Source organism: Papaver somniferum, chromosome 5 (genome assembly GCF_003573695.1).
Source record: "Papaver somniferum cultivar HN1 chromosome 5, ASM357369v1, whole genome shotgun sequence".
NCBI classification, from domain to species: Eukaryota; Viridiplantae; Streptophyta; class Magnoliopsida; order Ranunculales; family Papaveraceae; genus Papaver; species Papaver somniferum.
In genome coordinates this window covers 49032788-49104876 of record NC_039362.1, presented here as the reverse complement: position 1 = coordinate 49104876, position 72089 = coordinate 49032788, and the positions used below count along the sequence as shown (strand labels likewise).

General features: G+C 39.3%; 3 protein-coding genes and 1 pseudogene across 4 annotated transcripts; 3 read left to right on the top strand and 1 right to left on the bottom strand.

Annotated features, from left to right (window-relative positions):
• Window positions 1-19664: 19664 nt before the first annotated feature.
• Window positions 19665-20168, top strand: LOC113279030 (clumping factor B-like). The gene has a single exon (XM_026527748.1). It carries the CDS (start codon window positions 19665-19667, stop codon window positions 20166-20168), a length of 504 nt encoding a protein of 167 aa, XP_026383533.1.
• Window positions 20169-23352: 3184 nt separating this feature from the next.
• LOC113279029 lies at window positions 23353-24402 on the bottom strand. The gene has a single exon (XM_026527747.1). The coding sequence runs from the start codon at window positions 24400-24402 to the stop codon at window positions 23353-23355; it is 1050 nt and encodes a 349-aa protein (XP_026383532.1).
• Window positions 24403-48848: 24446 nt separating this feature from the next.
• Window positions 48849-53083, top strand: LOC113281545 (trihelix transcription factor GT-1-like). Of its 2 annotated transcripts, none has more exons than XM_026530325.1 (5): window positions 48849-49536; window positions 51295-51333; window positions 51544-51675; window positions 52196-52420; window positions 52499-52599. In XM_026530325.1, the coding sequence occupies exons 1-5, from the start codon at window positions 48999-49001 to the stop codon at window positions 52537-52539; spliced, it is 975 nt and encodes a 324-aa protein (XP_026386110.1). In that variant the 5' UTR covers window positions 48849-48998; the 3' UTR covers window positions 52540-52599. The 2 variants fall into 2 exon arrangements, with proteins under 2 accessions (XP_026386110.1, XP_026386109.1); XM_026530324.1 differs by having other exon boundaries at window positions 48851-49536; window positions 52581-53083.
• Window positions 53084-55745: 2662 nt separating this feature from the next.
• LOC113279028 lies at window positions 55746-65508 on the top strand (annotated as a pseudogene).
• The last annotated feature ends 6581 nt before the right edge of the window (window positions 65509-72089 follow it).

Sequence of the window (72089 nt, the reverse complement as noted above, 5' to 3'; positions counted from 1 at the left end):
AGCCAAAGATAACCTTCATATTTTCCCTTGGATTCGCGTACTTAGATACGTACGAGCCAAGGTAATTGTCTTTGGTTGTTGAGAATGTGTATAAATACATTCGAGCCAAAGATAAGCTCCATCTTTGCCCCTGGATGCTCGTACTTAGGTACGTATGATCCAAGGACAGCCTTCGCAATTGTCTTTGGCTGTTGAGAATGTATATGAATACATTCGAGCCAAAGATAAGCTCCATATTTTCCCTTGGTTGCTCGTACTTAGATATGTAAGAGCCAAAGGTAGCCTTCGTAATTGTCTGTGGATGTTGAGAATGTGTACAAAATACATTCGAGCCAAAGATAAGTTTTGTATTTGCCCTTGGGTGCTCGTACTTAGATATGTACGAGCCAAAGTCAGTCTTCGTAATTTTCTTTGGATGTTGAGAATGTGTATAAATACATTCGAGCCAAAGGTAAGCTCCATCTTTTCCCATGTATACTCGTACTTATATATGTACGAGCCAAGGGAAGCCTTCGTTATTTTCTTTAGCTGTTGAGAATGTATATAAATATAGTCTATCCAGAGATAAGCTTCGTATTTTCCCTTGGTTGCTCGTACTTAGATATGTACGATCCAAAGGCAGTCTTCGTAAGAGCCAAAGATAAGCTCCATCTTTCCCCCTGGATGCACGTACTTAGGTACGTATGATCCAAGGACAGCCTTCGTAATAGTATTTGACTGCTAAGAATGTGTATACATACATTCGAGCCGAAGATAATCTCTATCTTTGCCCCTGTATACTCGTACTTAGATACGTACGAGCCAAGGGAAGCCTTCGTAATAGTCTTTGGCTGTTGAGAATGTGTATAAATACATTCGAGCCAAAGATAAGCTCCATATTTGCCATTAGCTTCTCGTACTTAGGTATGTACGAGCCAAAGATAGTCTTCGTAATTTTCATTTGTTGTTGAGAATGTGTATAAATACATTCGAGCCAAGATAAGCTCCATTTTTCCCCCTGGCTTTGTTTACTTAGATAAGTACGAGCCACGGAGCAGTCTTCGTTTTTGTCTTTGGTTGTTGAGAATGTATATGAATACACTCGATCCAAATATAAGCTTCGTTTTTTTCCCTGGTTTCGTTTACTTAGATACGTACAAGCCAAGGACAACCTTCGTTTCTGTCTTTAGCTGTTGAGAATGTAGATGAATACATTCGAGCCAAAGATAAGATTTATTTTCGCTCCAAGGCTTCGTAATTTTGACCTTTGTATTTCCGTTTCATGAGAGTAAAATATAAAAGGGGTAGGCTACGTTCCTAGTAGCCCCATTACGGAAATGAAAAAATAAAAAATAAAAAATCTAGTATAGAGATTAACAGAGATATGTTTGCTGAGTTCGTATTTAATAGAGTTGTCCAATGTTTGGGACTTAGTTCCTAAATGAACCTCAGATTCAAAAACGGCAGAGAGTACTGCAAGCTGTGTAAAAGAAGGCATATGCAAAAGAAACGACCCTCAGCTCATAAATAACCTTAGGGATTTTACTCCAAAACTTTTACTGAGGTTCCGTCGAAGACAAAGGTATTCAGATCCATAAAAGGTTTTCTCGTGAGCAAGCAAATAATAATAAAATAATAGTTTTTAAAGCTTTGAGAAGTGTTTTTATTGGTGTTTCATAACCACTTTTTGTATATCCGTAAGATTTCAAGCTTTTTTCAAGGTTTAATACTCGAAAACTTGTCAAAGAATGATAAATCTTTACTAGAAAGTAAGATCCAACTCTCTTATTCTTAGATCCGATCTTGTAACGAAGATCTAAGGAAAAAAGATGATGAAATAGCAAAAATAACGAATATCGAGAGCTTTTCAGTCTAGCTCGCTTCTAGCGCCAAACTGTAACTAATAATTTTCCCATAGTCTACGTAATATGAGCAGCTCAGAGGATCATATACTAAGTAGTATGGATACCTCAGTTGAACTGATATTGTTGAGTAAGTAAAAGGTATGTTCGAAATAAGATCTACTCATAGGATCATATACTAAGTAAGTAAAGATACTTCGCAAGAGCAGATGCTAAGAAATCAAAGGTATCTCTGTAATACAGAGACGAGTAAGCAAATAAGCTAAATAAAGAGATATCTCGGATGAGCTGGTAACTCAGAAAACAGAGATAGCTCAGAATACAGAGATAACTCAGAAAACAGAGATAACTCGGTAAGTAAATCTCTAAGAGAAAAGATAATGTAAGTGCAACTAAGTTGATAAATCACACAAGAGATTACGTGGTTCGGTTAATCTTAACCTACGTCCACGGGTAAAGATGATAAGTTTATCATTGATCTTGTTACATTTTGGTGGAAGAACTCCATTAAAGAAAGTATGAAGCTCTAGTAAATGAGAGAGAAAGTAGAGAGATGAGTCTTTTCTCTAATCCTAGCTCACCCAAAAGTCCCATTTCTTTGTTGGTGAAGCTTGGTATTTATAGCCTCTCCTGCTCCAGATATGTCTTTGCTGTCTTTGGGTCCATCATATCCTGATATATGTTCCGTACCAATGGTACCTTCGTTCACCGCAATCCTTATCCAACCAGACTCTGCCACCTCAGCTGACCCACGTTCCTTTGGGAACTACCCATCCTTAGTACAGATTGTACCTTCGTTGGCCGCCCACCATCTCCAATCAGACGATGCCACCTTAGCTTCCCCCACGTGTCATCGTGAAATGTGAAACCTCCGTACAAGTTGTACCTTCGTTGGTCGCGTACCTTCGCCAGTCAGAGGATGCCACGTACTCTGAGCCCACTGGTTGACGACTGCACCTTTGTACTAAAAGTTGTGCAGACTGCTCAGATACCTCGGACAGACAGACACACACATGTGCCTATACTACAACCTATTGATTAATAATTAAGCAATCTTGGTAGTGATTTGGTGTACTCCGTTGTAGCGTACTTTGATACTCTAACCTTTAACATTGCGTCACACGTTGATAGAGATAAATTCATAACTTAGCATCCTAAGTAGAGATGTAGTGTGCGTTGTTGTAACATAATAAGTTGCTCCACCTTTAATATTGTGCCACGTGGCATGGTAGATTTTTGGTATCTACCGTTTGCCCCTTTTCTTGAGGGTTGTTCGAAGAACGATCCTTAAGAAAAAATCTTGATCCTCCTTCGTTTATTTCGCTGAAGTATCATCGAAGTATCGAATAGGTTTGCTGAGACACCTTCAAAGTATTGTGCTGAGGTACCTTTGAAGAATTGAAGTAGTTTGTCGATGTAGAGAAGTATCGAAGTAATTTACTGAGGTACCTTCGAAGTATTGAAGTATCGAAGTAATTTACTTAGGTACCCTCGAAGTATAGAAGTATCGAAGTAATTTGTTGAGGTATCCTCGAAGTATAGAAGTGTCGAAGTAATTTACTGAGGTATCCTCAAAGTATAGAAGTATTGAAGTAATTTACTAAGGTATCCTCGAAGTATAGAAGTATCGAAGCAATTTGCTGAGGTATCCTCGAAGTATAGAAGTATCAAAGTAATTTTCTGCGGCACCATTGAAGTATAAGATTCTGATGCTAATATTATCACACAAATATGCCTATGTTTGTATATATGTATGTATAAATGCATGTGTGTATGCATATGTGTATGTATGTATGTATGTATGCATGCATGTACCTACTTCTGTGTGTATGTACGTACGTATGCATGTATGTATGAAGTCCACGCCTTCTTTAATGACAGCTGAGACCGGGATAATGGTTTTCACCCTTTTAAAAGCGGAGCCTTCGCTCGCTGCTTAGGTATTTTTGCTAACATTTTGAACCAGTCGACACCCGAGCAAGATATAACGTGGCCAGAAGGTATCCCCTCATATCATGCAGTTAAGTTTTAGCTGAGTTTTTGAGATTATTGATTAGGCGTATATTATTTACCTTTTAGTTTTTATTTCGGCTAAGGTGACTCTAAGATGTCTTTTTACTTGCCTGGTATGGAGTTGTCTCCTAGTGTAGCTTCGTTGTTGTAACTTCACTCCTTTGCAATGGAAGTATACCTTTTGGAACCTTTATCGTTGGTTAAGCTTTTCGCCGTATTGTTGTACCTGCGTAAATAAAATACGTACATACACCATTTGGTATTTTTCACCTTTTGGTAATGTGTGTTATAACATTTTGCTTGCTTTTTTGCACAATATTTATGTGCGTGACATAGTATGTCAAGTTTGTTGCACAATCAAGCCATCGCTTGGTGCTAAGGTATGATTAACCTTTGGTGAAACATTCATCATCCTACCTAAGTATCCTTTGGCCAAAAGGTACCGTGGTGGCGAAGGTTCCTACGTGGGAAATAGTTTTCTTATAACCATACGCGATCAACGCGAAGACTTATTTACTTCGACAAGGTATCTCTATAGGGGATATCATACTTTTTCTTACTGCCTCATGAAGGGAGTTGTTTCCACGAGGATCCGAGTATTGACATATGCGCAGTTATGTATTGCCTCCTCATCGTCAATTCTGACAATGGGTGTCATTTCTAACCTTTCGTTTTTGTCGTCAATTCTGACGGTGGGTGTCAGTTCTAACCCTTTGTTTTTGCATGTTTGTTTTATTTCACACGCATTAAAAGCTATATTCCAAATCCAAGCTTTATATTGATTGCTACGTATATAAGCATACCTTATAATTTTATTACTCACCATGTATTTGTTGTTTTTAGTTGATGTTGTAGAGGCGCCATGATTGATATATGTTTGCACCCTTTTGCTTTTGAAAGCCGGTTCTTGCATCTTTAGAAAGGAAAAGTATTTGCATTTATGGAGCCTTCGTCCGTGTAATTTGAGGTTTCCTCCTCGTCTTTGTCAGCTACATGTTCGCCTTGGGTGCCACAGGGTACTTTGCTTGTAATGAGATGCCCCTTGTAGGATTCGTTATGGTTACGGTGAGTTGCTCTTGTAGGCTTCGTTCCTGTGTAGAAATACAAATTCCTTTGGCACCATGTGTATTCGAAGGGTACCCTATAGAATTGAATTGTTGCTTCTTCTTAGTATTGAATAATTTCTTCTTTCAACAAACCGCCCCTTGTACTAGTCTTTGGCACTTCGTATGTTCCTCAGGTTGGAGAGTTGGGGTATACATATGTATACATACTTCGTTCTTCGCTGCATTTGAGTTGTGCACTTGTGGGTATACAAATGTATACAGGCTTCGTGCATTTCTAGACTAAAAGCTTCGCAGTAGTGGTGGCCGACAGGTTGCGTCTGCTTATGCGTCGTCGTGTGACTCCTCAAGCTGAGTATGGTTTCTAGCCTCTTTGCATGTGCGTACGCCTATGCACACGGGCTTTGTTGACTTGTACATTTAATTCGTAGCTTCGGATTGAAAACCCATTCTTTGCAATGGTGAGCCTGCCTTTAACAGGCTTCGCTCACATGCATGCCTGACGGTGGTGAGTCTGCCATTAAGGGGATTCGCTCTCATGTATGCCTGATGCTGGGGAGTCTTCCTTTAAGGGGCTTCGCTCCCATGCATACATTCGGATTCAGAATTAAGTTGTAAAATACAACCATTGTTGATGTCTCTGGCTCCAATTATTATGACCTCCACCTTCGTTTGCAGGTCCGGTTTTGGGGATTTACCTTCGTTGATGATGTTAATGCTCCATACCTTCCTTTTCCCCCAGAAATTCGCAAAGCGATAAGCTTAAGAATTTTAGACACACGAAGCTTTGTCCTTCCATGCGATTTGTATTTTGAACCTTCGTCCTTATGCTTCATCTTCGTCCTTAATTGCTTACACTTAGATAGTATGATTCAAGGACAGTCTTTGGAGCTATCACCCTCCGGAGCGTTGTTAGTGCTTGTATCCTTAGGTGAGGGGGTTCCGGGAACCTTGAAGTCTTCGTTCTTGACTTCGTCGGTGTTCTCCCTTCTTCTTTTCCTTTTAAGTTGTTGTTCGACGACTCTTTCTTCATTCAACCTTACCTCCGCTTGGTTGCATAGCCTTGCATCCTGTTGATCTCCCTTGATTTCCATATGAAAATACTCGATCCAAAGATAAGCTCCGCATTAGCCCATGGATGCTCTTACTTAGATATGTACGAGCTAAGGGAAACCTTCGTAATAGTCTTTGACTGTTGAGAACGTGTATGGACACGTTCGAGCCAAAGATAACCTTCATATTTTCCCTTGGATTCGCGTACTCAGATACGTACGAGCCAAGGACACTCTTCGTAATTGTCTTTGGCTGTTGAGAATGTGTATAAAACATTCGAGCCAAAGATAAGCTCCATCTTTGCCCCTGGATGCTCGTACTTAGGTACGTATGATCCAAGGAGAGCCTTCGCAATTGTCTTTGGCTGTTGAGAATGTATATGAATACATTCGAGCCAAAGATAAGCTCCATATTTTCCCTTGGTTGCTCGTACTTAGATATGTAAGAGCCAAAGGTAGCTATCGTAATTGTCTTTGGCTGTTGAGAATGTGTATAAATACATTCGAGCCAAAGATAAGAGTTGTATTTTCCCTTGGCTGCTCGTACTTAGATATATACGAGCCAAAGGAAGTCTTCGTAATTTTCTTTGGCGTTGAGAATGTGTATAAATACATTCGAGCCAAAGATAAGCTCCATCTTTGCCCCTGTATACTCGTACTTAGATATGTACGAGCCAAGGGAAGCCTTCGTTATTGTATTTAGCTGTTGAGAATGTATATAAATACATTCGATCCAAAGATAAGCTTCAAATTTTCCCTTGGGTGCTCGTACTTAGATATGTACGATCCAAAGGAAGTCTTCATAAAAGCCAAAGATAAGCTCCATCTTTGCCCCTGGATGCACGTACTTAGGTACGTATGATCCAAGGACAGCCTTCGTAATAGTCTTTGACTGCTAAGAATGTGTATACGTACATTCGATCCAAAGATAAGCTCCATCTTTGCCCCTGTATACTCGTACTTAGATATGTACGAGCCAAGGGCAGCCTTCGTAATAGTCTTTGGCTGTTGAGAATGTGTATAAATACATTCGAGCCTAAGATAAGCTCCATATTTTCCCTTAGCTTCTCGTACTTAGGTACGTACGAGCCAAAGGTAGTCTTCGTAATTTTCTTTGGCTGTTGAGAATGTGTATAAATACATTCGAGCCAAGATAAGCTCCATTTTTTTCCCCTGGCTTTGTTTACTTAGATAAGTACGAGCCACAGAGCATTCTTCGTTTTTGTCTTTGGTTGTTGAGAATGTATATGAATACACTCGATCCAAAGATATGCTTCGTTTTTGCCCCTGGTTTCGTTTACTTAGATAAGTACGAGCCAAGGACAACCTTCGTTTCTGTCTTTAGTTGTTGAGAATGTAGATGAATACATTCGAGCCAAAGATAATCTTTATTTTCGCTCCAAGGCTTCGTAATTTTGACCATTGTATTTCCGTTTCCTGAGAGTAAAAGAGAAAATGGGTAGGCTACGTTCCTATTAGCCCCATTACGGAAATTTAATAAATTAAAACTCTAGTATAGAGCTTAACAGAGATATGTTTGTTGAGTTCGTATTTAATAGAACTGACCAATGTTTGGGACTTAGTTCCTAAATGAACCTCAGATTCAAAAACGGTAGAGAGTACTGCAAGCTGAGTAAAAGAAGGCGTATGCGAAAGAAACGACCCTCAGCTCATAAATAACCTTAGGGATTTTACTCCAAAACTTTTACTAAGGTTCCCTCGAAGATAAAGGTATTCAGATCCATAAAAGGTTTGCTCGTGAGAAGGCAAATAATAATAAAATAATAACTTTTAAAGCTTTGAAAAGTGTTTTTAATGGTGTTTCATAACCACTTTTTGTAGATCCGTAAGATTTCAAGCTATTTTCAAGGTTTAATACTTGAAAACTTGTCAAAGAATGATAAATCTTTACTAGAAAGTAAGATCCAACTCTCTTATTCTTAGATCCGATCTTCTAACGAAGATCTAAGGAAAAAAAGACGATTAAATAGCAAAAATAACGAATATCGAGAGCTTTTCGGTCCAGCTCGTTTCTAGCGCCAAACTGTAACTACTAATTTTCCCGTAGTCTACGTAATATGAGCAGCTCAGAGGATCATATACTAAGTAGTATGGATACCTCAGTTGAACTGATATTGTTGAGTAAGTAAAAGGTATGTTCGAAAGAAGATCTACTCAGAGGATCATATACTAAGTAAGTAAAGATACTTCGCAAGAGCAGATGCTAAGAAATCAAAGGTATCTATGTAATACAGAGACGAGTAAGCAAATAAGCTAAATAAAGAGATATCTCGGATGAACAGGTAACTCAGAAAACAAAGATAGCTCAGAATACAGAGATAACTCAGAAAACAGAGATAACTCGGTAAGTAAATCTCTAAGAGAGAAGATAATGTAAGTGCAACTAAGTTAATAAATCACACAAGAGATTACATGGTTCGGTTAATCTTAACCTACGTCAACGGGTAAAGATGATAAGTTTATTATTGATCATGTTCCATTTGGGTGGAAGAACTCCATTAAAGAAAGTATGAAGCTCTAGTAAATAAGAGAGAAAGTAGAGAGATGAGTCTTTTATCTAATCCTAGCTCATCCAAAAGTCCCCTTTCTTTGTTGGTGAAGCTTGGTATTTATAGCCACTTCTGCTCCAGATATATCTTTGTTGTCTTTGGGTCCATCATATCCTGATATATCTTTCGTACCAATGGTACCTTCGTTCACCGCAAGCCTTATCCAGTCAGACACTTCCAACTCAGCTGACCCACATTCCTTTGGGAACTACCCAGCCTTAGTACAGATTGTACCTTCGTTGGCCGCTCACCATCTCCAATCAGACGATGCCACCTTAGCTTCCCCCACGTTCCATCGTTAACTGTGAAACCTCCGTACAAATTGTACCTTCGTTGTCCGCGTACCTTCGCCAGTCAGAGGATGCCACGTACTCTGAGCCCACGTAGTTGACGACCGCGCATTTGTACTAAAAGTTGTGCAGACAGACACACCCAAGTGCCTATACTACAACCTATTGCTTAATAATTAAGCAATCTTGGTAGTGATTTGGTGTACTTCGTTGTAGCGTACTTTGATACTCCAACCTTTAACATTGCGCCACACGTTGATAGAGATAAATTCATAACTTAGCATCCTAAAGAGAGATGTAGTGTGCGTTGTTGTAACTTAATAAGTTGCTCCACCTTTAATATTGTGCCACGTGGCACGGTAGATTTTTGGTATTTACAGTTTTCCCCTTTTCTTGAGGGTTGTTCGAAGAACGATCCTTAAGAAAAAATCCTGATCCTCCTTCGTTTATTTCGCTGAAGTATCATCGAAGTATCGAATAGGTTTGCTGAGACACCTTCGAATTATTTTGCTGAGGTACCTTTGAAGTATTGAAGTAGTTTGTCGATGTAGAGAAGTATCAAAGTAATTTATTGAGGTACCCTCGAAGTATTGAAGTATCGAAGTAATTTTCCGAGGTATCCTCGAAGTATAGAAGTATCGAAGTAATTTACTGAGGTATCCTCGAAGTATAGAAGTATCAAAGTAATTTACTGAGGTATCCTCGAAGTATAGAAGTAATGAAGTAATTTGCTGAGGTATCCTCGAAGTATAGAAGTATTGAAGTAATTTACTGAGGTATCCTCGAAGTATAGAAGTAATGAAGTAATTTTCTGAGGTATCCTCGAAATATAGAAGTATCGAAGTAATTTACTGAGGTATCCTCGAAGTATAGAAGTATCAAAGTAATTTTCTGCGGCACCCTCGAAGTATGAGATTCTGATGCTAATATTATCACACAAGTATGCCTATGTTTGTATATATGTATGCATGTATATATGTATGTATGCATGCATGCATGTGTGTATGCATATGAATATGTATGTGTGTATGCATATGTATATGTATGTATACATGTACGTACTTATGTGTGTATGTACGTACGTATGCATGTATGTATGTATGAAGTCCACGCCTTCGTTAATGACAGCTGAGACCGGGATAATGGTTTTCACCCTTTTAAAAGCGAAGACTTCGCTCGCTGCTTAGGTGTTTTTGCTAACATTTTGAACCAGTCGGCACCCGAGCAAGATATAACGTGGCCAGAAGGTATCCCCTCATAGCATGCAGCTAAGTTTTAGCTGAGTTTGAGCTTATTGATTAGGCGTATATTATTTACCTTTTAGTTTTTCTTTCGGCTAAGGTGACTCTAAGATGTCTTTTTACTTGCCTGGTATGGAGTTGTCTCCTGGTGTACCTTCGTTGTTGTAACTTCACTCCTTTGCAATGGAAGTATACCTTTTGGAACCTTTATCGTTGGTTAAGCTTTTCGCCGTATTATTGTACCTGCGTAAATAAAATACGTACATACACCATTTGGTATTTTTCACCTTTTGGTAATGTGTGTTACATCATTTTGCTTGCTTTGTTGCACAATATTTACGTGCGTGACATAGTACGTCAAATTTGTTGCACAATCAAGCCATCGCTTGGTGCTAAGGTATGATTAACCTTTGGTGGAACATTCATCGTCCTACCTAAGTATCCTTTGGACAGAAGGTACCGTGGTGGCGAAGGTTCCTACGTGGGAAATAGTTTTCCTATAACCCTACGCATTCTGCGCGAAGACTGCTTTACTTCGACAAAGTATCTATATAGGGTATATCTTAATTTTTCTTACTGCCTCATGAAGGGAGTTGTTGCCCCGAGGATCCGAGTATTGATATATGCTCAGTTATGTCTTGCCTTGCCTCATCGTCAATTCTGACGGTGGGTGTCATTTTTAACCCTTCGTTTTTGTCGTTAATTCTGACGGTGGGTGTCAGTTCTAACCCTTTGTTTTTGCATGTTTGTTTTATTTCACACGCATTAAAAGCTATATTCCAAATCCAAGCTTTATATTGATTGCTACGTATATAAGCATACCTTACAATTGTATTACCTTCACCATCTATTTGTTGTTTTTAGTTGATGTTGTAGAGGCGCCATGATTGATGTATGTTTGACCCCTTTTGATTTTGAAAGCTGGTTCTTGCAGCTTTTGAAAGGAAAAGTATTTGCATTTATGGAGCCTTCGTCCGTGTAATTTGCGGTTTCCTTCTTGTCTTTGTCAGCTACATGTTCGCGTTGGGTGCCACATGGTATTTTGCTTGTAGTGAGATGCCCCTTGTAGACTTCGTTATTGTTGCAGTGAGTTGCTCTTGTAGGCTTCGTTCCTGTATAAAAATACAATTCCTTTGGCACCCTGTGTATTCGAAGGGTACCCAATAGAGTTGAATTGTTGCTTCTTCTTAGTATTGAAGAATTTCTTCGTGCAACGAACTGCCCCTTGTATTAGTCTTTGGAATTTCGTATGTTCCTCAGGTTGGAGAGTTGGGGTATACATATGTATACATACTTCGTTCTTCGCTGCATTTGAGTTGTGCACTTGTGGGTATAAAAATGTATACAGGCTTCGTGCATTTCTAGACTAAAAGCATCGCAATAGTGGTGGCCGACAGGTTGCGTCTGCTTATGCGTCGTCGTGTGACTCCTCGTATCTGAGTATGGTTTGTAGCCTCTTTGCGTATGCGTACGCCTATGCACACGGTCTTTGTTGACTTGTACATTTAATTCGTAGCTTTGGATTGAAAAACTCATTATTTGCAATGGTGAGTCTGCCTTTAACAGGCTTTGCTCACATGCATGCTTGACGGTGGTGAGTCTTCCTTTAAGGGGCTTCGCTCTCATGTATGCCTGATGATGGGGAGTCTGCCATTAAGGGGCTTCGCTCCCATGCATACCTTCGGATTCAGACTTAAGTTGTAAAATACAACCATTGTTGATGTCTTTGGCTCCAATTATTATGACCTCCACCTTTGTTTGTAGGTCCGTTTGAGGGATTGACCTTCGTTGATGATGTTGATGCTCCATACCTTCCTTTGCCCCCAGAAATTCGCAAAGGGATAAACTTAATAATTTTAGACAAATGAAGCTTTGTCCTTCCATGCGGAGGATGAAGCCTATGGATCAATGCTGATGGTGGTAGTCTTTTTTCCAAGATTCCTACTCCTAGTGAGGAGGATGAAGCCTATGGTCACGCTGAATGGAAAGGTATCCACCAAGCTAACTTGTCTGCTCATGAAGATCAAAAGATGTTTCCTCAAGATCAGAAATAAGACTCGTGGGATTTATCACGTTCTCATCAGAATCCTTGCAACGAAAAGGTGATTTCATTATGTGCTTCCTTCTTGGAAAATATCAATTCCCAAATTGCATCAGAAGCTGCTAAGAGATCCGTTGCTGCTTTACTCAGTCGATCCGAACCGTTCCAGAATGAAGAAGCTCGTCAAGACGTTCGGGAAAGCAGGCATCTTTCTCATAAAATATCCAACCTCCAGTGAATCGCTAATGAGGGAGGAAAGATAAAAACTCCATCAGCGGAACAACAACCCAAACGTGTGGCACCAGCGCATCATACGGCTTCACCCCGGAAGGTCGCAGCTAAGATTCCTGTACAACAACAAGAAACTGGAGATGCTGCTCCAAACTTCCCGTTCCCGATCGAGAAAGTAATTAAACTCCTGGAAGTATGGATTCAAGACGATGCCATCAAACTACCTCATGTTAGGCGCCTACCAACTGAAGAACAAATGAAAAATCCCAAGTATTGTCGTTACCACAGGTTCGTCAATCATCCTACCAGTGAATGCAATGCTCTGAAGCGCATCGTCCAAGAAAAGGTAGATTCAGGGGAATTGCTCCTGGGGACTGGAGATCCTATGTCTCTTCGCGGATCGACATAAAGATGTTACACAGACAATAAAGGACGAATGGGGACTTCTCGCGTCCAGGATTGCGTCATATAATAAACTTGGATTTGCAACCTGAAAATTCAGTTTTGTGGAGAGACCCCTAAGAGAATAGAGTATGTGGCCGTATCGGACAAGAGCAAAAAGGGAATGACCAACACCATGGCGTTACATTCTCTACCACCGACACCAGCAATACCAAAAGCATCCCCTCTGACGTGATGCCACTTATTACCAGAGCCAGAAGCCGCTCCGCTTCAATGTTCGCCCCAGAAGCCGCTTCAAGGTTCGCTCCAGAAGCCGCTTCAAAGTTCGCTTCAGAAGCCGTTTTAACGTTCGCTCCAGCAGCCGCTTCAACGTTCGCTTCAGGAGCCGTTTCAGTGTCCTCTCCAGGAGCCGAAGCCACTTCAACCACACTCCTTTCTTCCAAGGTTCATGTCGTAGCCACTCCTTCATTCCAAGGTTCGTACCGGTATCCACCACACTCCTCCCTGTCAAGGGTCGTAATCGCAGCCAACCAAGGTTCATAGTTTTGGCCACCTTTTGTCTCATCCCGCCAAAGCTCGTGGTCGTGGGCAGTTTTGCTCGCTTACACATCCATCCAATTCCTTTGCTTCCATGGACGCCCATGCAATTCAATCCGACCTATTTTGTTCCCACGACAACGTAGTCTCTTCTGATCACAACTGCTGCCAAGAACCGTTGCTGCTCGTTTGTTGATACCAGCCAGAGCTTCACCATAGCAACAACCTCTACAAAGAAACATGTAAACCACACTTGGGGAATGAGGCTTTACACGGATTCCCTTCACTGTCAAAGCTCAGAAGACACGGTCAACCAAAAGTCACAGCCACGACAAGGTCATCTACTCTTCGAAGGTGTAACATAAGGATATCATCACCTCTATTTCTGGAAGGCGCCTGCAACCGCGATGGATCCCAAGCCTACTCAGAGAAAACAACTTCAGTAACTAAAGAAAAGTACGACTGGGGACTGCTCATCGCAGTACATCCATGACAACAACCAAAGATTCATGAGATAACTCCAGAGACGCGGCTGAAACATTTTCTTGAAGAAACAGGGGGAGCCACGTTCAACAACTGGCGTGGATTCAAGGTGATACAAACAAAGTAGGCTACACTTGGGGACTGAAGCCTCCTTCGGGTTTATAAGTTTAAACACAGTCACCACCTTACCAGAGAATACAGTAAAAGCACATCTTCCACGAGAAAGTAGGCTCAGGATAACTACACATGGGAACTACCAGCATGGGATGCCTTCACTTCCCTCAACCAGGTTATTTCTGATGAGAACATCGTCATTGTCGAAGCTTTACGAGCCGCAGAAATTTCTCAACATGAAGCCATACACGTGCATCAAAGACTTCAAAAGCACGCCGCAGAGATATTCACATATTCGGCCACGTCATCGGATCTATGACCAGACAGAAGTGTAACTGGGGACTCAAAGGATGTCGCTTGGAATGAAGTTCTCGAAGACTTGATAGCAGCACGTCGGCAACGGAACGCCTCTCAGCTCGTATACTTCACCCAACGGCTCCGGAAGGTTTCGACCATACAAGCTACCATAGCATATCATCACCGCAATCAGAAAAGCAAAGAATAAGCCTTCCAGACACCGGCTCAGCAGTCCAAACACCAAATAAATTAAATTCAATGAAGGATCAACAACGCATCTACACTCTCCAAGATCATCCCTGACATGATCATTGCCAAGCATATATTACATCCATCCATCGCAGGAGTGCAACGGAGTTTGGTAAATTTTGAAATCTACTGGAGAGGTCAGATACTCATTCTTCTGGAGTCAGAACCTTATTACACATTCTGAAGAAGATCGATTGTACTGTTGAGTGGCTACATGCGCAACATGGAAAAGAGGACTTCCTTGAGTTCTCCTGGCTCGCCTTGCTGCTGATTACAACTACCGGAGATTTCTTTGTTGTTGTTAATGCTCGCTCTACCACCGCTAAAAAATGACTAAGGGGAGCCGGACGCTACAGACAAAAGCACGGAGCCGGATGAGCAACAAAAAACAGAAGAGGGTCGATACCCCTTTTCATAGGAACGGAGTTTCTAGAGTTTGAACAGAAGAAATATTCCTCCATGCTCCATGAACCGGAATAGATGACTGGGCGTATCACACTCATGATCCATAGCCGAACAAGCTGTGTGCAAATATCTCCGCTCCATGGCCAAACCAGCAACGCGCCATCACGAGGAACATCAGCCTCTCAACCTGCAACGCTCCGTGGTCAGGACAGCGCCAACGCTCCATGCCACCAGCACTCCGTGGTCAATCCAGCACCAATGCTCTGAGCGCCAACATCAACAGTTCGTGTTCGAAGTTGCAACATCATCGGCGCTCCGTGGTTGAAGTTGCAGCGCCATCATCACCACTCCGTGGCCGAAGTAGCAGCGCCATCCACCGTTCCACGGACTGAAGCCAAGTGCCATTTGTATATGGGAAAAACGATTTGCTGGTTTTAACGGAATTGAGGAGACGTCCGTGTGGAGACTCCTTGAACCGAGCGAAATGTTGAACCTCACACAGATGCACTGCAAGAAGGGAGTGCTTTAGGTTCGAGAGATCAATCTGTAGGACTCTGGCCTAAACCAAGAACAATGGTCGTTCCAGAGTCAATTCGGTCACAAGAGAGGATGGGTTGATCTGTAGGAGGGAAGCTGAGAAATGTGTGGGATCAATGGTGATCTGAGATTGTAGGTGTGCTGTGAATTCAGCGTAAGAACGCTCTGAATGATTGAGTTTTACTCAATTGAGAGTGATTGCTCAGACGATGAGTTCGTGTAGACGAAAGATTGTCCGTATGAACTTGCCGAGAAATTGCTTGTTTAGACGAATGTTCGAGTATTCGAATATTGTCTTTTCAATCATGATTCAGAGGTCTTTTTATATTACTAAATTAAAAACACCATGATCCCATGAAGTGTGATAGTTTCTGGAATCAGAGAGTGGGGAAGTGGGAAATCGTGTTAAAACCAGTTGCTCATCGTGCCGAGACTTGGTTAATTTTCCACCCACTACTTTGCTGACTCTTCCAACTGATTGCACGACTTGCTAACATTCTCGTCGTGGGTGAACACACGTGACGTAGACCGTCAGACCAAAACCCTAGTTAATATCCCCCCATGTGACACGATTGATATCTCGTGATTGTGGAGTCAGTTGCTAACTTTATGGAACGATGAGTCCATGTATTGCTGAGTTGAACATGATTTGCAAATATTCTGAAACTCATGAATTAAATATGTCTGCTGAGACGAGGTATTATTATGTTGATTACCAAAGATGAACAAAATGTGTTGCTGAATTGTTGAATATTGATAGTTGAACCAATATTCTTGAATCTGAGCAAATATTGCTGGTTCGAGCAAATATTGCCGGTTTGAGCGAATATTGCTCTTTGATGAATTGTTGGTAGAATCACCAAATAAAATATTAATTTAAGATACTGGCTGTTGGGTCGAGCATAATAAATAAAAATGTTGATAATGGAATCAACATAAAATTATCAGTTTTTTAATCTGCTCAGAATCATGTTTTTGCAGAGCCCTAGATTCAAAAACCCTAATTTTAATGAAATGATGATTTATTCAAAATCAACCGCAGAGTGAAGCAGGGACAGGCCACATGGGATGATGAGTCCACCATGTAACACCCAGATGCTCGAACGAGCAAAATACCAAAGTCTCTTGAGGACCAGTTGGTGAAAGAATGATTAAATGCTGGTTTAATCATTTATTAAAATAATGCTCGTGTGAGTGACAGATAACAAAACCTAGCCATGAAAAGATGATGGACCGACCAAGAGGTCATGGGGCCGGCTCTTGGTGACCGTGGGACCAATTGATGGTCGTTTGAGCAAACCCCAATTGTTTGGAAAGAGTTTGAACCTAATATGAGCAATTGAGCAAATTAGGTTAAAACCATTAAAACGTGTGGGACCGGCTGTTTGGAAGCCTTAGAATTACCCTTGGTCGGTCAAGGGGATGTGCCCGTGTCACCATAGTATCCGTGTCTCAGTCCTGAGAGTTTCAATATTTTCCGATGTGCGTTTGAGCAACATTTTGAGAAAATATGCAGAATCCAGGGTTTTGCTGAAACTAGGAAAAATACATAAGATGATGAAAAATAATAAATAAAACAGGGAATTGCAAGGTGCTGGACCGTCCACGGATAGGGCATGGCCGGCCGGCTGACAAGCACGGTCCCACACTTTTCCCAACTTTATGTAATTTTGCGTATTTTCTCTGAATTGAGGGAAAACCCATGAAACCAGAGAGTTTTATGAAATTAGGGAACTTCCATGAGATGAGGGAAATAAAATAATAATAAATAGGGAGTGATGGAGTGTGGGACCGACAATGGCCAAGGCATGGCCGGCCGGCCAACAGGCACGGTCCCAGGGCACTCTTCCCAATTTTAAGTAATTTTCATGATTTTAGAGAATTTTCATAAAATCAGAGAGATTTGTTGAAACCAAAGTATTTTGTTGAAATCAGGAAGTTTTCATGGAATGAGGAAAACAAAACAAATAACAATAACAGAATAAGAGGCGTGTGGGACCGGCCGGCTAGGGCCCCGTCCCACGAGTTTTCTAAATTTTATAATATTTTTCATGGATTTAGGGAAAATTCATGAAATCAGGGAATTTTCATGGTTTTAGGGAAAATTCATGAAATCAGGGAATTTTCATGGATTAAGAGAAATAATAAAATAATGGGGACGTGAGGTGTGGGACCGGCCACGGCTAGGGAATGGAAGGCCTGCTGGTGCTCGGTCCCGTGACACCTTTCCCTAATTTTATTATTTTCTTGACATAAAGAAATATCATGAGATTAAATAATTTCCTTGAATCGAAGGAGATTTGCTCGAAAGAGAGAATTTGCATGAGATCAGCGAAAAATAATAAAATATAAAATTGGGAGAGGGACTGGTCACGGCATGACTGGCCGACTGGTGAGCCCAGTCGCTGGCCCCTTTGCTAATATTTTATTATTATTATTTTTCCTTCCTATTTTGCATAGGTTCATCGTTCATTCGTATTTTTGAAATGCTCGTTTGCGCATTCAAATGTTGGTCTGTGCATTATTGCTAAGTACACTTGCACCATTTTAGTCAGGGCTTATTCGATGCTCAGATGCCTGTTTCATTGAATATTTATCACTAACCCGTGGAATTCTGCTGGGAAGAACCACGAATTGAAATGACGAAATATAACGAAGAATCGTAGAATATTCCTGGATATTCAGGAGATTAGAGATAATTAACTGATGGCTCTATACTAGCAGGGCTTCCTATCTAGGAGCATTAATTATCTGAGAGTTGAGCAATATGAACTTGCTGGAGTATCATATTTCTCCTATATAGTCAGGGAAAACCTGGTTGCATCCTGAAGACGTTTTCGCTCTATACTAGCAGGCATGCTGTCTAGGATCCGTCCAATCTTTCGATTATATATAGAAATAATTACTGAAATTGCTCAGTATTCATGAGATGTGTCGTGGCCTCAGCTGGGAGACTAGACATCTACAGATACTCCGAGAGACAGCCTTCTCAGTCAGAGATTTTATGGCATGAGCTTTCACGCTTTGTTGAGAGACATGAGTCTCAATAATCATCCGATTGCCGGATCCGGAGTATGCATAATTATGGTTTTACAATTTTTCATTTGTCGAAAGTCCACCATCTATATTAAGTCCCCTGCTTAGTGAGGAACAATCATGTTCCTCAGTCAGCATTGAATGGTGATTTTCCAGGTACAGACAAAAATAAGTAATTGAACTTAGTCATAAGATAAGACGTTACCGGATTTCGACCGAATGAGCAAACCATGGTTTGAGCGAAAACCCCAGTGGCATAATAGAGCGTCATCCGGTGAGCACAAATTTGTGTAGAACCGCTGATTTGATGACGGGTCTTTGGTCGTTTTAGGATTCACGGGTCGGGCCCGACAAGCAAATCCTTATGAAATTAGGTTTTGGAAATAAAATTTGATATAAAAGGGAATTAATCCTTTTTTTTTTAATTTCCTCTCACCTTGGCCGACCACCATCTTCATCAATTCACCATCTCCCTCACGTCTCAGCAGGAGAAGAAATTTTTTTTCGCCGGAGTCGACCGTCATCGCCCATCGCCGGCCGAATTCCGGCCAACTCCGGGGCCGACCAGGTACGTCATTTTTTTTTATTTTGTTGTTTGTTCATGAGTTTTTCATCAAAAAATTTTATACATGTGTATATATGAGTGTGAGTTTTGTTGAAGAACCCTGATTTTATTTAAACGTATGTTCGTTCGATCATTAGTTCAAGAAACTAGCAATACTCCCTAACTTGAGAGAGATTTTTCTTTTGAAATAGACCTTATCCAGTGATAAAATTTTGTTTACGATATTTCATGGAAACCAAAACTTTATCCTAAAAGATGTGAGCTTTCACAAAACCAAAATAAACCTTCGTTTTAAAGAAAAACGCTCGTACGAAGGAAAATAGATTTTTTTTTCTTTTCATATGTAGTCGTGACATATTATGCAAAATATGATGACATATTTTATTCACATGAGTTTGTTCTCATTAAAAAAAATGAAAATTTACGTGAGTAATTCTCATTAATTATTGCTTTGCAAAATCAAAACGTCGGTTTTGAGTAACCCTCGAAATTAGACAACTTATTTATGATGAAATATTGTCTTGGTGTAAATTTCATAGTTCAGTTGTGGATGTTTATACTATGAAAATTGTGTCTATGATTTTATGAAAAATCGGTTTCGAAAATTAATAAAGCTCCGTTCGTTATTGTAGATTTCAAGGAACGAAGTAATTTTGGAGCGTTAACTCTTGCTCCTTATGTTCCTGGTTCCAGAAAATGGCAGTTTCCAATAGCAGCAATTCTTCCAGTTCTTCTGACGAGGATTCCAAAGCTTCTGTAGCTAATTCGAAAGTTAAGACAACTCATGATGAAGGGACAAAGTCCAGCATACCCCTGAACAACCGGAGAGTCACTTATGCCAAGCTTATGAAACGAAAAGCCGAGACTAATGAAGCAGGGGATCGTAAGCGTAGGAAGGATCAGATCCGGCACAAAATACTGGCGGTAGAGGAGAGGCGCCGATTTGTCGATGGGGTACCTTCTGACTCTGATGCTGACGCTTCCGAAGAGGAAACCACGTGGGTGTTACCAGAATACAAGATCAAGCCTGACCGGCGTACCAGGGAGCTTGAAGCTGAAGCAGAAGAAGACTCGGATTCAGACGATCCTTATACCCATCCAGACTTCATCAATGGTCCTGATAGCGATTCTGACGAAGAGGAGGATTCCGAGAAGGACAGTGATGATGAATCTGACAGCGCGGATGAATCTGACGAATAACTTTACTTTTGATTTTTCTTTTAAACATTTGAATGTTTTCTTAGCCTTCGTAGTAGACATCTTATTTGAACAAATTCTCTTAAGTATTAAGATTTTCCTTTTGTGAGAAATTCTTTTATCAAGGTTATTTCCTCTTGATTGAATCAGATAAAATGGGTCAATCCTCATACGATGAATCCATTGTGATCTTCCTTTACTTGCTTTATGGTTTTCATCTGTGAAAACATCCAAACATGTCGCAGAAGACATGTAACACACAAGGCCGTGTAACTTCTCTGACCATACCTAACTTTGGTCAGTCCCTAGTGTATTATTTTACTCCGAATCTCCAGTATTGACCTTGCTCGAGACTTAGGGTTTCAGTAAAACTCGCAACTGAATTGACTATTTGCAGAAGATAAGCGCCTGCCGTGTCTTGTATATAACTCCAAGATTTAGGGTTTAACACTTGCGCAAATATTTCTTCCATTCCTGAGCTAGTTTTATCGCAGAAGAAACTTCGATTGCCATACTTTTCATCATTATGTCTAGCGATAGTACTTCTTCTCGAAACGGATTTCAGCTGAAGCATGAAATAGAAGCGTCCATCTCGGTAAGTTGTATATCTTCTTGGTCTCTGTTTGATCAAGGTTATTCATCATAGGAAAATGATTTGTTGCAGGATAATCAGAAGAATTCTTCTTCTCATAATTCGAGGGCCAGGCGGACTGTTAGGGCTCCTGCCCGGTATAGATCGTCTCATGTTGAGGCTGGATCATCCATAAGTAATCTTATAATTCTCGAAGTTTTACCGTGCTCCATTCTAATAAAACTAAACACTTCCTCATTTCGTCGCAGGCGGATGTTCGTGTCGTTGTTGATGCTAGAAGGAGAAGGAATGGAAAGTACGTGACTGTGGTTGAGGTTGAAGATAGCAGCAACCGGGTCTGCGAAGACTCTGCAGAATCCGTGGAAGGAGACAGGGTGTATGCTCGTGAATATCCAACAACTGGACTCTTGTTTGAAGCTCATTTGATCAATACTTTCCCGGACAATGAAGTGGTCGGTGGATTCGTCATTCCCAAGTGTCACACGCCGCTTTACACCAAAATCTGGAAAAGATATGGGCATATTGCTACGATCGAAGTGTGGAAAGGTTTTCTACCAACCCTCCTGACTACAGTTGCAGGGTTGTTGCCGATCATTGAGGAGATGGAACAGAGGTATCTGCGAGATGTCAAGAATCAGGAACTGCACAGGTGGGATGAGATGATTTCGAACTGTGATACATTGCGGTTCAATGTAGGCTGGCTTCGTCGTCGGCTCGAGATAATCAAGATTCATAAGGCGGCGGAGGCTGCTGATGCGATTTATGTGACCACTACTTTATTAGAGGAGGAAAAGATGCTGGCTTTGGAGTCGGCGAGGGTCGAGAAGGCAGTCGAGGATTTGAAGACAAAAACCAAAATTTTCCATAAGAAACTTGACAGGGTTTCTTATAGAGATTATCCATTGTTGGACGGTTTGCTCTGAGTGATCATTCGAGAGAGTCTAAGTGTAGGTTTTTGATAAGGTAGGATAATATGAGAGGAATTTTGTTTAATTGATGGATGTTTAATGAACAAATGAGCATCTTTCATGCTTTTTTGAAGGAAATAAATTACATTTGAGATGTATTTGAATAATGGTAAAATATTAATTATTTGTTGTTGATCAAGCATAATAGGCCTTTAGCCATTTGCCGTTGATAATATTTCCTTCCTTTCCTCCGCTGACTGCTAAGATTTTGTAGTAACCACTAGACACTGCTTTGGTGATAACATACGTCCCTTCCCATTTCGGAGAGAACTTAGGAGCAGACATGTCTTGTTGAATATATTTTGCCGTCTTAAATACCAAATCTCCTACTTGGAAAGTTCGAGGCCTTACCATTTTGTTATAAGCTCTAGATATCCTCTGTTTGTAAGCCTCCACATACTTTTCCACTTTATCCCTCCTTGATTCAAGCATGTCCAGTTCAGCAACTCTTGACTTAGACACTTCAGCTTCATCTCATCGTATTCCACTGGCCGCTGCAATCCTTGGTGAAGGAATTTTTATCTCAGCTGGGAGTATAGAATCAGCCCCATAGACGAGCGAATACGGTGATGTTCCAAAATCGAGCTCCTTGGTGCAGTTTTTTAAGCCCACAAAGCCATGGGTAATTGCTCATGCCACGATCGTGGATTATCATGAATTTTTCAACTGATAATCCGGATCAAGGTTTTGTTGGTACTTTCTGCTTGACCATTTCCTTGGGGATAGTATGGTGTGGAGAAAATCTGTTTGATCCCATACTCCTTGAGCAATTTTTCGACATCCTTGTTGGAGAAAGGCGTCCCATTATCTGTGATGATATGTTTGGGGACGCCAAATCTACATATAATGTGTTCCTTGATAAAGGCTGCAATAGTTACCCTTGTAGTACCTCTGAGTGGGATTGCTTCGACCCACTTAGTGAAATACTCAGTAGCTGTGATGATGTATTCATGCTGCTTTGAGGATGCTGGATTGATATTTCCGATGATATCAAGTCCCCAGCTATAGAAAGGCCATAGACTATTCACAGAATGTAATGGGAGATAAGGAGTATGAATAAGGTTACCGTGGACCTGGCATTGATGACATTTCTGGACGTACGCAGCTGCATCATCTTCCATAGTCGGCCAGTAATACTTCTCGTGAATTTGAAGAAACAATTTCTTTTTTCCATGATGTTCTCCTTCATGAGATTCTTTTAGGACTGTCAGAATTTCATTTCCGTCCAGGCATCTCAACAAGTCTCCTCCAAAGCTTTTGCGATACAGGATCCCGTCAAGGAAGACGAATCTTTTAGCTTTCTGAGTGAGTTTGATTGCATCTTTCTTTGCTGGTGGTGATTTATTGTCTCGAAGGTATTCAATGTAAGGATGCCTCCAGTCCCCGATGTGATGAAGTTTCAGGTTCTATAAATGATGAGGAGGCTTCTGACAATTAGGACAAGATCCTTGCAAATTTCTTGATTGCGCTTCCATGGAGGGCCAGTAATACCCGAGTCTTTGAAGTCTTCTATAAAGTGTTATCACCAGCGTCTGTCCACATACTTATTGATGCACACTTTCGAGCCTTTCCTTTGCTTCTTCATCGCCAAGGCATCGTGATGGAGAGGCATCAGGGTTGCGAATTACTAGGCCCCGTGGAGCAGGAAGAAGTTTTTTAGCTCTTTAAGGCTGATTGTTCCTTCTGCTACGGAACTGCTCAGTTCATGAATAATAGGTGCTCTCCAGTCGTTTGCTTGAGCATCTTCAGTTTGACTAAGCCACGTAGATGATACAGCTCGTCTCTGCACTATGATAGCTTTCTCTAACCCTTCGAATTGCAACTTGGAGGCGAGGGTTGCCAAGCAATCAGCATGTCTATTGTTGGTTCGGCCAGTGTGAGTGATAGTTGCATCAGCGAAATGAGTTAGGAGTCGCTGCGCTTCAGCCCTGAATGGAGCAAGCATTATCCCCTTGAGAAAGTATATCCCATTCATTTGATTGACCAACAGTTTTGAATCTCCTCTGATCTCCAGATGTATTGCTCCTGCCTGTTTAGCTAAGGATAATCCTAGCAAAAAGGCTTCATATTCTGTTGAGTTATTTGTATAGTGGAAATCCAGCTTAAATGAATGTGAGAATACTTCACCAGATGGAGAGACCAAGACTATGCCCGCCCCTCCAGTATCGTTGCTAGGAGTAGCAGATCCATCAAAGTACAACAACCACGTTTCTTCCTTGACGACTGAAATTTCTGGGAATTCACCTGGTACATCGTCCTGTGGTGTCGTGGAATCTTCCCCTGGAAAGGAAGCCAGTAGATCTGCTACCGCTTGACCTTTGATTTCTTTGGGAGAAACACATACTATGTCGAAATCTGACATCTGAAGCAGCCATTTTGTAGGTCTTCCTATCAAAGCAGGTTTCGAGAGTAAAAACTTGATGGGATCAGCTTTGGAGACAAGCATGACCCTGTTAGATAGAAAATAATGTCTGAATCTTTGTATTGCATGAGCTAATTCCAGGCACGTTCTTTCAGCTTTCGGGTATCTGATTTGAGCATCTTTCATGGTTCGGTTGTAATAGTAGATTGGATGTCCAAAGCCTTCTTCATCTTCTTGAGCTAGCAGTGCCCCAATAACAATATCACTGGAAGCCGTGTACAATATAAATGGTCGTCCTTGTACTGGAGATCTCATGATTGCGGGGGATAAAAGTATCTGTTGTATCTTCTGGAATGCCTCCTGCTGAACAGCCGTCCATGAGAAATTTGCTCCCTTCTTCAGCAGAGGAGTGAACGAAGCAATAAGCTGAGCCAATCCCGGTATGAAGCGTCTGATGCATGAAACCCTGTAGTTCCTTCACAGTGCGTGGAGGAGGCATGGTAGTAATGGATTTTGCTTTATCAGGATCGACTTTGATCCCTTCAGCAGTGACCAGGAATCCTAGAAACTTCCCAGAAGAAACTCCAAAAGCGCATTCCAGGGGATTCATCTTCAACTCGTATTCCCTGCATCTTTCGAAAACTTGCCTCGGAAATTCTAGATGCGATGCTCGAGCTTTCGATTTCACCACAACGTCGTCGACATAGTCTTCTACTTTCTTATGAATCATATCATGAAATACTGCTGTCATGGCTCGTTGGTAGGTAGCACCTGCATTCTTAAGTCCAAAGGGCATCACAGTGTAGTGAAAGTTCCCAATGGGAGTGCGGAACGCGGTTTTGGCAGCATCATGTTCAAACATCTTGATCTGGTTGTATCCACTGTAACCATCCATGAATGAGAACATACCGTGGCCGCTGGTTGCATCGACGAGCATATCAATGTTGGGTAAAGGAAAATCATCCTTTGGGCAACACTTATTCAGGTTCCGGAAATCTAAACAGCATCTGATTTGACCATTCTTCTTCTTAACTGGGACAACGTTGGCCAGCCATGTTGGATGTTGGATAGGCTTGATAAATCCTGCTACTAGCAATTTCTGAATTTCGACTTTGATTTGTTCCTCGACTTCATGTATGAACTGTCTAGGTGGTTGTTTGACAGCTTTGGAGCCAGGAGTGATATGCAAACGGTGAGTGACCAGCTTGTCGTCGAGACCAGGCATTTCTTCGTACGTCCAAGCAAAGATATCCCGATACTCTTTCAGCAAATTTACTAGGCATGTTCGTTCCTCCAATGATAGTGCAGAACTGATTAAGATTGGTCTCGGGTCTTCTTCTGTGCCGATGTTAACTGTTTCAAGATCATCAGTAGTAGAATTCGTGTCATCTTGCAACTGTTGCGGAGCATCTTGAACCTCACTATCAGGCGATTTCTCGATCTGGCATGATTCATTAGGGCGGGGAGACTCTTGATCAATCTCCCCTATTAATTTTTAATCTTTGCGCCGCCGATAAATGACCCTCCCTTCTGCAACATGGATGGTCATAAAATTGGATCCTGGAGTCGTGACCTGATCCTTCCGGTGTTTGACCGGTGTAGCAGGTGATTTGACTGGTTCTGTCTCTGGAGATAGTGATGACGCATCAGCAGCTTCAATAGTTTTCCAACTTGGAAGTGGAGTACTGTAGATCTTCTTAGGAGGTTCAAGAATGCTCCTATGGGATTCGATGAATTCAGAATCGAAGGCCAGAGCGTAAGAAGATGATGAAGCGGCTATGCGAACGATCTTGTTGTTGAGTAAAGCCTTCATACATTGATGGTAGGTTGATGGGACCACCTTGTTGTCATGGAGCCACGATCGCCCGAGTATCATGTGATAGTCAGGTTCTTGTTCGATCACATGAAACTTCACTTTCGATTGAATCGTCCCTACCCTCAAATCTATATACGCATATCCATACGTATGGCTTTGGCTTCCTTCAAATCATGTCATTAGAATGGGATGGCGAATGATTTTACCTTGTGGGAATCTGGCCATCCTGAGAGTCTTCATAATGACGATGTTTGTGGAAGCGCTTGTGTCAACGAGAGCCATCCTAAATTCGGTGCCTTTGATGAAACCAGTTACGTACAACGCCCGATTATGTCCTTCATCTTCCATGCGATCTTCTTCTCCAAAAGTGATGTTGTCGATCGAATGTTCAGACACCTGGGAGACTTCTTTAACTGCTGGGGTTGGTGGAGTTATTTGCACGTCAGATGATATCTTGCTGAGTGCGGCAAACGTGTCTGTACGCTACTCCCTGAAAAAGTGTAAAAGTTCACACAAATTTTCGATCAATTGTGCAACTTCCTGATCCACCGGCTTCTTATAAGTAGTAAAGCTATAACTTTGAGGGTCGGGTGACAAATCAGTCCCCAGTGTTGGGACTTCTGAAGCGGAGATGCCGCCTAACTCAGATGTCAGTTTGATGAGGAAATCGAGTATGTGGTTCATCGTATTCTTCATCAGATCCATGTTCCTGGCGTGAATCTCCAGGATTTGAGCCAACTCTGTCAGAGTCGGGGTTCTTCCGCCTTCTGTGTCGTTAGATGTAACATTAGAAGGAGGAACATTACCATTTGAAATATTCCGGATCGGGTTTGGATCAGTTGAATTAGTCCTAAGACCAACCATCTTGTGAAATCGTGAGATTGCAACCGAGAGATTAATCTCCCACTGTGGTCGCCAATCTGTAGATAGGGAAAAACGATTTGTTGGTTTTTACGAAATTGAGGAGACGTCCGTGTGGAGACTCCTTGAACCGAGCGAAATTTTGAACCTCACACAGATGCACTGCAAGAAGTGAGTGATTTAAGTTCGAGAGATCAATCTGTAGGACTCTGGACTAAACCAAGAACAATGGTCGTTCCAGAGTCAATTCGGACACAAAAGAGGATGGGTTGATTTGTAGGAGGGAAGCTGAGAAATGTGTGGGATCAATGATGATCTGAGATTGTAGGTGTGTTGTGAATTCAGCGTAAGAACGCTTTGAATGATTGAATTTTACTCAATTGAGAGTGATTGCTCAGACAATGAGTTCGTATAAACGAAAGATTGTCCGTATGAACTTGCCGAGAAATTGCTTGTTTAGACGAATGTTCGAGTATTCGAATCTTGTCTTTTCAATCATGATTTAGAGGTCTTTTTATATTACTAAATTAAAAACACCATGATCCCATGAAGTGTGACAGTTGCTGGAATCAGAGTGTGGGGAAGTGGGAAATCGTGTTAAAACCAGTTGCTCATCGTGCGGAGACTTGGTTAATTTTCCACCCACTACTTTGCTGACTCTTCCAACTGATTGCACGACTTGCTCACATTCTCGTCGTGGGTGAACATACGTGTCGTAGACCGCCAGACCAAAACCCTAGTTAATATCCCCCCATGTGACACGATTGATATCTCGTGATTGTGGAGTCAGTTGCTGACATTATGGAACGATGAGTCCATGTATTGCTGAGTTGAACATGATTTGCAAATGTTCTGAAACTCATGAATTAAATATGTCTGTTGAGACGAGGTATTATTATGTTGATTACCAAAGACGAACAAACTGTGTTGCTGAATTGTTGAATATTGATAGTTGAACTAATATTCTTGAATCTGAGCAAATATTGCCGGGTTGAGCGAATATTGCTCATTTGATGAATTGTTGGTAGCAGGACCAAATAAAATATTAATTTAAGATTCTGACTGCTGGGTCGAGCATAATAAATAAAAATGTTGATCATGGAATCAACATAAAATTATCAGTTTTTTAATCTGCTCAGATCATGTTTTTGCAGAGCCCTGGATTCAAAAACCCTAATTTTAATGAAATGATGATTTATTCAAAATCAACCACAGAGTGAAGCAAGGACCGACCACATGGGATGATGAGTCCACCATGTAACACCCAGATGCTCGAATGAGCAAAATACCAAAGTCTCTTGAGGACCAGTTGGTGAAAGAATGATTAAATGCTAGTTTAATCATTTATTAAAATAATGCTCGTGTGAGCGACAGATAACAAAACCTAGCCATGAAAACATGAGGGACCGACCAAGAGGTCATGGGACCAGCTCTTGGTGACCGTGGGACCAACTGATGTTTGGAAAGAGTTTGAACCTAATATGAGCAATTGAGCAAATTAGGTTAAAATCATTAAAATGTGTGGGACCGGCTGTTTGGAAGCCTTAGGGTCACCCTTGGTCGGTCAAGGGGATGTTCCCATGTCACCATGGTGTCCGTGTCTCAGTCCTGAGAGTTTCAATATTTTTCGATGTGCGTTTGAGCAACATTTTGAGAAAATATGCAGAATCCAGGGTTTTGCTGAAACTAGGAAAAATACATAAGATGATGAAAAATAATGAATAAAACAGAGAATTACAAGGTGTGGGACCGGCCATGGCTAGGGCATGGCCGGCCGTCTGACAAGCACTGTCCCACACTTTTCCCAGTTTTATGTAATTTTGCGTATTTTCTCTGAATTGAGGGAAATCCCATGAAACCGGAGAATTTTATGAAATTAGGGAACTTCCATGAGATGACAGAAATAAAATAATAATAAAATAGGAAGTGATGGAGTGTGGGACCAGCAATGGCCAAGGCATGGCCGACCGGTCAACAAGCACGGCCCCAGGGCACTCTTCCCAATTTTATGTAATTTTCGTAATTTTATCGAATTTTCATAAAATCAGAGATATTTGTTGAAACCAAGGTATTTTGTTGAAATGAGGGAGTTTTCATGGAATGAGGAAAACAAAACAAATAACAATAATAGAATAAGAGGCGTGTGGGACCGGGTAGGGCGTGACGGCCGGCTAGGGCCTGGTCCCACGAGTTTTCTTAATTTTATAATATTTTTCATGAGTTTAGGGAAAATTCATGAAATCAGGGAATTTTCATGGATTGAGAGAAATAATAAAATAATGGGGACGTGAGGTGTGGGATCGGCCACGGCTAGGGCATGGTCGGCCGGCTGGTGCTCGGTTCCGTGACACCGTTCCCTAATTTTATTATTTTCTTGACATAAAGAAATATCATGAGATTAAAGAATATCCTTGAATCGAAGGAGATTTGCTCGAACGAGAGAATTTTCATGAGATCGGGGAAAAATAATAAAATATGATAAAATATAAAATTGGGCGTGGGACTGGTCACGGCATGATCGGCCGGCTGGTGAGCCCAGTCCCTGGCGACTTTGCTAATATTTTATTATTATTATTTTTCCTTCCTATTTTGCATAGGTTCATCGTTCATTCGTATTTTTGAAATGCTCGTTTGCGCATTCAAATGCTGGTCTGTGCATTATTGCTAAGTACACTTGCACCATTTTAGTCAGGGCTTATTCGATGCTCAGATGCATGTTTCGTCGAATATTTATCACTATCCCGTGGAATTCTGCTGGGAAGAACCACGAATTGAAATGACGAAATATAACGAAGAATCGTAGAATATTTCTGGATATTCAGGCGATTAGAGATAATTAACTGATGGCTCTATACTAGCAGGACTTCCTATCTAGGAGCATTAATTATCTGAGAGTTGAGCAATATGAACTTGCTGGAGTATCATATTTCTCCTATATAGCGAGGGAAAACCTGGTTGCATCCTGAAGACGTTGTCGCTCTATACTAGCAGGCATGCTGTCTAGGAGCCGTCCAATCTTTCGATTCTATATAGAAATAATTACTGAAATTTCTCAGTATTCATGAGATGTGCCGTGGCCTCAGCTGGGAGACTACACATCTACAGATACTCTGATAGACAGCCTTCTCAGTCAGAGATTTTATGGTATGAGCTTTCACGCTTTGTTGAGAGACATGAGTCTCAATACTCATCTGATTGCCGGATCGGGAGTATGCATAATTATGGTCTTACAATTTTTCCATTGTCGAAAATCCACCGTCTACACCATTTCCACCGTTCCACGAACCAGGAGCCATCAACACCATCTTCATCCTCCATCTCCACGATTGATCCAAAGTTTCAACGCCATCTCTACCCGTTCTGTGGTCAAGAAAATGGCGTCGTTTCCACCATCCCATGGACTGAAGCCGTTTCCACCATTCCACGGACTGAAGCCGCGTCCACCATTCCACGGACTGAAGCTGTTTCCACCATCCACGGACTGAAGCCGTTTCCGCCATTCCACGGACTGAAGCCGTTTCCACCATTCCACGGACTGGAGCCAAGCGCCATCTCTGTTGATCAGTATCCACAATTCCAGCGTCATCTCCGCTCGTGGTCAAGCCAGACATCATCATCATTCTGTAGCTAAGGTTGCGACGCCAGCATTAGCATTCCACAGCCGAACCTGCATCACCAGCGTTAACGCTCCGTGACCCAAGCCAGCAGCGCCATCATTACCGCTCTGTGGTTGAAGTTGCAGCGCCATCATCACCGCTCCGCGGCCAAAGTTGCAGCGCCAGCATCAATGGTCCATAGCCGAAGTTGCAGTGTTAACATCAGACCCATGGCCCTAATTGGCGCCAATGTTCCGAGAAACAAAGTTCTACGGCCAAATCAACGCCAGCACCCTGTGGCCAAGCCGGAAATACGCCAAGCCTCCAGCACAAAGATCATAGACTACTCACCCCTCTTGCCAAAGGTTAGTCGAATTTTCCTGGCAATCTCTTCATGTCTTGCCCTTTCGATTTTACTCTTGTCTGTCACCATCTCATGCTTACGCCGCAACAATGCCACTATTACGTGCTAAGAAGGGGACTTAATGTTGATGGTGGTTTTTAGCTCAGGGCTAAAATTGTAAAATCCTGCATTTAATATGCCGTCACTCTGCAAAGAGACAGAGCCATGTAAAAGTGATGAGTGTTCAACCTCTTCACTGGCATGTTTATTGAGCAACTCAATATTTTCTTATGAAATTTACCCAGAATGGTGCATGTAGCAACAATCCCAGATATTATGTAAATTTTGGCACCTTGCCTGTATGCAATTAATATAAGTTTCTTCGAATGCTTTCTGTGCTATGTTCCCCGGCCGAACCCTTAATGTTGATATGGCATGACAATTTGTGTTCACTCGCAGTAGAGTAGCACGAATTTCCAAATATCAAAGATAAGGTCTTTGCATAAGGTATTCAATCAGAAAGCATGCTGCTCTCTGGCAATGAACTTAAAATAACTCTGTGTCAACATATAGAATTCAATAAATTACCCTCACTAACTTGCAAAAGTTAGGGTTTTTATCCTTGCATAATATATCAGACCTTGTTTGTCGAAATTAAGCCTAGGTAAACTAGGTAATTAATCCGCCATGGATTAGCAGGTGCAAAATCTTTCCCAGAATCAGAAATAAAGGAGCAACAGCAAAGGGAGGCGTGGCCATGCATTAGGCCAGCCGGCATCATTTGCCATTGGCCACGCCCCATTTTGCCTAACCGGCTTTATTTCCCTCGACCAATCAGGTCGTTTTAAATCCTCCACGGCGCGCTGGAAGTGTGGCCACGCCCTTGCTCGCCGGCTCCCTTTCCCATCGACCAATCAGGTCGCTCTAAATGCGCCACACACATTCAGAATGAGGCCGTCCCCATGTTGCTTGCCGGACCCTTCCCATCGACCAATCAGGTCGCTTTAAATCTGCCACAGTGCACTGGAAGTGTGGCCACGCCCTTGCTTGCCGACCCCCTTCCCATCGAACAATCAGGTCGCTCTAAATGCGCCACATGCATTCAGAATGAGGCCGGCCCATGCTTCTTTCCGGACCCCCTTTCCATCGACCAATCAGGTCGCTTTATATCCGCCACGGTGCACTGGAAGTGTAGCCACGCCCTTGCTTGTCGGCCCCCTTCCCATTGACCAATCAGGTCGCTCTAAACTTGCCACACGCATGCCAGAAGTGTGGCCACACCCGCGTTTGGCCGGCCCTCTCTTTTTCGACCAATCAGGTTGCTCTAAACCTGCCACAGTATTAAAAAAGAGAGGCAAAATTGCGCCAATACCAAATTGGATTTCCAAAGTTGCTCCCAATGCGCTAACTGACATACCAAACGTGCATGCACAACATGCCGGACGTGCCACTTTGCCACAAAAGCATACCGAACGTGGCAACATACCATAAATAGTGCACTTACGTGCCAACCCATCTTATGTCCGTGGCCAACGCCATAACAGACTTCAATGTGGTTATCCTAACTGGAAACACGACCCCGCATGGTCGAGACCCTAATTTCCAGTCCTGGTGCAAATTTATCCACTTCGGGCCCACAACATGCCACGAGCCGTGTGAGACCCAGGAAACTCTAAAAAAGACGTCATATCATAGCCGCCCGTGGTAATCCTTAATCCTGTGGCCGTTTCCACATGATGGCATGGCTATGGTTCTTTTGGCGTGGCTATGGCACCATTTGCACAAAACGCCGATACGCCACAGCCACATGTTGCATGCACTAATTAGGGCTTTGGCACGCCAAACCCTAATTTAGGCAAAGTTTCTATGCCAACCAAGCTAAGTAATGTTTCCCAGAGCATTGGGATTGATGTGGCAACAAGGCCAATGTTGTCGGAGCCATATTTGGGTCTAACACCAATATGCCAAAACAGCCGCCACGGCTACGCCACTGATATGCCGCTATGACATGGCTACGCTAGGCGCCACTATGCCAATGGCGCCACTTTGATATTCAACAAGATATGGTCATAATCAATGGCCATCCTTCCTCATGAGATGCAATCTCGGCCATCCAAGTTCGCCACCGAACTGACATACTTGTGGCAAGTTACGTGACCAGACGCCTAAATCTAGTAGCCATGGCTACGCCAGGCGCCACCTGCACCACCGTGTCATTGGCATGCACGAGCCATGCCGGCCATGCCACATTGTCACTGGCGTACATCAAAACACCATTGCGCCATTATCATGCGCCAACAGAAGGTAGACATAATCAACGACTACCCTTCTTCACAAGATGTAATCTCGGCCGTCCGAGTTCGCTACCGAACTGACAGGCCTGTGGTAAGTTTTAGGCAACCAGCCAAAACGAGCCTAATAGCATCACATGCTATTTTCCTGCGGTAAGTCCCTTGACTTTGACTTTCCACACGTAACAAAGTGCTACATGTTTTCCACGAAAATACTCGAGACATCAAACATGTCACAAACTGGGGGGGGTGCTCATTAGGGTATTTGTCTGGCGGTTTACAGCGTGCGGCGTGCAATACGCCCGTTACAAGAAAGTGTCATGAAGAAGGGCGCTAGTAATGGTAAGAAGTAATGGTGTAAACGTTTCCTTCATCATGGAAGCATAAATTCTAACGTTACACGTTACTCCACTCTGCCATAACTCAGTCGTTTCTACTTCCTACGAGATCAGGGTACGTTTGATTACGACTTGAATAAATGGGTTTCACCTATTTTCCACCAAGAACAAGTTTTTGGTCGGCAACAACGTAGTATCCAGAAATCACCAAGAACTAATAGCTTTCCATTCTGCTAGCCAGTTCTACTTTCTGATACAAGTCGTAAACAACCACACCTTCAGAATCAACGATTCTGGTCTCAACACTCTCTTCGCTTCCCTCCCTAAAACCAACCCTTCTCCTTCACTTTGTGACCAAAGCAAGCCTGGAACGGTGATTTCTTGGTTTAGGACAGGATTGTACAGATTGATCTCTCGAATCAAAAGTACTCCCGTGCAGTGCATCGTTTAGGGTCTAGACTCATTTCTCATCAACACACAGGAATTTACCAAAATCGGCAGAACCCGTTTTCACCTACAAACAACCACGTACTCTGATCCCACGTGGTTGACGACTGCGCCTTTGTACTAAAAGTTGTGCAGACTGCTCAGCTACCTCTGACAGACAGACACACCCATGTGCCTATACTACGACCTATTGCTTAATAATTAAGCAATCTTGGTAGTGATTTGGTGTACTCTATTGTAGCGTACTTTGATACTCCAACCTTTAACATTGCGCCACACGTTGATACAGATAACTTCATAACTTAGCATCCTAAGGAGAGATGTAGTCTGCGTTGTTGTAACATAATAAGTTTCTCCACCTTTAATATTGTGCCACATGGCACGGTAGATTTTTGGTATCTACATCTATAATGAAGTTTTAATCAACAAGAAATTAGAGAAAAGTGTTACATTGTCAAGATTCTACGAAGTTCAAGAGTTATCATCGACAGTTGAAGACCGAAGACGAAGATAAAGACAAGGATTGAAGACCGAAGACGTTTCTATGGATGCTGTGAGAGTGGTGCTAACTGCACGTTGAACAGATAACGAGGTAAGTAAGCATATTTCCACCTTCGTTAAGTGGTTGATTTCCTTTCTTAGAGATCGTCAGAAAAAAGGGTTTTTAAAAAATTATAAAAGATGTGGGTTTTCAAAACAATTCAGAAGGTTTTGCCTTCCTACCATTTAACGTGTCGCAAGATTCTCTCCTCATTCCTACCTGGACACATGTGTGACCCATAAAAAAGTTGCTTATTATTGAGAGCAACTTCTTAAAACCCTTTCTTGTGAGGCAGAGTCGAGATTTTTGATCACTCTCGAACCTGGATTCTTTCTATAAGGGATGGTTATTTCTCTCTCAACTTTTAAGGATGATATTTTGTTCATATATTTGTCTAACTTCTTATGACTAGTGTGCAGAATTTCTATGTCTTCTTAGCGCGTTGGATGCTATCATTTCGGAGAACTAGTAGGTTTTGTGGGTATACCTTTTGTAAGTCCTCACGAGACTATAACTCGTCCACTAGGGACACCTAGGGGTTCAAAGGCTTGTTATACATGCTAAGTGTGACCGTAGCCTCGACGACACGGAGTTGTATGTATGTTTTAGAATTGTTTAGTTTGATTTGCTTGAGGACTAGCAAAGTCTAAGTCTGGGGGAATTTGATAGGTGTTGTAAACACCTTAATTAGTATCTATTGTTTATGCTTTATTTTCCACTTTTATTGTAAATTTTGTATCTTGTGTTTACTTTTGAGTATTTAGGTACTTTGGAGTCATTTGGAGCGTAAAGGGCAAAAAGATCAATTGATGGGCGGAATATATTTGGAGCCGGCGAGGTTGCGCGAGATGGAGGTGAAGAATGAATTGTCAGTTCCTCAAAACTGACAGTTGAGTTGAGAAAGGAATTAGGTTGTCAGTCTTTCGAAACCGACAAGTCGTGTATGAGTTGGTAGCTCTTATCTGGAGAGTGGGTGTCTTGAGTGCTTTCAATCATTACCAAGCCCTAAAAGCAAGAGAAGTGATTTCCCTTCCCAATCATTTCCGTCTACAATTCAGAGACGAGAGAAGAAAAGCAGTAGTTTCTGCTGTTACCATCAAGAGATCATATCGAGAGAGAAAATCAAGAACATGGAGAGTTATAATGATCCTGATGCCGCCAAGAACAAGAAAATAAGGAGTTGATGATTAAATTGAGAAGACTAGGGTTTGATTCAGATTCAATTGACAGAGAAGATGTGATGAAATTCAGAGACAAGAAGAAGGAATAAGAGATGGGTTTCGTTCAACTTCGAGTTAATAGAGCAGTTGTTGCTGTAATTGATTCTTAAACAACACAGGGAGAAGAAGATGGTGATGAGAAGTCAATAAAGAACAGATCGATGGGAGTCTGTTTACGCTAATTGAATTTGAGAAGGATGTTAGGGTTTGGTAGATTGCAGTTGCTGCTGATGAAGAAGAGATGAAAATGAAGATGGGTTTTGAGTTCTAGTCCCGGTTTTGTCAGAGATCGAGATGGTTTTGTTGTTCATGGTGGTCAAAAACATGAAGCTGTATCAGTGGTGTTGTGCTAATGAAAAGAGGTTGAGCTGCTGCTGTAATCTTGAAAGAACTCAGTTAATGGAGATTGTTCGAAAAGGAAGAGGAGCTGATGTTGTTGTTGTTATAGTGATGACTAGAACATGAAGTTGAGATTGGTGTGGGATTGCAGAAATGGTTTACTAGGTTTGGAATTGTTTCAGAACTGGTGATGGGTATGAAAGAGATGGAGTTAAGAATGGAAAAAACGGGTTTCTTACGGTGGTGCAGCTGAAGTGAATCTGGTGGTTGGCAGTGAATGAAATGGGTTCTGAATTGAAACTACAAGGAAGAACAATCCGCAATTGATGGATGGGATGACTTTATGGTGGTTAGATGAATGGCAGTTGGTCTTGGTTTGGCACTGCAATGAGCTAAATTGCAGGTGATGTATGAGCTAGCTGTTGTCGGTACCTGACTTAACAGTGCAAGACTGAAGTTATGATGTTGTTGGTGGTTTTGGTGTGCAACTGAAGTTACAGGAGCAACCAGGTGATGTTGTTGGATTTAGTGCAGATGAGATTAAGAAGCACAGAAAGTGCAGTTGCAAATTGAGATGGCTTAAGGCAATAGTGATGCGCAGCTGTTATGTTTGATGTTGTTGCCATTGAGAAGAATCAGAAGAAGAAATGAGTTAAACTGTATGGAATGGATGTTTTTGATCTGAAGGTTGAATGCAAGCGGGGACTTTGGCTTGAACTGAACTGGACCTGCAATGTAATGCAGGTGGTATGTCAGAGATGGTGTCTTGTGTTGGTGACTGCAAGCAAGATGTTGCTACGCGGATGGATTTCGGTGATGGTTATGAAGATGCAAGTGGTGGTATGAATGGCTGGACATTAGATAGATGTTAGGAGCAGAATGAGTTGAGCAATTGCAGTTGAGAATGCGGTTGCGAAGAAGTTAGAATGATGCAGCAGCTGGTGGAGGTAATGTAGAGCCATCATGACTGGAGTTGAACTGGTGAAGCGCAATTATTGTGCACTCAAGCAACATCCTGTGCAAATGGCCTAGGCTAAGGTCACTCAGATCCTGACTCAGTTCCTACTCAAATCCTGACTCAGTAAGACCGTTTGTCAGCTGTTACTTTTAACGGTGTGCCGTTATGTTTGATCGGTGGTGACTGGGTGGACATTGCCGGTCACCTGTCTACTTCCCGGTGATTTTTCGGCATTTTCCGGCCATTTTACCAATTTTCCGACGACCACTTTTGGGGCATATTTTCTACATGGGTATTTTCACATATGGACTTGGTGGATCACATTGGATATGGATTTTGGAGGATTGACCTAGTTTTGGAAAGATGAAAAGCTACAAAAAGAAAAAGTCTTCTACTTCTTTGGATATCACATATTATACTTGGAGCTATTGGAGGAGAGACGCTATTCTACTAGGGTTTGCTTTGTTTCATCTTCTTTATTCATTATTATTATATTGATTAACTCCATAGCTAGAGTAGCTAAATCTTATATTATTGGTTAAGAATGTAGTCCAATTTCGAGAACTTGTGCTTGATTAATGCATTAGTTTTCTCTCTTGATTATCGTTCAAACTTCTACTGTTTTTATAATCACATTGATGTATTGTGATAGGATTTAGATGTTTCTTTAGTTGAGTGGCCAATCAATTGAATTCACATCCTTGTCCATAGCTAATTTAGGGTTTTCATCAAACGATAACCCCAAATACAAGTAGCATGATATGATCACGGTTTGTAGTGATATACTCTTGTGATCATATGTAGAGTTTGACCATTGTCCGAATTGTCATGCGCAATGTATGACAATTGCAGTGATTAGCCTATTTCTGAAACGTAATGCTCATAGGAATCGAACTTAATTAGCGCAAGGCGTTAGGTTATTCTTTAGGTAGAATTCACATACGCAGCTCTAGTGTGTGTATTGATGAACTTAGGAATTTAACGGATTATCTTGCTCACTTGATAGTCTAGGGCTTTTGATGATAAAGAGATTAAATTGTAATTTTAATCATGTATGCAAGCACGTGTTTAAGATTGAAGATGAACTCCTTGGCCAATATCTTTCTCTCATTGATTATTTCTCCAATTTACTTTGCTTTTGATTTACTTTTATAGTTTTATTGTTTGCTTAAAATCAGAAATTCCCCCCAATTGGTTACTTAGGAAATAAAATACATAATAACTATAATTTCCTCTTTGTGAAAACGAACTCTTTCTTATCATATACTTTAGAAAAGTGAAATTATTTTTGACGCATACGACAGCGATCAGCAGGCTAGGCGGTAGGTGGTCATATGTGATGAGTCAAGTCGTGAAAATGAGACTTGATGTGACTTAGCTCTCAAAAATAGCACATGGTGCTTTTATATTAAATAAATAATTAAATTATTTATAAATCGTGATATTTAAGAAATATTGTTCATCATCGATGCATATAAAGCATCGCTTTTAAGCAAGCAACTCAAATTAATTCGATACATAAGAAGTGATGTTGTTAGGAGCGCAACCAGCCTTATTTGATCGAGCGGTTGGAAGTCAAGTAAATTGACTGAAGGCGGGGTAACCGACTCATGAATAAGGGGAGCAACTGACAGCAATCATGGCGTCCCATTGGTGACCTAGGATTGGACCTAAGTCGGTCAAATCATCTAGCAAAGTGGAATGGTTGAGATGATTTTGCGGCAGTTGTCGATTACCGTTAATTTATTTAAGACTCTTGTGAGTAGCGTGGCCAACCAACTTTGGGTAGCCGCCAGGAGTCGTATGGGTAGGCTGAGGTCAGGGCGATCGGTCCTCATGGAAGGGAGGCTGTCGTTGTTCACGACAACATCTCATTGGCTCCTTGAAATAAGATCTGGGTCGGTCGATTCGGATAGCGAAGTTGTATGACGAGATCAATTTGCGGAAGCTACATACTGTCGTTGGTCGGATTTGAGGTTTTTAAAGTCGTATGACCGGCCTACTTTGGATTATCGGTTTGGGGCATTGCTGACAGGTTTGAAGCAATGCGATTGGTCGAAGCTAAAGTTGAGCGGCCAATGAGCATGTCCGCGCCTTGCTGGTCGCTTAAAATCAAACCTAGGTCGGTCGACTCGGTTGGCGAAGTTGGACGGCCATGATTGATTTAAGGCTGTCATGTGCGGTCGTAATTCGATTGAAACTCTTTCTTCACCGCGCGACTGGCCTATTTTGGCTAACAGTTATCGTTGTTGCTGGCAGGCTAAGAGAGTTCTGATTGGTTGAAACAGAAGTGTGTCTTCCCATGAGTACATGGGACTTGTTCGGTCATGTTTGCAAGACCCAAGGTTAGCTAACGGAGCTTACCAAGTTGGGTGGTTGTGATCAATTTGCGACTCTCTTGGACGACTAAGATCTATTTTCGTAAGGATTGTAAGCACGTCGACCAGCCTACTTTCACTTTAATTAAAAGTGTTTGGAGCAATTTGATTGGTCAGTGGGAAAGAGGGACTGACGGCCAGCAACATGAGGCATGACCGGTTGGTGATAGGTGGCACAAACTAGGGCAAATCGGCCGGCCAAGTGGCGCGGCCGTGCTCCTTTTGCTGCTACTTTCATTCGTCGCAATCCTTATTTTCCAATTTTTAATAGGATTCTTCTACTACTAGTTCCATTATGGACCAATTTCCTAGTTTGCCTGGTTTTAGTCTCGACCAATAGGGATCGAGATATCGCGCAGGCCGCAAAATACCTAATTTTTTGTAAATTGATAAAAATAGGTTAGGAAAATTGATTTTTGCGAGCTGACACAAAATTAATAAATTTTTTGTGAATTTTGTGCATTGGTACAAAATCACTAATTTTATTCTCAGAAAGCAGCGCAGCTTGCGTGCTTCTGATTGAGAACTTTCATGCACATCTTAATCCTGACACTTCGGGAAACTCATGCTGCTCAGCCAAGAACGGACATTAGTTGTCATATCATGTCAATATTAAGAGTTCAGCTGAGAACATAGCATAGGAAAAATACTCAGCAAGCCATGCATTAATGAGTAATGTAGGTGGGAGATTAATAAATTTACAGAATGTCTGGGATTTTGCGACTACACTATTCTGAATAAATTTCATATATAAGTATACTGAATTGGTCATACATATATAAGTACAGAGGCGTAGGCACTCGTCACTTTTAAATATCTCTATTTCTTTGCAGAACGAATGCACATAAATACAGGGTTTTACAGTTTTAACCCTGAACTGAAAACCACCATCAACAGATAGCAACGCTTACGAGTTCAACCGAGCAGTGCTCTAACAGTAACTAACTGATATTTGATGTGGAGGTGGAAGTGGTACCCTTTATGTTTGATTTCTCTATTGGGTATTTTGAGATTTTGGATAACATGTGTACCTACTAACTTGGTCTTAGAATAATATAAAGAACAGTTGTGCTTTGTTTAGCTTGCATAGCTTTTGATAAAGGGTGCAGATCAATTAAGGTTTTTTCCTATAGGGAAGGGGAATTGGTTTTTAGAGCATACCTAGTCTGGAAATTTGAATTGTTCAGAGTTTCAATTGTTCTTTTTCTGATTTCTGACTATGATTTTAATGTTTCTGTACTAATACAGATATGGAAATCACAGACTGAAGTTGATGCAATATGAAAGCAGGCAGCCAAGCAATATCACTAGAGTCTAGAAGACATTGTATTTCTTTTGCTGTTGTTCTGCATTTGTTTGTGATTGTGACTTTGTGGGTTGTAGGCTTTGTACTTTCTTTTCACGTGTGAGACAGTAGTGTCAGTGTGGATGTTAGAACATTTTGAATGTGTTAGAAGACAGATAACTGAAATGGAATTCTCAACTCAGTTTTTTTTTCCAGTTTTTTTTTTTTTTTTTTTTTTTTTTTTTTTTCCAGAATCCGGATTTTATCGGAATTTTCAATATCTCAGCATATCATAATCGGATTGGGATTTTTGGATTCCGTCGGATGTTATCGGATATCAGATAACCTTAACCTTATCGGAACCGGATTGGCCAAAATCGAACAGAATTTAATCTGTTGACACCCCTAGGTAGTCTACTTAGCCTCAACTATACGAAGTTGATATTAGATTTTGTATAACGGCTTAATTATGAGAGTATTCAAAACTGGACTAGGTCTTGGGGTTTTTCTGCATTTGTGGTTTCCTCGTAAACAAAATCTTGTTGTGTCATTTACTTTGTTTTCCGCATTATAATTGTTATTATAATTAAGTAAATTACATACGTACGTTAACTCCATAACACTTGATATTGATCTTATAGAGTTTCGGTTTAATACCGTACCCATTATCAAGTGAAAACTTCGTTGTCGTATCATCTCGATCTTGAACTCATAGTCAATCACACAAGTGACCTTGTTGTTGTATTATCTCGATCTCATTTCCACTTCGTGTGACCGAAGTTGTTGTATTGTTTCGACTCTGTCCATAGACGATCACACTTGGTAAATGATTTATAGGTTGATAAATAAAAGATTGCGGTGTATTTGAGTACCCTCGTCTTTTCAATTGGTATCATTGCAGGCAAACACGAAAAGATCTGACAATATGTGTTTGGTGTGATCCAACCTATGAGAATGAATTCGAATTCACATGAATCGATTTTAGTTAACGTACCGCCAAGGTTTGACGGAACTAACTATCTGTGGTAGAAATCTTCTATGAAATCTTTTCTTCAAACACGCGACTTTAATACTTGGTTATTAGTCTTCGATGGTTATAATCATCCGAAAATGGAAGGATCAGAAACTGAGTTTCAAAAGTTAGTTGATTATACAAGTGAGTAAAATGCTTTTACAAAGCAGAATTCAGATGGTTTGAATGCTATTATACATGTTGTAAGCCGAGATCTGCAATATCATGTATCCACATGCCAAACTTCAAAGGACGCTTGGGATAATCTTCAGATCGTATTCGAAGGTAACACATCAGAAAAGGAAGCTAGACTTCAAATCCTCACTTCTGATTGGGAAAACCTTCGTATGGATGATAAGATACTTTTGAAGAGTTTCATGTCAAACTCTTTGAGATAGTTAATGCATCTTTCTCTCTTTGAAAGATTATTTCTGAAAGGGATATAATATGCAAGATTCTCAGATCGTTGCCATATAGATACAAATCTAATAAACATGCAATCATGGAATAAAATGATCTTTCAACTCTCTCTCGGAGCACACTTGTTGGAAAGTTAAAGATCTTTGATCATGAATCTCAATCTATTCAAGATAAAAGAATTGCTTTTAAAGCTGAAATTTTTCCAAAAGCTCTTAACAGTTCCCCCAGTATGTGAACTGGCATGCATATTGTCTTATATTCATATTTACAATAGTTCTATATCTCTCTATATATGAAACATTTCCGAATAACATCAATGACACATATCACTGTTTCGAGATATTTCAAATGATTAAATCTTGAATCACAATTTAGGCCATGAGCAATAAATTGTTCATAACCAAATTCATCAAGTATCAACAAATGTTCTTAAGCTTAGAATATTTCGAGAACGATATTCAAGATAAACTTGACTCGAAATTTCTATTATGCATGTACTGTCTAATTTAGTCACGCGACAATGTCTCATAGATAGAAAGGTGAAAACTTGAGCGTTAGGTGGTTCAGTCTTCACTTACCTTTGCGGAAGAAGTTCTCTAGAGCTCCTGTTGATCTTCGCCTTCAAAGGATAGAACACAGTGATATCCGAGTCTCAATTACACACTTCTATCCTAATCTGAGACTTGACTAAATGTAGATTAGAAATCAAGATATAGTTTTGACAACTAAATTTGACAACAAGCTTGAGATAACAACACTTGTGAGTTTGACCGAGCAATGCTTTAACAAAAAGACGGCAGTGAAGAATTTTATTTGAAAAAGAAATATCAGAGTTAAATGCACAAGGGAAGTTGGAAGTCTAGAGACAAGATGTGCTCCAACTCCCTCTTGAATAACACGTATTCTGTAAAAAAGGGAACCAGTTATTTTTCCATTTGAATCATGGCGTTGCAAATAATTTTTGAGTCTCTTCAAAAGTACCACAACATCATCAGACATTTCACCCAAAGTGGTGAAAGCTAGAACACCTAATCCATAACCATGGGCCACACATTTATCTATAAATACTTTGTGCGCTTGCGAGAGATTGCCCTTGAAATGGCTTGACCAGGTATGAAGGTGCTAACACCACCACCCTTGAAAGGTGAAATACTAATAATGTAAAAACACACGTCCTGTCCATTCTCCCAGTTATATACAAGGATATCGACGGGTTTTAGATTGTTGGCAGTGTCAGATAGAAAGACTAGACATGCCTCTTTATGTGCCGCAACGCCTTCTTTGTAACAAATGTCTACAAAAATATCATGGAAAAGATCATGCCGGAATTTTATCTCCACGTATTTCGCACAGTGCAACGCGTGATCACAGTAGATATCCATGTTTCTGTCGCAGCTGGGACAGGTGTTATATTCACCAAACAAAGGTATACCGAGTCTGTAGCACAGTATCGATCTGAACTGTCTAGGACCAACATTGGATAACCCAGAGATATGTACAACAAATAAGTAGTGTTGATCATGTTTGGTCATATTGCATTGTCATAAAATAACATCCCTCGCTGACATAATGAATTTTTCCGGTATCTCCTTCATTACGACATCGAAGTATTGTACTGCCAAAGACTTCATGGGTTGAGGGGGCAGTGTCGTTGATTTTTAAAGTGAAAGAAAATAAGTCGCATACCTGTATGTAGGTTTGTAGAGATTGTTCAAGAGCAGTGTTGTTAGCCGGGACTACTGAGTTACACAACATGGTACTCTTTAAAGACTTTGTCTGGATCTGTGATGCAAGGAAACAATAATTGATGGTGTCATACATGGTGTAGATCCCCAATCCACCATTATTTATTGGCAAAGAAGCGATATGTTGCTGCAGTGGACCAAAACCAGCCCCATCACCTATAATGAGTTGCTTTAGGTATTGAAACAACTGATTATTGTAGTGGGGTTTAGCCTGTTGAAGTGTTAGAGAATTGGTTGTATGTATTGTGAAGTATAATATATAAAATAGTTTGGAATTGAAGATTACAATCTCTAAATAACAAAATATTGGAAATGAAAAATTGATGGTACATAAATTTAAGGATAATTTTTGTCATTTATAATAAAAAATAAGGATAGAAAACGGAAATAAAATATCAAATTAGAGTGGGGCCGCAACTTATGTTTTTGGAGATTTTAAAAGCTCCTCCTCCCAGCTTTTAAATTTGGAAGTACATTGCATAAAAAATACTTTGCAGAAACTTTACCAAACATTAATATGAAAACATATCAAGAATGTAAAACAAAGCTTGGACAACTTAGCCTAGATAAAGAGCGGTCATGATGCATTCTGGGGAAAGTTAAATCCATGGGTTGTGGTTTGCTCTAATTAAAATTAATCATTATGAGTGTTTTATTAATTAGTGTCTCATTAATCTCTCATAATGAATAATTTATTAATTTTACATCATTAAATGTCCTCTTAATTAATCTAATAAATATATGTTTTTACATTAATATACAATTATAGTAAATATTATATCAATAGAAATTAATGGTTAGTAGTGGAAGAAGTAGTGGCTGGTAGAAGCGGTGGTGGTGGAGGCGATAATATCAGTGGTGATGGAAAAAATAATGCCGATGGGTGGTTTTATGGTGGTGATGTTGGTGAATAGTCGTGGATATTATTAGTTCTGTATATTTACAACACATGCAACATTGTATTGTGAAAGATGTACATCATGATTGAAAAAAAACATATATCAGATTTTGAGGATGAGACCGTACCATTTAGAAAAAAACATGACCATAACCGCCGGATCAACTAAAAGGTACCCTGCTACCTTTAGTACCCGGATCTATAAATTATGGTTCTAACCGTTAAAACAAAATTGATTGCAATCAACAAAGTATATAACAAGAAAAAATATAATGGAATAAATTAATTAACGACCTAAGTTTTCATCATTACATGTCCTCTTAATTAATCTATAAATATGTATTTTTACATTAATAAATAATTTTAATAAAAATTAAATCCATATAAATTAGTGGTTAATAATGGAAGAAGTAGTGCCTGTTAGAAGCGGTGGTGGTGGAGGCGATAATATCAGTGGTGGTGGAAAAAATAATGCCGATGGGTGGTTTTATGGTGGTGATGTTAGTGAATAGTCGTGGACATTATTAGTTCAATATATTTACAACACATGCAACATTGTATCGTGAAAGATGTAGTTGGTCATCACGATTGAAAAAACCATATACCATATTTTGAGGATGAGACCATACCATTTAGGAAAAAATGATCATAACCGCTGGATCAATTAAACGGTACCCTGTTACCTTTAGTACCCGCTTGTATAATCATGGTAAAAATTAATCATTATGAGTGTTTTATTAATTAGTGTCTCATTAATCTCTCATAATGAATAATTTATTAAGTTTTCATCATTAAATGTCCTCTTAATTAATCTAATGAATATGTATTTTTACATTAATAAATAATTTTAATAAAAATTATATCAATAGAAATTAGTGGTTAGTAGTGGAAGAAGTAGTGGCTGTTAGAAGCGGTGGTGGTGGAGGCGATAATATCAGGGTTGGTGGAAAAAATAATGTCGATGGGTGATTTTATGGTGGTGACGTTGGTGAATAATCATGGTCATTATTATTTATGTATTTTCAAGGATCTAAATAGATCTGAGCAGTAATAGTCTCACACCCTAAATTTCATCATGCCTGATTTGCCGGCATATTTGCACTTATTAATGCTTCGTTTGATGAATTTGTTCCTCTCTTTTGCTATGTTATGGGATTCTCCTTTAATTTCGATGTTGGCTTATGATACAAAAATAGGTTTGAAAGTCCATATTCATGACAGATATGTTGACTTCTTCGTCGATTCGCTGCTTCCTCTTCATGATTAGCGCTTCTTTCTAAATTAAGACCATTTCGATAAGGTAACCTTGATGCTGGATTGTTTTCCATTCATATTCATTTTGTCTCCGAATTGATGTGCGTTTCTTGAGTTTCTATGTGACCTTTACCATGATTCAATACCTACACAACTAAACCCCTTTCAGTTCAAAACCTTTTCCATTAGTGGTGCTGATTTGTTGTATCTTTTATATCCTTAATTGTTATATCCTGATAAATCTTTGATTATGAGACCGTATCAGCTAAATCTGATGCTTCTCAGCCCTAATCCCAACTCATAAACATAAATACATTTTTTGCTAAGTTATAAGATTGCATCATTCATCCTCGAAGTCTCTGTGTTTGCTTATACTTATGTTTTTCTGCTTGTGCACCATATGCTCTTCTGGGATGGTGGTGTTTATTCTTTATCCTAATCCTCCTTGTTGTTCCTTGAGTTTGAATTCTGAAAGGCGTACAAATTTGTGGAAGTGCCTTTGTTAGAAAGTTCAGTTTTATTTTCTTCTCATTCAGGTTTAGACTTTGTGTTATATAGTCTGTTTTCTTCGCCGCGAATCTTGATCTATATTTGGAGAGACTTTCAAGATGGAGTTAAGGGCAACATGGCAAAGTTTTGGTGAGCCGTGCTTGATTCACTGATCACCATTTGCTACTCCTTCCAAGTATCTTATGCTACAACTTTGGTCCATACAGACAATTGAAAGGAAAGTTGATTTAGTTGGGATTACATGGACCATACCATATCTTCTTCTTCATCATGTTTGACTAGGACTAGCAAGGAAGATTTACGAGAGCTATGTGGAATTTTGCATGATATTGTTAATGACTGCTCCTAAAGCATACTTCAACCTCAACAACAGTTTTCATTCTCTAGGCCTTCGTCTGGTTTTTCATTATGCTTAGGGGACGAAGCAATATTACTGAATAACATGTTCGTCAACAAAAACCACAAAAACCACAACAAAACTATCAACAACACACTCAACAGCAGCAACAACATCATCTTTAGATCCCATGGATTCAAAAATATACAACAGAGGAAGCTTAATCAATGTGCTTTTGGGCCGGCAGACGGGTCTCCATTTGTATTTACTTGTAGCCTGTATTCTCAGTACTTTAAATTCATAGTAGTCTGCTTTCATTTTGTTAATGTAATCTAATTGAGTCTGTAATTCACGTTGCTTTTTTTTTTTTTACAATCTTGAGTATGTTTTTAGTATTAATAGTGGTAACCTCTGTCTTCTCTAGTAATCATCATCTGATGGATCAAGACGAAAAAGAAGAAGAGACACAGTTAATGTTCGGGCAGCACACCTCAGCACATGGACGCAATTGCCTGACTAGCACCTTGAATCAACTGCATCGAACACCCTTACCATCAATTAAGTTCTTACAGACTCAGCTCCTGTCTATCAAAAATACTGCTTTTATTGTGGAAAGCATTGAACGAAAGCCTTACGTCCTTCGAATCTAACACCTCCCTTCGATGCAACTCTGATTCGAAGGCTGCTGGTCACGATCTGCTACACAGTTTTGCTACTTCAGATTCATGGCATTCCTTTCCAATTGTTACTGATTAATATTTGGGTACCCTCGTGTAATAGCCCTTTAAGTATTATAAGTGTAGAAACTACCATATGGTCCCAGAAATAATATAATAGAGTTAGTCAATTGTCTGTTTAGTCCTTTTTTAAATATATATTGTTGTTTGGTCCTAGAAATTATTGTTTGGTCCTAGGATCGATAATACCCACGCGAGATGACGTCATGGATGATGTAATTGTCTTTTGGTAGTGGCAGACATACCCTTTTAGGACCATATATGTACTCAATTATTAAGAGAGAAGGAAATCATTTTCAAATTTGTTTTTTTCTCTCCTCTTTTTTCAAATCTCTCTCTCTCTCTTTTCTTTCTTTCTTTTCTTGCTTCTGAAGATGATGAAGACGATAATGATGAAGACGACGACGATGTTGATGATGATGATGACAACCATGATGAAAATAATTCTTCTTCTTCCGTTTTTTCTAGGTTTTTGACGATGAAGATGATGATGAACGATGAAGATTTTTTGTGTTCTTCGTCTCTGCTACTGCTGTTGTTGTTGAAGATGATGAAGAAGAATCAACTCTATTTTTAGATCTTTTTATTAGGTATTCATTCGAAAAAATGAACTCTGATTTTTGTTGTGTGTTCATGTTAAAGAATGAACTCTGTTTTAGATCTTGAATTATTAGGTGTTCACTCGAAAGAACGAACTCTGTTTTTTATGAATTTTTGTTGTGTATTCATATTAAAGAAAAGTTATCGAAATTAATGTTAAAATAGTAGGGAAGGCTATTTTTGTACATTATATATTTTCAAATAATTATGCACCAAACAGGAAACGCCTTTTTGTGCTAGACCAAATAGTTTTGGGACCACATAAGAGCAAGTCTTATGGTGGAATCCATCATATTCCAAGTGTGGAAAAACCATGGAATGTCAAGTCTAGTGGCTTCCAAATTTGTGTTTTCCATGAAAAATCCAAGCAGTGTTCCATGGTTTCGTGTAATCGTCCGTGTAATCCATGGTAGTGCTAATCAGATTAGCGTAAAACGCTATTCAGAATAGCACACTAGAAGATGGAAAGCGCTAATCAGAATAGCGTTCAACGCTAATCAGAATAGCACAAAGCGCTATTCAGAATAACGCTTTTTTTTTATCCGTAGATTTGAAACGAGCCATCAAAAATCTAACGGCTGAGAAAAAAACGATAATCTTAATAGCGTTTTGTGTTATTCCGAATAGCATTTTCTAGCGCTATTATGATTAGTGCTCAACACTATTATGATTAGCATTTTTGTTGTTCCACCACTACACTTGCGCTTCCATCTACAATTCCAAATGGTGAGGTGGCGTGGAAGATGGAAGAATCCAGATGTGTCTTTCCTCCTCCTCCTCGCACGTACCAGAAAAACACGCACAGTACTTTCAGAGAAGAGTCTACTTGATTTCTTCTCTCAAAACCTCCGTTAATCCCATCGTACCTCCTCCATCACTTAAAAAAAAAATGGATTTTGTTTCTCATTCTCTCCTCTAAAAAACCCATGTCTTATTTACCTCTATCTCCATCTATCGATTAACATACACAACTTTCATCCCAGCAATGTATTTATCCGAAAAACAAAGATCGGATTTTTACAAAGGCGAAGCTCGTGATATCATGATGGAAGTCACGGTCACTAGTCAACAGCAGCAGCAGCAGCAACATCAAATGTTAATAGGTGGTGGTGGTGATAATCAGAGTAGTGGTGGTTCAGATCACGAATTAAAAATCCCTAAAAAAAGAGCTGAAACATGGATACAAGAAGAAATCCGAAGCTTAATTAGTTTTCGACGTGAAGTTGATGGTTTTTTTAACACATCAAAATCGAATAAACACTTATGGGAACAGATTTCCTCGAAGATGAGAGAAAAAGGGTTTGATAGATCACCTACCATGTGTACTGATAAATGGAGGAATTTGTTGAAAGAATTTAAGAAAACTAAACATCAAGATAGAGGTTGTTCGAGTACCACAAAGATGTCCTATTATAATGAATTACTTGAGTTATTAGAAGAGAGGAAGAAGAATGCACCTTATAAAAGTCCTACTCAACCTTCACTTGCCAAAGTTGATTCGTATATCCAGTTCTCCGACAAAGGTATAAGCTACTTCGATCTTTCTTGGTTATGTTTTGGGGCGGGGCAGTCCTAATGTACAACGCGTCTATTCTAACTATGTAGTTTTGGGGGAGTCTAAAATATGCAGACCCAGGTGTTGTGCTGCCCTCTTAGTGTGTAATGTGTATATTCTGCCAGGCTTGAATGTTGAGTTTTCAGAATAGATCATTGGACCCTCTGTTTCCCTTAATTCATGTTCATGCTAGTAACAACTTGGCCTGGGCTCTGTCAGTATGGTGCATGGGGATCACTTGACCCCCGAGGGCGTAGCTGGTTAAAAGCGATGGTAGTGTCTTCTAACTTGTGTGAATGGTTTTATTTTTCTATATGAAATTGCAGTGTTGGTTTTGCTGGTTATTTGAAGTGCTTCAAACTTTCTTATATTTTTAGATTTGTGAGTATCTATATGTGTTGCTGTATAGAATCACAGTTCTGACAAACTCTTTATAAGTGTATGCTGGGGGTCGGGTGTTAGCTTGGTAGAGTGGGTGCAGTGTTGATAATTAATAAGCCAATAACATACTAGTGTATAGTGTGTGTGTTTTGAGCTTTTAAATGAGGTGGTTTATAAATAAGATACTTGGATCTGCAGTGTCCTTGGATTTCATCAACTTTGTCTGGTTGGATAATTTTCACTTGTGAATTGTTTTGAGCCGATTTTGGGCGGAGTTGTCATGGGGGAAAACGTGTCATTTGATTGCTAAGGTGGAATGTGGAGAGCTTAGATTTGATATATGATAGTGTATTGTTGGTGAGTGTAGTCATAGTGTCTGACAAGTTCTTAAGATATGGACTAGAAGTAGACAAGAGTGATGTTTATCTTTTACAGCCTTGCCGAAGGTCCCAACTACAACATGTAAAAGTAATAAGTAACTTACTAGAGGAAATGCAATCAAAGCTAAAAGGTAGTAAGAACAGTTTAAAAATTTAAAAGTATTTTCAAATGTGACGAAACTCAACTTGTTGCAACTAGGCATTAATCTTCCAAATTCCAAATTCTAAACCGCTAAGTTGAACCGCTGTTTCATTGATTATTATAGTATCGTCATATCTAAATCCAGTTGCATTCATGTGTTTCCACACTTCATAATTTGTATATGACGTGAATCTATGCTGCCTACTACTAGAGTACTAGCACATGGTATATGTAGTAATTTGTAGCAAGTTAAAGAGGAAATTTAATCAAAACAAGAAAGTAATAGAATTGTGTTGAACTACGTGTGTTTATAATGAAAAGTACCTCAACTGATAGGTGCTATGTTCATTGCATTTGATTTGAATGCTAAGTGCTGAATTTATCAACTCGAGACCCTTGTAGGATGCAATTTATTTAAAAGTTTGTATAATATACCTTCACATTAAAACATAAATGATCATGTTCGAGGAACCCATGCATTGGCAAAGTAACTTGACAGATATATCAAGTTTTCAGTAAACGGATACTGATAGATGTTATCTTTGTCTAGTTTGCCGTAGATTCCACTTCTATTGAAGTCGTAATTGTTGGTCTGCTATTTCATCGGGTTCTTTAGTATGTACATGTCTAAATTGCGATCGTGTATTCACATACTTCGTATAGTCTGTGCATGGGTGCAAATTTATAATGCCCATCTGTGGAGCCGGATCTGCTGTTGGTAACTGCTGAGAAAAAGCTCGACATTAATGTCAATCAACTGTTAGTAATTTTGTTTTGGTCAGTATGTATCAATTTTAACAGCTGCTTTACTGTTTCTGCATAGGTCTTGAGGAGAACAGTATTCCGTTTGGATCTGTGGAAGGTATTGTTGGTACTTTCAGCAAAAATAGCAAAATAAAGTTCCGATAAATAATCCTCAAGTGTATTTGTCACCTAGTAGTAATTTAATGTTTATTGTACTAGCTTCATATTTACCGGTCCAACTCACAATTTTTAATGATACTAGAAAGATATGTTGTTATCTACCCTTTTTTTATTGATATTGACCTAATCATATCATGCATGTCTACAGCTAGTGGTAGATCGAATCTCAATCTGGAAAGACGATTGGATCATGATGGACACCCTCTTGCCATCACCGCAACTGACGGAGTTGCAGGCAATGGGGGTCCTCCATGGAATTGGAGAGTGAACCCTGAAAATGGTAAGTAATAACAATCAAGTTCCATGACTTCCAATTGCTGGTGTTGCATTTGTCAGGCCTCAAGTAGTCCATATTCTCTTGTAAGGCTGATCCTTTTTACCCTCGAAATTTATCTCAAGTTGTTGCGACTTGCAAGCACCATGTAGCAATATATACCCATATCTGGAAAATGAGTATTGCGGCTGTGGCCACGGATTGATATAAAATAGGAAAGATGAGCCTTGTTGCTCTTATCATTTGACAGAACATGTTCCTGATGACTTAGTGGTGCTGAAGACTGAAAGTCCGTGTTCATATCGGCTATTTGTCACCCTTCTTTTTGGTCTCTCTTCAAGGAATTTGCTTTGCTTCTACAGTAGCATTTGTTGTTTCTCTTTGCTGATTTTTCTTTGGTTTTTCAAAGACCGCTAGCTATCTCTTCTCCAGTTTTTACTTTACTATAAAGCTATTTTCCGGATCAGAAAACGAACATTGAAATCCACTCTGGCATCATGCTTCTTTCTGCTTCTGTTTTTGTCAGGTGGAGAGAGCAACTCATATGGTGGGAGGGTTATATCTGTAAAATGTGGCGAGTTTACTAGAAAAATTGGTATAGATGGTACAGCAGATGCAATCAAGGAAGCAATTAAATCAGCTTTTAGATTAAGAACAAAACGTGCGTTTTGGTTAGAGGATGAAGATGAGGTTGTTCGGAGCCTTGATAGGGATATGCCTTTGGGGACATATGCTCTCCACCTTGATGAAGGTAACCACAAATCACATTTCTTAATGATAGAGGGTAGAGAATTGAGAATATCAAATTTTAATCTTAATTTTTTGTCAGGATTGACTATAAAGATCTGTATCTATGATGATAGAGGGTAGAAAATTGAGAATATCAAATTTTATTCTTAATTTTTTGTCAGGATTGACTATAAAGATCTGTATCTATGATGATACTGATCGCCTGCCAATGCCATCTCGCTGTGAAGAAAAAACTCTGTACACCGAAGATGACTTCCGTGATTTCCTTTCCCGTCGTGGTTGGGCTGGTCTTAGAGAGTTGAGTGGCTTCAGAAGTGTGGATACGTTTCACGATCTCAGACCTGGAGTAGTGTACCAAGGTGTGCGACTGCTAGGTGAGTAGGTACGTCATACTTAAATTCTGAGTTATCTGCAGTGGGGGAACCATCATCCTGTTTTCCTGCTAGCATGCATTTCGAAGTACCTCAGTAGTGGATTCACCTCATATATGTATAAATAAGGAAAATCATTTTCCTGTGTTGTCATTGTATGGTATCAATGCCTCTTGATTCTGTAAATAATCCAATTTCTGTTAAATGTGAATACTGACTAAACATTTTTATTTCACTGTCTTTTCTAGTCTATTGTTTTTTTTAATGTTCAAAGGTTAATTGAGTTGTTGATTTGATCGTGGGTATGGACTCTCAGTTTCAGAAGTGAATGATGTGTTCCACAATAATGTTCCCTTCTTTTTATTCATTCATTGTTGGTTCAGTTTTACCCTCTCTAGTTTGTTCGCATTTTATAAACGTGTTATCCCTTGTCTAAAGTTGATTCGACATACATGCATGCATGGGTAATGGATTTTTAATTTATGATATGGGTTTAAGGTCTTCTTAAAGTTGGACAGTAGATAGAATTAGCAAAAAGTTTTGGAGGCCAAGTTCTTGGTGTTCAAGAGTCGGAGAGAGTTTGTGGGGTTGGCCAAGGGGCTGCTTTGACTAAGATTTCAACCTCAACTCCTCCTGTACGAGGAGGTAAGAACAAAGAATGTGTCAACATTCAATGTTGGGTATGATCCATAGAGAAGAAAACAAGTGCTTTCCTCATATCTTTGTTTGTGTAGCTCTGGTTTTGCCGAGTCTAACTTTGACACAGGTAAGACTAAAATCCTATGGGGTAGATTGAGCAGCGAGATTAGCAGTTAAGTGTTGCAATTTAAAAACAAAAAGTGTGGCCTAAAAGTTAACACTAGTTCTCTCTCGTAGCATGTGCTCGCAGGTGAAGTAGCAGCGAGACTGGAGCGCTGAATGGTTTAGCGCCACAAAAATCACCTTGAATGGTTCAGCGCTCACAAAATTCACAAAAATCCCACGGATCACAGAACTGACAAAATTTGATCTGACAGTTGAAATTGGTTGCGCTGAACCAAACAACGCTGGACAGTGGTCCCAGATGACGTGGACTGCTAATCTAGGTGTTAGATTAGCAGGGACGGGTCTAGCAAGGGGTTAAATGAGGCTATAGCCCGTCCCTGATTTTGGGGTAAAAAAAATTTAGTATGGAAACTTAGGTTAAATTTTATGTTTAGCCCACATTAGTTGTAGTTAGCTAATCGTATGTGGTTTTTAGTCCATACTATGAGGTGATCAAAATTTAAGGCATGTTTAAAGTAAATAATCTTCTTCCACTCGATACATTTCTTCTCCTATTTTCTTCTGTATAAAAATATATTTTGATAATCACTTTGTTTTTGCTGTGATTTGTATTCGTTTTAACTTTTATTTCCCCAGCTATCTAGTATTTTATGGGTGGATCACTATTTGGCCACTAATTATGTGATGTGCTCCAAAAATCCGTCCCTATCCAAAGGATAATTCTGGATCCGTCCCTGTAGATTAGCACTCTCATAGGACTTAGGAGGTTGGCCTAACTGACGTGGCTAATCTAGCTGCTAGATTAGCACCCATAGGACTAAGCCTAAGAAGGAAGCAATGGGAATGAAGACATAGCTTAGCAGTTAGTTGCTCTTGTGCTGCATACACGCATCTCTCATCTCATCTGAAGTAGTTGTAATAGTATGTGAGTTATGTTCTTCTTTTACTTAACAGCAGTTTATGGATAATACTATTTATAATTCTTAGGTACTGATTGCATTACTTTATATAAAGAAAAAACATTTTTCATCCGTTTATATTTTTTTTTCTTCCCCTGTTATAATTGTGACCTGACCTGACCTTTAACTTTAGAGCCAACTGTTCTCCAAGGGAACGTGACTGAGATTCATACCCGAATTTTATACCATTATAGCTCAGCATAACGACAATTACTGTCTGCGCACATCCTTCATATTCCCGTTCTTTTCTTGTTTGTGTGTTGGAATAGGTTCTCTATGTATGTGGTGATTGTAATTTTGTTCAGCTTGTACTGAGGTTCTGGTCTACCGAAAATGTAAATGCACGTCTCGGTCAATTTTCATTCTTCTGAATCAAAATTGTAGCTGGTGGATCAAATTTTGGCTTAGGTACCCTAGACGTCTTCTCCCATCCCCACGTGGATCAGTTGGTGGACGATCGACTGTAACCCACTAAAACATACTGTCTTCTTTCATGTACCTTTGTTGTGTTCATTTAAGGAGGACTTGGAAAGCTCCAGAATTTTCACCAGTACTGAAAGACTTGAATGATTCAAAAAGCAGGGCTCGGACAATGATTCAAGCAATGAAGTCTATTACCAAAAAGAAGGTAATAAAATTACTAAAATACATATGAGACTTACAAAAAGAAGAAAGGCAAGAATCAAGATGAGGGACATACAACAAAAAGAAAAAAACACAGGTAGTGGTATTCATGGAGATATTCCAAGAAAGAGCACCTGAAAGTTTTGCTCATTAACTATATTATGTTTGTCTTTGTTGTATAGTTTTACCAGATAGTGGTATTCATTAACTATATTGCTTTGCGATATTAAGGCTTTTCATGAATCATGTCAACTTATGTCCAATATATCTTTTTACCAGGCCACAGATGTGTAATTTAGGCTTAGCTGCTTACAGAATGATGTGGTATGTAGTTTCAGAATACTACCAGTACATTTTCGCGGAAAATAAGAATTTGATATCTGTTTTCGCAACTTGTTCGATTGCTCTATTCATGAGCACTTCATATGAATAAGAACAAGACGTGTATTTGAAAAATCACTAACATACGTGTGGTCAAGGACACTAAGTGAGGGTTTCCTTTTCCATATAAAATTGAAGTTACTTGAATGGCATTCATGAGCAAAGAAGTAGCTAATTTGGTCTCTAAGTCCACACCATGCATTAATTTAAGTTGTAGAGGCACATGCTTCACAGTTCATTCTTATATTTTAATCACACTTTCTAAACCAACTTTTATCTTATTGCTGTTGTTGCTGTTACTGCAGGAATTATGTTTTCTTAATACTATATATCTGAAAATTTCTTTAAACCCCAAACTTCTATAGTTCCCCAGATATCATTCTTTGGTTCCCTTGGTGTACTGTCCTTTGTGGGCAAAGTTGGTTTTAAGTTGTAAATGGAGATATTTTTGGGTGTTGTTAGTGTGATAGGATTCTCACTGTTACTAACATGGATAGCAGCAGAGTTTTGGAAAGAAAAGAAGTTAGATGAACAAGATGGATCTGTGGAACAGAAAAGCTCAAGTTCTACGAATTTTGTCGTTATTTCTAATAATTTGATCTCTATTTCATACTTGTGTTCATGTTCTTATGAAATTTGGAAGCTCAAATCTGGTTCCGTTGGGTCGGTTTTATGGGCAATTACTTGGATAGTAGTAACAGCTTTTGTTCTTTTTTCGCGGTACAGAATTGCCAATGACAAAAGGAAGTGGCCTGTAGTGCTCATTTTCTGGTGGACATATTCAGCATTTTTTATTACACTCTCCATCTCTATTCACTTCCTGACTTATTTAAAATCTCTCAAGTTTCTGAAACCCTTCCAGGCAGCAAATGTTGCAGAATTTTCCACCTTCCCGTTCAGTTTATTCCTGTGTTTCAATTCTCTATATTTCAGTTATAACAAGATACCACAAGAAATAGAGCAGCCGCTACTAGATGAAAAAGATGAAGATGTTAATAGTTATACTAATGCTGGAATTTGGAGCCAACTTACGTTCCGCTGGTTAAATCCAATATTCAACAAGGCCCAGACTTGCAAACTTGAACTACACCATATTCCTTCGGTTCCTGAATCGGAGAATATTGAGAGCTCTTTTTCCTTGCTTGAAGAATCCATTTTCAATCACAAAAGTGGAGAATTTTCAATGTCTACAGCATTATCTCACGCCATATGGAGACCCTTAGCGGCAAATGCCGTATTTGCAGGTATGACCAGTAGTTCATCACTTTATAATTTGTATCCATTTTATGGTAACTCAATGTTTTTATCTGCTTTGAGCTTTTAAGTCGGACACTAATGCATAATTTACTATACTAGGTGTGAACACCATTGCTTCTTATATGGGCCCCTTACTTATAACACATTTCGTCAACTTCTTGTCGGGGGACCACGTTGATTCAAGCCGTCACTATGGTCTTATTCTTCCTCCTAGCAAAGGCATTAGAGTCTCTATCACAGAGGCAATTGTATTTTGGTTCTAACCGGATTGGAATTCGTGTCCGCGCAGCTCTAACGGTCTTAATATACAAGAAATGTCTTCAAAACTATGGTCTGAATGATGGAAACATTGTAAATCTCATCAATGTGGATATCGAGAGAATTGGAGACTTCTTATGGTATGTTCATGGAATTTGGTTACTTCCAGTGCAGGTCTCTCTAGCTTTGGGTATCTTGTTCAAAAATCTTGGTGGAGCTCCTTCCGTAGCAGCCTTTTTAGTCACTACTGCGGTGATGGTCAGCAACAGTCCGTTAGCCAATTTGCAACAACTGCTCCGTTCTAAAATCATGGAAGCTAAAGACTCGAGAATAAAAGCTACAACGGAGACACTGAAGAGTATGCGAGTTTTGAAGCTACATTCATGGGACACCACCTTCTTGAAGAATATCATCAGCCTCAGAGAAATAAAGAAAAGTTGTTTAAAGGGATACTTGTATGTATGTGCAGTTGTCGCATTTCTCTTTTGGACTTCACCTACGTTGGTTTCGCTCACAACTTTCGGAGTCTGCATTGCAGTTAAAACACCACTAACATCTGCCACAGTTCTCTCGGCTTTAGCAATTTTTTTCAGCTTTAGTAAAAACTGAAAAGAAAAAAAAATGTTTTAGGAGCCTTTTCCTTATAAAGAGTTTTTTTTTTTTCATTTTATGTTTTTTTCAGTTTTTACGGAAAAATGAATTTGTGTGAGAAATAAAAACAAGTGTGTGATCATCCTTGATTTTTTTAAAAGTGTTTCTGAGCAAGAATGAAGTGTAAAAGTTTCACATCCTCTCATCGTGCAAGAATGATTGTGTAAGAGATTGAATTCGGCTGTTTTATCCTGGGGACGACGCGACATTGAAGAAGTGCTTGCACAATCTTGGGCAGAGCCGCGAAACGTCTTAAAGAAAGCGACCTAGTCTGCGACTCAGCCATACTAATTGTTTCGTGTTTGATTTTTATTTTTTGCGCAGGCATAATTCAGCAATTGTTCCAACAATTTTAAGACGTCCTATTCTGCCACGAAAATCAAAATGAAAACGATTGCTGAAACGCGATAAGTATCTTTGTTTTATAAAATTATAACCGGAATTTTTTTTATTTAGCGATTAAACATGATGCTTGAGATTTTAGGTAACCTGGTACCTAAAGTTAACTTTATGTGTAATCTTGATGGACTAGGAATGTAATATGGATAATATTTTTTATATCATGAATATCTAATGTAGAAAAATAATATTGATGTGAAACGAATATTTATTACATGTTGTAGAGTTTTATTTTTATCTCCTACAAAAAAAGTGAATTAGGTCTTGAAATTTTAACCGGGTGTATTAGATATCATGAGGATTATCCACGTAAAATTTCAGAATTTTTGGAATCTAAAAAGTATCTTTTAAAGTATTTTAGAAAACTGAACGACGTATCTGAAAAAATCCTGACGGGCATAAATTTAATCCTGATTGAATATGTTTTTTCAAATGTTTTTGTGGATAATTTGAATTCATATAACGTGAAACATTTTTGAAAATTTCCATTTGAAGTTTTAGTTTCAGAGATGTGGTGATAACAAAATCGTTATGTATGTATGTCTAAATATTTGAAGTGATACTTGAGTTTAGAGAATACATATGTAACAAATTACATAAAAAATCATGTTTTGATTTTATACTTCATACTCTTGTTTTGGTAATGAAAAAGAATATCATTGATAGCAATCAAACTAATGCACCCCATATGTTTGATAATATGCTTAATAGAAAGTTATAAGTATATGTATGATGTTATACGACTATATAACTTTGAATCTGTGTTTGAAAATTAAGAGAAACTTGGAGTACTATATTATTTGATTTTCGAGTAATTATGTAAGTACATACCTTACTTATTTTTTTTGTTTTAAATGTTTACATGTACATGATTGTGACAGGTGAAAATTCACTTACTTGAGCAAGTTTTTATTTTCCAATGAAATAAAAATTACGGGAGACTAATCGATGTGAGGAGCAATGAGGTTGCTGATTTCTTTGTTGGTGCGCAAAGAATGGACAATGGTTTATAACCAATTGAGCTTTAAAAGCAATTGAGGTATGTTTGATGAACTATTTGTAGTTATTGTAGTGATCAAATAATGGTATTCTAAATTGAATAAATTGATTTTTCAATCTTAGATTAAATTTAGGGAAACAAGATATTGAGAATTATTGTATATGACAATAAACATGTGACTCATGTAAGTTTGGAACTTATGAGATGGAATCTTATACGAACCAAAAACCGAAATAATTAGAAACCTAGTCAAAACAAATGTGAATATCAACTCTCACCAAGAAATGAACAAACTATTGTTTATGAATTTATTTGCTATTCTTGCACAGCATTGTAATGATATCAAATGTTATTAACAACGCTTTTCAAGCTTAGTTAATGTGAACTATGAATACAGTGAGAGGTTGATATAGATTGGTGTTTTACACCATATTTTTTTTGATAGGCTATGATTCGAAAGTTGAACCAAATCGTTTTGAAAGAAAGTGGCGTTGAGATATACTCACATCACTAGGATTTTCGGTATTGGTATAGCCTAAAAGTTTACTTTGGGTAGAACAATCATGTTAAAGATGTATCTAGTTTCCAAGATGTTCATCTTGTTAATAACAAGATGTTCATATCTTGTCATAAACAAGAGTGAGATAAGAAATTTGTTGAATTTGATCATTGCACTACTACACATGATATGTTATGGATAAAATGTTTGAGCATAATATTGCAATTTTATCATAACATAAATTGAATTTTGAGTATCTGAAATATGAGATTTTGTCATGCTTTTTAAGAAATCAGTGAGTTAGTGATGAATATGAGCATGTTATATTTTCTTATAAACTTGGTAAATTTTTGAATAACATGTATGTAATCTTACCTAACTCATAAAAGCATGTACCCTTTCAAATCTAATGCGAGTTGTATAAGTTTGAAATGAAATAAAATGTTGGAGAATTTTATAAAAACATGTGTGATGCTTTGAATGACTTGTATTGATATCAAATATGATACTTTGAGTAGTTAACTAGGTGAGGTTGTCTTCACTAAAATTGTTTGAATTTTTACCCGCTATCTTGTGTAAAACGCTTTGGATTTAAATCATTGGTTCATTAGCTTTTCACAATTTTTGGAGTCTTTTGATATTGTTTCGAAATTCTTGTTTGAGTCAAAAAATAGTGGGGGGGTTCCATAACCTATGTTTTACAAACTTTGATTTGAATTAGAGGAACTAGAAAAATGAAGGCGACGAATAATTCACTAAGAATGAACCTAGAAAAGCATATTTAGTGAGACTAAATTTTAGTCTTGAATATTTTGTTGCTTATAATTTGAAAGATAACTTCTCATAGAAAGTAACTTTGTTCTTTAAAAATTAAATCTTTGGAAAAATAAATTTGTGAACATATCATCTTTAGACAAGCAAACATAAAATTGTTGACACTTGCATTCAGTCTCTAAATTAACTTACATGCTTGTGTTGTTGATGTTGTTTCTACGATATATGATTTTTTATAGTCATAAGTAGAAATATATACTTTTTTGTAAGTCAAAGATGAGAATATATGTAAACCAAGCATGGAAAACTATGTAGCTTCTACCATAAAAAAAAAGCATATAAATTATATATTTATCATTTATATTCTGAAAACAACTTTAAAACAATTTAAAAGAGATAAATTGTTTGCTTGATTTATTCGGATGATTTCAGAATTGATGAAAGTGAAATGCACAATACTCTTTGTTTTGTATGCATAGGTGATTTGTTGAATTTTTATTCTAACTTATAGGATGAAAATGAAATTGAGAACATGCTTAGTTTACTATTTGACATGAAAGACTTGAATGAAGATGGTGTATGTTGTTAAAAATATTTTTTTTTTTCTTTGGATCTATTTCATTTCAATGAAAATAGAATTTTAAAAGAGATACAAATATATATAGTCTGACCGTAAACTAGTTTTCACTCATTTGGTTTAGTGCTAATGTTTTGAGATTGTGTGTGATTGCACAATACATGAGTATGGTAGCTCAGTATGTTTCTTTGCTACGTGATTGACTATATATAAGTATTTTTTGTAGTGGGGGTTTATTATATTCCCTCCGTAGTGGGGGTTTTATATTCAGATTTACCAATCCTAGTATGGAAGATTGTAAAATTTTGAGAAGGCTATGAGGTGTTTCAAACACACCTTACACCTAGAAATACACTATCTAAATGGTTACCGCAATCCTTTAAGGATACTGCGAAGCTGATTGGACATCCTTTCAGTTGATTCCTTTAAGGGATGGAGTGATTCGATCCTCTATAGTGGATAGAGGAAAACACATATTAATCCAATGTGGTAATACCGCGGCTATTGCAAGAATTGAGAACGTAATGACAACTACAAGAGTTGATGTTATGAGAATGGATTATACAGTGTCTGGAAAGAGCTTCCATTAGTCCTTTGACGAAAGGATTGATACGAAGATGTGAATACATCTTAGGGATGAGGTTGATGCCCATTGAGATTGAGTCATCTATGATGGATACCCAACCTAGAAATAGGTTCAAAGGGACTAGACGAAGTCATAAATGATATGGAGATGTGAGAATCATGCTTTTGAAGAATTCATCCCACGGCATGACATCCTGAAGCGAGAAAAAGGTTGAGTTTAATTTTAATTTTAAAATTTTAAACTCTTAATGATGTTTATATCTCTATTTAGAGTGGGGTACTTTCAGGAGTACTCTTGATAAACTCACCTATATGAATGTGAAAGTGTGGCCGCTTTCTACGAGAATATGGGCAGTTCCCTAGATCATTCATTAAAACTGGGATACAAGCACAGGGCCGTAATGTCCTGGCTTTAGACTTTACACTAGTATAGTCGTGTGTGTTAAGCAATCTTTTTATCTCCTAGAGTTCAAGACTTATGTTCACTCTATGGTCGGATTTTAAGAGAGCCTATTAACACTACGTAAAGGTTCAAGTCGCGAGACACCTTTGCTTATGCACAGCTCTGTACGTTCTTGCTCAACGTTTTGAAAAAATATAAGTGGGGGATTGTTGGGAATATATGTTTTAAAAACATTATTTAATTCTAATAAATTAGTGTCTCATTAAAATGGTTTTAATATGAAAATTATTCTTCATCTTTAAGAATAAATTTATTTTGAGTTAATGTCAAAAACCGTTTTTTTCTTGATTGAGTTAATGATGTTACTTAAGATCTTAATAATGGTTTCCACAAAAGAAAATTACTTTTGCATTAATTTTGACCGTTATATATTTGTGGTTTTAATGGTGTTAATTCCACCATAATAACATTTTCATATAGCACTTAAATGTTTTGAAACTCTTAGTATAAATCAGAATTTTGGTTGAAAAAAAAATGTTTTAGGAGCCTTTTTCTTTTTCTTTTTTTCATTTTATGTTTATTCAGTTTTTACAGAAAAATGAATCTGTGTGAGAAAGAAAAACAAGTGTGTGATCATCCTTGATTTTTCTAAAAGTGTTTCTGAGCAAGAATGAAGTGTAAAAGTTTCACATCCTCTTATCGTGGAGTGATTGTGTAAGAGATTGAATTCGGTTGTTTTATCCTGGGGACGACGCGACATTGAAGAAGTGCTTGCACAATCTTGGGCAAAGCCGCGAAACGTCTTAAAGAAAGCGACCTAGTCCGCGACTCAGCCATACTAATTGTTTCGTGTTTGATTTTTATTTTTTGCGCAGGCATAATTCAGCAATTGTTCCAACAGCAACTTTTAGAATTCTACGAGAACCGATATATAATCTCTCTGAGCTCATTTCCATGATTACTCAAACAAAGGTATCGATAGACCGAATTAAAAAGTTCATTGCAGACAATGATCAAAAGAAGATGCTACCAAATTACGCTCCAGAAGTACCCGATATTGCTATACAGATCGAAACAGGTGAGTATACATGGGAAACTATAAATCCGCACTTAAAATTGCCAAGTATCAGAATTACCAAGAGGTTGGAAATCAAGAGAGGTGATAAGGTGGCCATATGTGGGTCTGTTGGATCAGGGAAATCCAGCATACTTTGTAGTATACTTGGTGAGATTCCAAGGATTTCGGGATCGAGAATTAAGATTTACGGCTCAAAGGCTTATGTTCCGCAAAGTGCCTGGATTCAGACAGGTACAGTTCAAGATAATGTGTTATTTGGTAAACAAATGGACAAAGTTTTCTATAAGGATGTCTCGGGTGGATGTGCTTTAGATAAGGATATTAAAATGTGGGATAACGGGGATTTAACTGTTATTGGCGAGAGAGGAATGAATTTGAGTGGAGGACAGAAGCAGAGAATTCAGCTTGCACGAGCCATATATAGCGACTCTGATGTTTGTTTGCTAGATGACCCCTTTAGTGCCGTGGACGCACACACAGGAGCACATCTATTCAAGGTACATCGTTTACAGTTTATCTCTATGATTTTGATTTCAATGTTGGGCATCAAATTTAGTTTATTCAAATGTGTAGGAATGCATAACACGACTCTTGCAACAAAGCACGGTAATTTATGTTACTCATCAGTTGGAGTTCTTAAATGCTTCTGATCTTGTTCTGGTTAGTACTCAACATTGTATGCCATACTTTTATTAGGACTGCAGCCAAGTTAAAATTTCAGCGGACGCTAAAATGGATGAATATCTAACTGCTCTTACACTGACCTTTTCTTGACATCTCTTACGTGCAACTCAAAATATCAGGTGATGGAAGGTGGAAAAGTTGTTCAGTGTGGGAAGTACGAAGATTTGTTAGCTGACCCTAATGGTGAATTAGTTAGACAAATGACAGCACATAGGAAATCATTAAGCAAATTGATGGCACCACGAGACTGTAATATTGAAGTGCATAAACCTCATAAGATGGATGAAACTGAGGTGACAGAACAAAAATGTGACATTTCCAACAACTGCGGAAAACTTATTGATGCAGAAGAAACAGAAACCGGCAGAGTGAAATGGCGGGTGTACTCGAGCTTTCTGACATCAGCGTATAAAGGAGCTCTTATACCAGTCATACTTCTCTGTCAAGTTCTTTTCCAGGGATTACAGATGGGTAGCAATTACTGGATAGCATGGGCAACCGAAACGGAAGAGAGAGTAAGCAAAGAGAAGCTGGTAGGAGTGTTTGCTTTGTTATCTGGGGGGAGTTCCATATTCATCTTAGGAAGAGCCTATTTGCTTGCAACAGTTTCAATTGAAAAAGCACAGAGACTCTTCCTTCAAATGATTAACTCCGTTTTTAGAGCACCAATTTCATTCCTTGATTCAACTCCTTCGAGTCAGATACTCAACAGGGTTAGCTATCAAAGCTCTTAAACTAAGTATTCATTCAGGTTCTAATTATGTTTTTGCACATAATTGGCCTTCTGCTTAACTTATTTTTTTCTAGTCTTCCACAGATCAGAGCTCGGTGGACACGGACATTCCATATAGGCTGGCCGGATTGGCATTTGCACTTATTCAACTCATGAGCATTATTATCCTTATGTCTCAGGTTGCTTGGCAGGTCATCCTTCTCTTTGTTGTTGCTGTCGCCATCTCCATCTGGTATCAGGTAAGCAACTTTTTTTGTTTTTGTTTTGAATCTAGCCTTTCTAGATTATATGCCTCAATTCTAATTCTTTTGAACATTTGTGCAGGCATACTATATCTCCACGGCCAGAGAACTTGCAAGGATTGTTGGGGTATGGAAGTCTCCTATCCTCCATCATTTCTCTGAGTCTATTGCAGGAGCAGCGCCTATCCGCTGCTTCAATCCAGAAGATAGGTTTCTGGCAACAAATATTAGCTTGATAGATAATTATTGTCGGCTCGCTTTCCACAACTGTGCGATTATGGAATGGCTTTGCGTCCGCATCAACTTTCTTTTCAATATGGTATTCTTCCTTGTTCTGGTTATCTTGGTGAACCTACCAAAGGACGCAATTTCCCCAAGCAAGTTTCTCTCTACAAATTATTGCTGGAGAAAATGTAACAACAATCGTAATAATTGAGAAGAAAATACTTAGCTCAAACCGACGCTTGACTGATGATGTTGGAGATGCACAGGTAATGGTAGCAGGAACTAGTAGAGGCACGTATGAGATACGCTGACCTAAAGGCAATATCGCCTGCTACTCCTCTGAGATGCTATAGCAGTTGGCGAGTCACCTCCAGGATACAACTACTGATAGTATCTCTCAATGTAGCATACAAAGAAGGTACTTTAAGAACTTGGCAGAGATTTATGAAGAAGTTGAAATAGTTACAGAGAAAATAAAACAGTAGCAGAGAAGAATAAGAGAGGAAGAAGCTACTTCTCCTCTGTTGTGTTTAATGAGCTGAAAACTACTCTCTTATATAGTGTTTTGTGAGGTTACAAAACAAGAGGAAAAAGCCATGCAAGAAACCATGCGTATGACAGAAATACTGGTAATGTTTGTTTAAAAACACTGCAAGACCAAATCAGAGAGTTATTTTTGCCAGACATAGATCAGAGTGTTGCTTTTGCAGAAATCAGCTTTGTCAGAAAGCAACTTTTCCAGAAAACAGCTTTGTCAGGAAACAACTTTTACTTTAGGCAGGAAAACAACTTTGTTAGAATTACTTTAAGCAGGAAACAAACAGCTTTGTCAGATTAGCAGGAGAAGATTTTTGTTATGACCAAAAAATCTGAGTGAGATACACGTTTGAAAATTTCAGCAAAAAAATAAGTCTGTGAACCCACACCCGAACCCGACCCGAACGGACGGACAGCGGCGTGCGTGCTTCGGAGCGAAGCACTGCGCGTACGGGAAAGACAACCTTTCCCTAGTCTAGGTCTTTTCCCTCACACAAAAGTGTGTTGACCCAAAGGGACATGCCCTTTAGCCAATTCTATGGTATTTAAGTTTAAAATTCTTTAGATTTTAGTCTATGTGGGACTAATGTTTTAACTATTCACATGAAAAAACAATTGGTGGGCAATAGGTCTAGGGATCAAATCATAGTCCATGCTTATTCGGTTTTAAAACAAAAACCCATTTTTTCCAACAATCCCCCACATGAATGATAAAACATGTCGACAAAAAATACGAGAAAACAGAATACATCAAAAATAGGCTAAGGGTCCCAGAGATTGAACCTTAACTTAGTGAGAGGTTACCGGAACTGCTTGTTGAAACGGTGAACACAGTGTCTTGAACGGCCAATGGTGGCTCTCTAAAAGAGTCACAAACTGATACCTGCAAGTGCACAGGGTCTGTTGTAGTGAGTGTGCAAGGTAGGGTCGAACCACAGAGACTAGGGTGTATAGTTGAAGTTTTTAAGCTAGTTATCTAAATTAACAAGGCAGTAACTAAAGCAATGAGGTAACAGTGACAGAGAACAAAGAAAGTGAAATTCAGTGGCAGTGAATAAGAAACATTGAAACAAAGATAAACAAACCAAGGTTGTGAGCCAAGGGCAGTGATAAAGAAACAAAGGCAGGTCCTCCAGCTATGTTCTTGTCCCTTGTTAGTTATCAGTCAGCTTCTAGGCTTTCTGAATAACTAGATGACAGTTGCGGTTCAAAGCCGGCTGTTCATCTAAGGGTTGGTCTAGAAAGGAGGCTAAAGGCACTAAGATAATTCTAAACCTTGTAGTAATTGGGGCTCTCACACTGCAACTACTCGCAGAGAATCTTGCTTAGTGTTTTAACAACCTAAAAGGATGTTCAATCCTAGACAATTCAAGCACAACAAGATCAAAGCATGGATAGGATAAAAACAATTGAAATGTACAACATCATTTAAAGTAAAAACTAACCCTTGAGGCACTGGATATTCCAGTCCTCTTGGGTGAAGCACTGGCTAGTCCAGGCATATCTCTACAACAACACCCACAAGTCCTATTTATACCCAATTTACATAATTAGGGTTCATACACCCAATTCCCAAAAATCCCCAAATACAGTTGAAATTATGGTTTGTAGAAACTTACCCATACTTCTCGAATTTCACTCCTACGCTTCTACCCACTCTGTGTCTGCCTCTCCTGGTCCTTTTCCTGCTCTAGCTCGACGTAATTCACTATTTTCACATGCTTAGGGTTTCAGAGAAACGTGTGAAATTAGTGAAGTAGATGGCTCAAGAGAAGGGGCGATATAGTTGGTGATGGGATTTGGAAGAGGGGTGTGGTGGTGGTTGGATTTCTCGTGGCTGTACGGCAGAGTTGGTGGTGGTGATGGAGAAGGTGGTGGTTGTTTCTCTGCAGAGGGATGGGGGAGGTGAAGTCGATGGAGAAGAAGGTTGGGGTGTGTTTGGTTGATGGATATAGGTATTAGGTACTATGGTGTGAGGCGGAGATAGCAAAGTTTGATGATCTGCGACGCTGAGCCGTGGGATGTATAAATGATAGATCGATCTAACGGCTATACGTGAAGAGCTTGTAGCGACCGTTGGATTGTATAATACAACGAAATTAACGGCGCAAGATGGAGTTAGGTGTTGTAGTGTTAGACAGGAGCTTCAGACTTTGATGTACTGGTGATGTTGCGACCATTGGATTCAGATGTGTCCAATCTGACGGCTAGAAAGGGAAACGGGTATGGATATAGGAAATGGATCTGGGTGAGGGTTTTGGGCCTTGGATATGCCAAGCCCATATCTTCTTTAAGAACAATTCTTCCTCTTCAAGCCCAGTTCTTATTTTATGGTGGTCTTGTGTACAACATTCTTCGCGGCTTCCTTGCGTAATTCCTCCCGGCTTTTCACTACTTTTCTGCTCTTTTCCGCTCCGCAATTCATCTAACTTTATTTATTACCTAAAAATGCAAAATTAATTAATAAAAATATTTATTCTTGAAAACAATGAAAATACAGAATATGGGATAAAATGTAGAATTAACGCACAAAAGATGAGTTAAATACCAAGAAAAATATATAAAAATATGCACTTTTTAGCACTCATCAAATACCCCCAAACCTGAATTTTACTTGTCCTCAAGTAAAACAAAACTAAGGAAATCCTACCTATACCACTGTCGCTGGTCTCTCGAATGCATTTAGCATATGCACTAAGCCTTTTAAACCACCAAGTGTCCCTAGTGGACGAGTGAAGTCTCGTGAAGGTTTGCTTAGAACGTACCTACAAAGTTCTAGGACAAAATATAAGCTCATATTCCATCAAATGTGAAATGTGCAAGACAGTTTAAGCTCACAGCAAAATGGAGATGTCAATCTAGCTATCAAAGGCACAATCCTAGCACTGATAACAACTAAAGACACGTGATAAGAGTGTAAAGTGTATCTACACATGTTTCTAGAATGACCTGAAGTTATGACTACTAATCACCAAGAGATAGTTTTTAGGCTAAGAACCGAATTATAAGCCAAGCTAGCTGTCCGGCTTTACGAGAATTGTGAATGTTCACCCAATGAGTTGGTGATATTTCAGTTTACCCGCGTTATACATCGATGGCTGCACCCTCCTTGCTTATTACAAGACTATTTACAACAAAAAGATGACTCTTTACATGACTCTTATTTACATTGATTACTCTCTTTTATTTTTGGAACAAGAGAGAATATTGTCTTTAACATGACAAAACATGGAATAAATAAATACTTGATTGATTTTTTTATTTTTTTTTTGATATTATTTTGATTTTTCTGAATTTTTTTTGATTTTTTTGATATTTTTTTTTTTTTGAAGAAATAACTTTGATCTTTACAACATAGTGACACTTTTGATACATGAACAAAAAGAAAAACATAATTACATGACTCTTAGCAAGAGGTGGCCCTTATCGAATGCATCCGGTCAAATTCTATGGTTGCTTTTCTTAACGTATCCTCCAACTTCTATCCCAGCCAACCAAAGAACAAGCTAGTCAAGTCTCATTCAGTATTCTAAAGTGATTGGCAATCTAACTTCCTATCAAACACCTTGAAGATCGAGGCTATACATGTATTGGTAGATTGTGCGTGTGCAAGTTTCTTATCACATGTGAATTGTGCTAGAATCAGGGTGCCTAAATATCTAGACTAAGAATCCTTATGTTTACATACATGCACAAGAGTCAACATTTCAAGGTAAATGAGCTCCATTTTTATGATTTTTCATTTTTTTTAATTTTTTTGGAATTTTTAAATTTTTTCAAAAAGAGGGAGTTCTGTTTTCAATTATAACATGTTATCGTGGTATCTACTCTATACCCCCAAACCTAAACTAAACATTGTCCTCAATGTTTCAAAAAATGTAAAGAATTATAATACAACATATGAAGAGGATCATGCTGAGTAGAGAAAAAGGAAAGAGAATACCCGATTTCGGCGAAAGCAAGATTAGAACTCCGTTATTCAAGGCAAGAATCCAACATATGTCAGTCGAGATCATATTGGATTAGAAAAATATGTACAAAAGAAACAAAAGATTTAACTAAGAAACTATCTACTAGATTCTATATAAGAAAATTTGGTTTTTAATGAGATTGGACTTTTTGTGAAAAATTTGGTTTTGTCGGGAGACAACCCACATTTTTGGTTTAGAAACATTTGGTGTTTTTTTTTTTTTTTTTTTTGTGGGATGAGGCCCAGAATTCAGTTAAACTTGGCCCAGAGTTTGATTTCAATAAGCCCAAAGAAAATTTAAACAAGCCCACAAACAGTTCAAATAAGCCCACTACAAAGTTAAACAAGCCCAAAAACAATTGGGATAAGCCCACAGTTTGGGTTCAGGAGCCCAGAAGTTCAGTTTCAATTTGGTGTTGGGCTAACAGAATAGCCAAGAGCTTAGGCCCATCGGGGCTTGAAAATGTTTTTCAATTTTTTGTTTGGGTCAAGCCCAGAGTAGAAACAGGCCCAGAAGTGAGTTTTAGAAATGGGTTATCAAAATTTTCAGAAACAGAATTTGTTACAAGCCCAGAATAATTACACTTTCAGAGTTTCTACTTTTAGTTTAGGCTTACACTTTGAAAAGGGGAGCCCAGTTGGGCTCTTAGTTGCACAGCCCAGTTGGGCTTGGTTCTCTCCAGCAGCAGCATAGAAGGAGAAAGTAGCAGCAGCATAAGAAAGTAGCAGCAGATGCTCAGCACCAGCAGCAAGAGCACCAGAGGCTCAGCTTAGCAGGCAGCAGCAGCAGCAAGTAGCCGAAGTTGTCAGCAGCAGTAGCAGAGAGCAACAGCAGCAAGTCAGGCAGCAACAGGCCAGCAGCAGCAGCAGCACATCAACACCAATTCAAGCTTCACATCAGGTACCTGGTAGCTTAGAAGAGAAGATCAGTCTCTTTGAAGCAAATGGGTGAGGCAAAGAAGCACAACAACAACCCAAGATGAACAGGACAACGATGCAGTGATGGAAACTTAAAGCCACAGATGCTGGATGAAAAACTGTAAACCTAAGTGATACCCACCACCTTGCAAGTCAGTTAGCACACTAAGAAGAACATGAGGTTCAGTTATCACATTACAGAACAGTTGTGGCAAGGCCTAGACTGGGAAGCAGGCAAGATGAAGCAACAACTAAGATGCAGCTGTATTGCAGGCTTAAATGGTTTTGCCTTAGCCCACAGCTCCTCTTCCTTCCAGCCTTGGCAGCAGCAGTATTGCAGGCTTGTTTCTCAACTTCACAACTACCTGGTAATTTCAGATGAGAGAATTAGTTCTCACAACAACAAATTTCAGGCATTCAAGATGACACTGCTAACTCAGCACACAACTCAGGCATTCACAGCAGCAAATTTCAGAGTTCAGTTGGTACAAAACCAAGATGACAATGGCCCAATGACCAATATGCAGTAGCAGTTAAGATGATGTAATAGCAGATAAACAAAATAAATATGTAGCTAACTACAGACAGACAACTGCAGCTAACACAGGGTGCTAAGTTGCAATTACAGAAGTGCAGAAAATTGAAAATATGCAGTGAAGCTGACTTATGACTGAGGAAAAAGATGAAAATATGCAGTGATGCAGGACAAGATGCAACTAAGATGCTAGAAAAGTATTGAGGCAGTGAAGGTATGAAAGATGCAAGCTAGAATGAAGCAAGCTAACAGCAGGCAAGTGCAAGAAGTTATGCTAGATGAAACACTAAACAGAATGCAGTGAAGGCAGTGCAAAGTATGCAGTGCATCAAGGTAGCAAGAGGGGTAGTTCAGCAGCAACAGTCTGCAACAGCAGCCACAGCAGCAGTCTTGGCCTGGCACAAGCAGGAGCACCACAGCAGCACAAGCACAGCAGCTCAGCAGGAGAGCAGGAGTACAGCAAGCACAGGAGCACCAGCAGCAATAGCAGCAGCAGCTCCACAGCAACAGAAGCACCACAAGTTCAGCAGCACCACAAGTCACCTGCTGGCTCAAAGAAGAGATGATCAGTCTCTTTGAATCAAATGGGTGGAGCAAAGAAACAATGAGGGATAACAGCAATGATATGCAAACCAAGATGCAGTATGCAAGATGCTGATGCAAGTTACACTAAGATGCAATATGTTGATGCAATACAAAACACTTAAGTTACACTAAGATGCTGAAAAACTAAATTACAGGGCAGTAACAACTTCAACCACACAGCAGCCAAGTCCCCGGCAGCGGCGCCAAAAACTTGGTGGCTCTCTAAAAGAGTCACAAACTGATACCTGCAAGTGCACAGGGTCTGTTGTAGTGAGAGTGCAAGGGAGGGTCGAACCACAGAGACTAGGGTGTATAGTTGAAGTTTTTAAGCTAGTTATCTAAATTATCAAGGCAGTAACTAAAGCAATGAGGTAACAGTGACAGAGAACAAAGAAAGTGAAATTCAGTGGTAGTGAATAAGAAACATTGAAACAAAGATAAACAAACCAAGGCTGTGAGCCAAGGGAAGTGATAAAGAAACAAAGGCAGGTCCTCCAGCTATGTTCTTGTCCCTTGTTAGTTATCAATCAGCTTCTAGGCTTTCTGAATAACTAGATGACAGTTGCGGTTCAAAGCCGGCTGTTCATATAAGGGTTGGTCTAGAAAGGAGGCTAAAGGCACTAAGATAATTCTAAACCTTGTAGTAATTGGGGCTCTCAC

Excerpts from the sequence above, each read along its gene's own strand:
- LOC113279030 (XM_026527748.1), top strand. The coding sequence starts at position 19,665 with ATGGCAGTTTCCAATAGCAGCAATTCTTCCAGTTCTTCTGACGAGGAT.
- LOC113279029 (XM_026527747.1), bottom strand. The coding sequence starts at position 24,402 with ATGAGATCTCCAGTACAAGGACGACCATTTATATTGTACACGGCTTCC.
- LOC113281545 (XM_026530324.1), top strand. The coding sequence starts at position 48,999 with ATGTATTTATCCGAAAAACAAAGATCGGATTTTTACAAAGGCGAAGCT. Across the intron at positions 49,537-51,294 it reads TATCCAGTTCTCCGACAAAG|GTCTTGAGGAGAACAGTATT; the intron begins GTATAAGCTACT and ends GTTTCTGCATAG. Across the intron at positions 51,334-51,543 it reads TCCGTTTGGATCTGTGGAAG|CTAGTGGTAGATCGAATCTC; the intron begins GTATTGTTGGTA and ends GCATGTCTACAG.